This window comes from Labrus mixtus, chromosome 11 (genome assembly GCF_963584025.1).
Source record: "Labrus mixtus chromosome 11, fLabMix1.1, whole genome shotgun sequence".
Lineage (NCBI taxonomy): Eukaryota > Metazoa > Chordata > Actinopteri > Labriformes > Labridae > Labrus > Labrus mixtus.
In genome coordinates this window covers 3210890-3282978 of record NC_083622.1, presented here as the reverse complement: position 1 = coordinate 3282978, position 72089 = coordinate 3210890, and the positions used below count along the sequence as shown (strand labels likewise).

At 42.0% G+C, this 72089-nt stretch overlaps 1 protein-coding gene across 3 annotated transcripts; it reads left to right on the top strand.

Annotated features, from left to right (window-relative positions):
• Window positions 1-35442: 35442 nt before the first annotated feature.
• Window positions 35443-71630, top strand: LOC132983328 (TGF-beta receptor type-2-like). 3 transcript variants are annotated; one of them, XM_061049600.1, is made up of 10 exons: window positions 35443-35716; window positions 45509-45656; window positions 45768-45958; window positions 58955-59250; window positions 59340-59588; window positions 59750-59863; window positions 60036-60173; window positions 61768-61909; window positions 68931-69058; window positions 69571-71630. In XM_061049600.1, the coding sequence occupies exons 1-10, from the start codon at window positions 35632-35634 to the stop codon at window positions 69826-69828; spliced, it is 1749 nt and encodes a 582-aa protein (XP_060905583.1). In that variant the 5' UTR covers window positions 35443-35631; the 3' UTR covers window positions 69829-71630. The 3 variants fall into 3 exon arrangements, with proteins under 3 accessions (XP_060905583.1, XP_060905582.1, XP_060905584.1); XM_061049599.1 differs by having other exon boundaries at window positions 35444-35716; window positions 45768-45964; XM_061049601.1 differs by lacking the exon at window positions 35443-35716 and adding an exon at window positions 41615-41755 and having other exon boundaries at window positions 45768-45964.
• Window positions 71631-72089: the final 459 nt, after the last annotated feature.

Here is a 72089-nt window from a genome sequence, read left to right as displayed (position 1 = left end):
GGAGGCTCAGTTTCTCCCTGGCAAACAGATGCTGATCTGCACAGCAGGTTCATTTAAGGCCTCTCTCCTCTCTTTCTGGTAGCGCAGGGTATGTGAAACCCCGTCGTCTTTTTCACATGCTCTTACCATTCAAACACTCTGTTGACCATTAATTCTGTTTTTGTAGACTTCTTGTTGGCTGCTTTAAAGAATTAGAAGAATCTGCAGCATGATTTCTCTCTACTTGTCCCTACATTTTGGAATCTTTCACTTCCCCCGATGTGCGTCTTAAAAGATAATTAAAGCTGGGGAGCTGGACTCGCATTTCCAGACAGATGTATTTTTTCGCTGCCATGTCTTGAGATTGTTTTGGATATCTCCCTCCTTCCCTCTCCGTCACTCCTCTTCGTTTCCACTCGTTCTCCCCTGATGTGTTTTGGAGCCCAGACGTAGGTCTAAGAGCCCAGATTGGTTGCTATGGGGACAGACGTAACAACAGGCGTAAACAGAGATGAGTGGAGGGGAATGATGGAGAGTAGGTGAGATAGAAGTAAAACTGAGGTGAAAGAGCAAGTGAGAAGGGCCAGGGGGCGACTGCAAAGGGGGGGGGGCAAACATCAAAGTGGTCCAGGAGTGAAGGGGCTGAATGGGTTACATTCAAGCCGGGTGGGCTAAAACAAGGACATCTTTCAAGATGGTATCAATGAAGAGATGAGTACACATTTTCTGCTCCTCTGCACCAGTGCAAGAGGAAAAGTAAGAAAAATATTCTGTACTGATGAAGGATGGCAGAAGGGCAAGAAATAATTTAACACCTTGCTGCATGCAATTATACAAACATTGAGTAAATAACTATTTTCAACTAATAACACAATTGCCTCCACAAAAATGTGATTTTTGTTTTTACCGGGGAAAAAATGTATTTAAACAATGAGTAAAAAACTTTATAATCTGTAGTGATGGTGCAATTCAGCATTTGACCACCAGGGGCAGCAACGGCAATACTGCAGCAGGACTCCAGATCATAACTATTGACAGGATAATGATTAAATGTTATATATATATTAAGTACAAAGTAACACAAAAAGACTTAGACCTAGTCCACACATAGGCAGGTATTTTTGAAAACAGGTTTAAATGCATTGCATGCTATCCCTCTAGCTCATGGTGATATCTGAAGGCAGACGACAACGTGACTCCTGATATGCCACACATTAATGCTTTTTGACTTTTGGGTCAAAGCCAGGCTGTGAAAAGCATGCAAAGAACATGCGACAGGGAATCGATCCCCAACCGCTTTATCTAGGTGCGTTTGTCTGACTACAAGAAATTTGACTCGATTTCAGTCGAACCAACATGTTTACACGCTTTTTAAAAGTCCAGTGTTGGTCTGAGTAACACAATAAAGCTGCTTTTTTTTCTAACTGCATGTAAATATATTGAGTGCAGGGATGTGTGTGTGAAAGGGTGAGCGCTTACACCACAGTGCAAAGCCTAGAAAAGTGCTCAATTAGTGCAGTCCATTTACCATTAAACTAAATAATAAAAGGCTTAAGGCAGTTGGTGGCAATAGAGGACGGGCTGGCGCAGGAGAACTCAAAATGCAGCAAGGCCAAACAAAAATCCAAAGCAAGGAGGTGAGGCTCACCGGCAGGCAGCACGCTCTTCAAGGTAAAAAAGGAATAATCTGGCACAGGTGTTGAGTCTCGATCTGTCTCTAAGGCCTGAGTGATGACCTGATGAGATTCAGGTGCTCCTCGTTCCAGCTCAGCCAGCCACGCCCTCCACTGCACACACACTGCAAGAGAGAAAACAGAACACAGAAGGAGGGGAAACCAAATGCATCAAAAACTCATTGTCACACATTGTTTCATTCATTTATCACAACCTCTTGTTTTTTCCAACTTTCACAGATGATAAAAGAACTCACAAAGGAGCCACAGATGCAACTTTTTTTTTTTTAATCACCTGTTCCTGTTATGAACACAGGAGAGAAATCAGTTTGGAACGTTTCTGTAATGAAAGTCAATTTTGCACTGAGATTATAACTGCTGATGTTTAGCCTCCAGACGTCTGAAGTTCTCTAGAACTGAAGAGTCCGCCACAACATCCACATGGCCCTGCCTAAAGTAATAACCGAGTGTGTGCAGACGGAGGAGGTTCTGGTGGTTTGTGCGCTGGTCTGAAGAGACAGCTCTGTGAGGCAGAGGACACATGTGGGGGAGCAGGATGATGACAGGACAGTGACTAAGACCACAGAACGCTCTGCAGTCTGCACAGCACAACAGCTGTGCATTGGTTTGGAGAACAAGACAGAAACAACTTTTGAGAGGAAGCTTTGTGGGCGTATGTGTGTATGCATGTGCATTCAGTCTGAACTAAATAATCCATCCACAGACACAACACAGTGTCAGTGCTCGTAAGTAGTAACCGCCTCTCCAGAGCCTTCTGAGAGCGCGCGTGTTTAGTGCTTATCGTAACTGTGATGCCTTCTAACCACTCACAGACACTTCATTCTGAGAAACCTTAGTAAACATCTGCAGGAAGAGATCATTGCTTTCTTTGGATTTCAGTTTCTTGAGTAAGAGTGTGTGTTTGTGTTTTTCCTGGATTGTGAGTGGAAATAATTGATCAAAGAAATCTGCCAGTGTTTCAGATTTTACAAACAGTCTGAGGCTTAAGGAGGAGAGGGTACTGTAGGAGACGAGGCATGACGTTAAAAGGAAAAGGATAAGACTCCCATCATTTGACCTGGATAAGTGTGTTTTTGCAGGATGAAGTAGTGCAGGCTTTATCAAGATCTGTGACCGTCCAAACAAATCTGTTTCTCCTCCACCCGGGACAAGTTTGAGTCTGCTGGGGAGAGAAATACAAGACCTTTTTCTAAACCTAACCAAGTAGTCATGTAGTAGCTGTGGTTCAGTGGTAGGTCAGATGTGTCTTTGGGCAAGACACTTCGCCCCATGTTGCTCCCTCTGCTTTATCTGCGGCTTATCAGTGTGTATGAATGGGATTAGTTATTTCTGATCGTTTACACAGCAGCCTCTGCCGTCAGTGTGTGAATGTGTAGGTGTGACCTGCAGTGTCAAAGTTCTTTGAGTGCTCAGAAGACTCTTTACAAGCTCAAGTCCATTACAGTGACCAAATCAAGAAAGCAGCAACCATTTCTCAAATCGTAACAGTGTAGTAACATTTTAGTGAAATCTAGTAAATGAAAATGGTTTGGGCTCAAAATGAATCATCATAAATCAGAAATCACAAACAAAAGAAGTTACAATTCATTGTGAGCTGTTCAGGGTTTAATCTTTGGGTTTAAGCTGAGATAAGGCAATAAGTAGCTTTTTTCTGGTCCATCAGGCACACAACATCCCACACATGTAAATGCAGGACATGACACGTTGTTCTAGACATCACTCTTTGGTTATATTTAGAAATAATAAAGCATTAGCATTAAGGATGTAACAATACCCTACAATACAATCAAATATGGAATATTTAAATCAATAATATAAGAAGCGCAACCAATAGGATGCAGCATGTCAAACGCTGGAGGTTGAGAAGAACATATTAACAACCTGCAGAGAAGAAGATTTTAAACTCCCCTCGCCCCAAAAGAGTGCAAGAATGCAACAATTTCATTCCTTTTTAAAAATGTGAAATGGTGATAAAATGTTATTGTGAACCCGGTACCGTGACACTTACTGTATTATGAGTTGGGTGTATCATTACATCCCCAATTAGCATTATAATGTAATAACTTAAAATGAGTAATATGTAGCGTTACACTGGACTATTTTTCTCATAATGATGAATCAATAGCTTTGGTGTAATATCCAACTTTGCAGTTCTACAACAAAAAAATAATACCGCCTACTCCGCCCAAAGGGATCAATTAGAAAATGTCTAAAACGCCACCCTGTTTGTGTCTCGATGCCCCGGCCCAATCCCAGCAGGATGATGACTAATCCCTTCCTCATTCGGGGAATTATTAGGTACCACCCATCTGTGCCCAATCACATCATCATGACCAATGACCACGCGCTCACAACAGCTTTTTAATCACTAAGTCATGTCACAATCATAGCAGGAAGAGTGAGACCTGCGCCAATGTTGCAACCCTTCAAGAGACTTTGTTCTGTCCTCACAGCTACAGAAAACACATGTTCATCTCGCTTTGTTTCTCCCCGGAAATCTGTCTGCAGTAAATATGCTTTGCTTGCTCTTTGACGAGCAGAAACACGATATATGTTGCCGTGCAAAGACGAATGGAGAATGCAAAAAACAAGTACAAACAGTTTTAATATTGAACAGACTGGATGTTTTTGAGTGTACATTTTTATTTTTTTAATGCAAATTTTCAGAATGTAAAACTGGAGTATGAAACATTGGCTCTATTCCGATGTGGTGGCTTGTTTGACACATGAACAAGAGGGAGGAAACAGTATCTAGACAGAAATGAACCTGGTTCTGTGCCAACATGTAAAACCTTGTGTACCATGAAAGCGAGTCTCATAATGCCAAACTTGTTTCTGCTCGGAAGAGAGGACGAGAACATGAGATGGGTGTGTAATATGTGTTTCCATGTAAGCTCCGTCGTTGGCCCATACAACACTCACTTCATGGTTATGAACAAGCTTTTGAATTTGCATCTGGTCATTTGATCGACTGCAGATTTATGAGCCTGCAGCCATCATGGGTTTGTAGGAATCTGAAGACAAAAAACGGAGACGGGAAAGAAAACAATTAAGAGCATCTTGAAATATTTTTTCTCCTCATATTCACTGCAACAAAAAAACAAATCCTCTGAGGCATTTGTTTTATTTACTGAGTACCATGGGCAAATTGTAAGAACATGGACGCCTGGATTAAAGGCTTTGTAGCCCTCCTATGAAAGACAAAGTCTAGTTTTGAATTTTTATTTGGACCTTTTGTTGCTTTTGGCATTTTTTTCCTCACCTTTTTTATTTTTTGTGTCTTTTTCATGGCTGTTTTGTTTGTTGTAGTCTTCTTGTTGTGTAATCTATTTTTTTTTATTTCGCTCTGTAATCATTTAAATTCTCTTCATCACAATTTGTTTCATGTCCCTTCAAAGTTGTCTTCACCCTATTGTGAGAAATAATTTTTAATCTCTTTTTTGTTGGTTTGTCAGATTGTAGTTTCTTCTGTTTTTCTTTATGAGCTTATTAGTATGTCTTTGTTGCTGTTCTCTTTGTGCAGTTGTTTTTGAGTCTCTGGTAAATAAATGTTATAATTTGGAACATTTTGTGCCTTTTTTGAAAGTTTCTTTGTTTTTGTTGCATCTAAGTTGTGGTTGTTCTGGTTGCTGAAGATTTGTATCCGTTGTTGAAGTCAGTTCTCTTAATAACACTAATTGTTTCGTGTCTCTTCTAAGCTGTTTCACCCCTCTTTGCAGTATTTTCCCTATTTTGCCAGACTTTACCATTGTTTTCTAACTATAATGTGTGTCTCTAGCCTGTCTATAATACCCCACAATTATGAGAAAAGTCCGCTTCTCTGTCTTTTACCTGCTCCACTTTTCAGAAAATGTGTGCTCAAACGTGCTGTTTGGAGATTTTCCCTTCATGACATCACAAAGGGCAGTAACCCCTCCCCCAGGTGGGTGACACTCCCACAGCTAGGTGTTTGTTCTGCCCTCTGAGTCTGCCTTCTCAGTGTAAACAATAGGACATGGAGCGAGAAAGCCCGAGTACACCCAAGCCAACTTCTAGAGAGGGGGCGTGGTCAGACACAGCTCATTTACATTTAAAGCTACAGACACAGAAACAGCCTGTTCTGAGCAGGGCTGAAATAGAGGGGTTCATGAAACTTTTTTAAACTTGTTGTTAAGGAGTATAATATGTGACCTTTAAGGTTATGGGAAAATGAATTACTCACCTAGTACTGTAGGTGTTTCCCAATGTTTCTATAATAAAATAATAAAGGAACCAAAGGGGATCATGTGGCAACTACCTCCTTTTTCAACTGAAATTGAGTCATAAAAACATAAAACATTTCCTTAAACTAAGTGAAAGGATGATCAGATTGTGTTTAGGCTTTACATTACATGTAAGAAATAATGCTTGACAAAGTGTACATGATCAGGAATTTATGACTGAAGGGCAGACCTTTGACCCCTGTGAAAAGCAGAATGAGAGAGGAGAGGAGAGTTAATCCCGTCTTGTCCTGGCTCCTCTGATACCAATCCCTTGCGGTGTGATTGCAGTCAGCTGATGCTTGTGTACACAGGGCTAATTGAGCTTTGGTTTGTCTTTTCTGGTTAAAGCGAGTGTTTGATCTCTCTCAGCCTTTGACCACTGTCACGGCTCGCTGCCAGTGGAGACGGAGCCTCTTGGTCAGCATGATCGGAGGGATTCGCTGTGCTGTGTAGTGTAGTGAATTCACAAGATGAATGTACATTTACATGTACCTTTAAATACAAAGGACAAATCAGAGCGGGTTAACTCTCTGTCCGATGCAAAGAAATACGTGTAAACAGTAAAAAATCAGATCAACAATATACAAAAGGGCCCGACTGATATTGGATTTTTTTTGGTCGAAATCTGAAACCAATATATTGGCCGATATCTCTGTTAGGTCTATGTTCGATCTGTAAAGCTAGATGGATAGATTGATTTATTCTGTTGATCCCTCAAATGCTGTTGTCAAACACTTTTCAGTGTTCATAAAAATATAGGATGTTCAATCAACAGGAGTAAATGCCCATGTTCGTGCATCCCCACTTGACAAACTCAGGAGAGAGTGATGATGCTTGTTCCAAAGTCACTAGATATTTATATATATATATGTATATATATATATATATATGTATTATTATTATCGTCTTGCTGATTAATCAGTCAGGCTTTAGTTTCTTCATCATAACGTGGATCAGGCCCTTTAGTTACAAATAAGACAAACCTCAATGCTCTGGCATGAAAAGTTACTATAAAAGCAAAGTTTTCCATTTGTCTGATATAGGTCTGACTTTTATCTTTTACTGTTTTAACATGGATGTAGTCTCATGGACACTGGTTAATGGTCTCCATATTGTAAATGCTATTTCAACCTAACCTTTGATCTATCTAATAACAGGCAAAGAGGTGAAGTTCAGGGGTCATTACAGCGACAATGCATATGTCTGTCTATCAACTCAGGAGCCCTCCCCCAATTATGGAAATGTGTGCAAAACTCTTAGCCTTACTATCATCTAAACAAATGAGTTAGACAGATATCTACCTCCAGTACAGTTTTCAATCAACAAAGACGAGCCAAAACAGGTTTTCTTTTTATTCATTCATTTTATTGTTTTTTACCATGCTGTGTACATGTTTATGTCTGCTGTAAAAAGACAATTTTGATATGGGACCTAATGGTAATATCTTGCAGCCAGCCTCATGTGGACACCATAGGTTGCTTCTTAGTTTTACGATTACATAAATGAACCTCTTTAGAAAGGAAGAAGTGGGCTAGTCTTCACAGGGCCCAGGCCCCCATCTAACAACTTAGGGATGAAGTGGAATGCAGACTGTGAGCCAGTCCTTATCACCCGCTTGTTGGACTGATGCTTTTTTTTTTTTTCTTTATTCAGAGAAAATCCCAGCAAGTGGGCTCAACATCTGGTGAAATGCCTGAAATGGAAGAGCAGAAAAAAAATCACGACATGCTGGACTATAATATTGAGTTGTAATGTCTACGTTTTTGTTTGGGTGTCGACATATTTCGTATCATAAATGTTAGGCTTTTCAGTCGATATATTCTCTTTCATCAGTATACATTGACAGAACAGCCTGTACAAAATGTGTTTATTCCCCCTCTTTGACCAGAAATGTGATCTACAAGTTTGTTTAATCAATGTCATCACTCTGTTTATGTGCATGACATGTGTAAGCACAGAAAATGTGTAGGATAAATGATACTGAGGCAACTCTATGCAAACTCCCCATCATCAGTCTGCTGAGTAACAACCACTTGTGTTCTGTCTCGCTTTGAGTCTGCTTGTTTCTCTCTTTCATGCATAAACACTCACGCACACACAAATCGCAAAAATAACTGCATTCACAGGCAATTTGCAACACATGACAAATCCATAAAACATAAAACAGAGACATGAAAAAACGACCCAGAACAAAGATGCACGAACAGACATTAACCACACAATGAAATTTGCATTCCGTCGGTTTGGAGCAGTGACGATGGTGTGAACAGAGAATGTGGATGAGGACAAATAACAGCTTTGAAGCATCGATTATGTAAAAGCCAGGGGAAAGAGAACATATGGTGAGGACACAGGGCACAACATTGGGCTAAAAAACACGACATGATACTGAAAGTTTAGACTACTTTCTGATTTTATACATAAATTCTTGGCTCGCCGATAGTGGTGCCACGGATCACAAATGTCACAGCTCAGACCGGATCATGGATTTTTTTGTCACACATTGGATGGTTTTCAGATTGGCTAAACAAAGACAAAAAACAACTCATAACTTTTCTTCTCTTCAGCTAGCCATGACGTTGAGTTTGGTTACGTTAACAGCTACAGACTACAGCTGTAACGCTGATTGATGTTACATGCAGCCACCAGCTGATACCTGCATGATGAATGCCAACAAGGTCGAGATGAAACAGAGATAAGTCCAAGCAAAGTTTTCATACACACAAAAATATCAACGCTTTATGACCCGTTTCTGTGTTTAAGTGCGCAAGAAACTTCGGTATACATATATGTTTTGAAAAGTTTTTTGAATGACACTCTGCACAGTGATTTCCGGTAGTACATTTATTTTACTCCAATTTCTATCACACCACAGATCACATGCGGCTCGAGCTGTGTGGGGTCATCTCAACAGCTCACGTGATCAACTGTGATCCGTTTCACCACTACTTACCAATATTTAAATACATCATTAAAGTCACAGCCACGAGGGAATATAAGTAAGAAGTGAAGGAGAAAAGGAAAAACATTTAGAAAAAAGTTGCCTTGAGTGTGCACTGACACGATCGTCATGCCATGGCAAATAAACAAAGAGAGAATTTAAGTTACACCTAGAGCTTGTGATTTGTGTTGATTTTGGTTACTCCTGTGGACAGAGCAAGATACTTATCCCTCTGCTAATCTTATACTATCGTGTTTTCTGACAAAAAAAAAAAAGTGTTTTCTTTTGCTGTATATGACCCGCACCGACTCTGCAGTAGGGCTCACATGTGAAATAATCAACCTTCTCTCTGATGGTTCCTCATATTGAAGCATCATTATTATTTCAGTTTGTTTCATAACCAGTTAAAAACTCATATGAGCTTTAAGTTAACCGATTGGGTAACACTTTATATTAAGGTGCTTGTAATAAGCATTAATAACAGGTAATAAGTCATTTATAAGTCACTTAGATTCTTATTAACAAAAATAAGACTATATAAGTGTTAATATAGGCATAATTAACACATTTATTATGTCTTATAAGACACTTATAGGCTGTTATTAGAAATGTATTGAACTTTATATACAGTCATAAATATGAATAAGATGTTCATTAATATTAATAAGACTTCATGAGTGTTAATTAAACTATAAATTAATTTATAATTGGCTTGTAAGCTGTTAATTAACACACATAAACTTGTTTATATACCACTTATCAACGTTCATAAGATGTTTATTGACATTAATAAGACTTTATTAGGTTCATATTAATGCCTTATAAAGGTTAATAAATACTTTATTATGCCTATATTAACACTTATATAGTCTCATTTGTGTTAATAAGAATCTAATAAGGTCTTATAAGTGACTTATAAGGGACTTATTACCTGTTATTAATGCTTATTAAAAGCACCTTAATATAAAGTGTTACCAATGATTGATTTAGAAAAAAACATAAATACAATTACGAAATAAATTTGATTTAAAATTCAGGAATGTTTGTAGGGTTCAGTGCAGGTGTTTGTGAAAAAGAAGGCTAATGGAGGCTAAGCTAACAGAAGCAAATGAAGTACATGGAAGGTTCTCGCTGAAAGGACCGTGGCAGCTTTTATACTGTTTGGGAACATTATGCAGACAAAATCTGCCTTTACATCCACTCTCATGCCTGCTAGTTATGAGGAGGAGATGACCCACCCAAAACAAACACAACCATCGACCACTGCTACCAACACCCGTCAGCAAGGGGAAATAAATCCTCTCTTTCCTGTTGGGAGGGCCCTTCCTCAACAGCTACTTGGCACGTTGTCTTTAGAGAAAATGTTCGACCTGAGTGTAATATTATGATGATATAACGGATGAAATGATATCCACATCCCACCCAACTTGTCTCAGGGTTTTCTTTTGTTTCCCAGAGGTTTCACTCTACGTTTTCTAACCAAGAAACATCTGTCGTTTTGCCACGTTCAATCATTTCAAGTACTTCCTCACCGCTTCCTCTCCCTTTGTCCTACTTCTATCAATGTTTGCAAAGGGCCTCTGGCTTAGCACTTTTAACTTTAGGTTATTTTAGTGGGAAAAATATCTACTGCAGGTTAAACAATCAATCAATCAATCAATCAATCAATCAATTGTTATTCACATTTAGCGTCAAGAGAGCAGGTCTACTCTTTACTCTTGGTTTTATTATTTAGAGACACAATATCCACCAGGAGGAAAACACTTGGCAACAGTGGCAAATTTTTGTTTTGTTTAACAGGCAGAAACCTCGAGCAGAACCAGACTCATGTTGAACATCCATCTGCCCTGACTGGATGAGCCAAGGAAGTGAGATAGAGGGAGAGACTAATAGAAACAAACAGAGCAATGACAGACAATACAGACTTATGTCAATTGACTTATGGCTTCAATGCAACAATTATTGTTTATGGCTATAAATTAATGGTGACGGATAATAATTGCAGTAGTTGGTTGTTAAAGGGATACTTCACCCGTTGAAATCAATCAATCAACATTTATTTGTATAGCGTCAACTCATAACAAGTGTTATCTCGAGACACTTTACAAGAAGCAGGTAAAATACCTTACTCATTGTCTGTTAACATTACAAAAGAGCAGGTAAAAAGACCTTACTCATTGTTATCTTACAAAAAGCAGGTAAAAGACCTTACTTATTGCTATATTACAAAGATCCGGCCTATCCATCATGAGCACTTTAGCAAAGCAGCAAAAGTTACAGTGGTAAGAAAAAACTGCCTTATTAAAAGGCAGAAATCTTCGGCCGGATCCCCGGCTCATGACGAAACAGTCTTCACAGGCCTAGACTGCAGCGGAAAGGGATAGGAGGAGAGATGGGATAAGAAACATGAATCTATATTGACATTGGGTCATATATGTAGAAGTTGTTGCCTTCTTGACCGAGAAAAGGCAGAAAGTGTCTTTTTGGCTCATGTGGTTGAAAGTCAACAACTCCCAGAATACACAGCACCGCAGGCCACTCCCACTAAGGTCCTCTACTTACGGACATTAACTTCATCACAAGTAAAATGTTTCCTCAACTGATTCTGAGATTTCTTCCAGAAGGAATCGGCATCTTGGAAATACCTGGCAGCAAACGGACTCTATGTCTGTGTTCATAGACAAACAGTGAGAGCACTGACACCACCAGTCCGACCCAGCTCGAGCCGCCCCGGGCTCCTCGTCCTCACCACCACCGACAGGTGGGTCTTATGCCTCGGCTGCCGCAGAAGCCAGGGCATAAGACCCACCTGTCGGCAGCAGCCGCCTCGTCGCTATATTGCGGCTCGTAGAGATAGCCACAAACATCCGATTTGAGCTCAAGACCTTCAAACAAGTGGAAAAGAAAATATTGCGTGCAGGAAAGAGTGTGAAGCAGCTTCGTTTAAAGGGAATAGGTCTGTAGCTTCAGTGGGTCCATGGGTGTGTGCAAAGAGGTCATGTTTGTGCATGTGTGTATTTCAGGTCTCTGTGTCCATGTGACCTGTGTAGCATGTCTCTCAGTGTAAAAGCAGAATGTCCCTCGGATTAATAAAGAATGTAAAAATAAATGAATGTTGTGTTACCATGGTGAAGGTAAACAATGGATCCATCATAAACATTCAAGGCTGCAGTGAAATTTACTTGTGCCATTTTTACTTACATCAGATTTCACGTAATGTAAAATGTGTTTTTATAGATGATAACTGTTGCATGGAAGGTGTCTTTCACCTGTTTCGTGACCTCTTTTGTGCCTGATCAGAAGAAAATACTCTAAATGAGCCATGAGTTACTATAAGCTCCCAAGCTGTTCCTTAAAATATTAGACCAAAAATATGTCAGACCACACCTTGTGATCTTTGATATTCTTAACTGTATGACTCATCATCTCATGATATCTGATATATCTGTTGGGACAAAACATGTAATCATATGAGCGTGACTCTAAAGCACAGGGTCACTTATATTTATTGACAGTATATGTTTGTCTTTATATCGGTCAACAACCTCTGTCATATTTCTAAAGGAGTTCTTTTAATGTGTGTTTACCTTGTGGTGTTGAACTTCATCTTCCGATGACCTGAAAGCTGATTATATCAAACAGCCACATGAACAACACATCACCCTTTCTGTAGAGTATGAATGTTAAGGAAAACACATTTTCTGGTTGCTATTTCGAGTCAGCCACTTACTCATCTACGGATATACTCCCGTCACAGACTCAGCAGAGACTACAGCTGTGACACATAACTGGTCTGTAGAGATGTTGGCATTTGCATGTGCTCTGCATCAACATCAGAAAAAGACTTGCCTCCCCCCCCCCCCCCCCCTCCCCATATTTCTATTAATGTGTATTTTATTAAAAACAAAAACACTTCCTTCACCAACTAAACTTTGGGGGCCGTTTGGAAAAGGAAGGCAATGTTAAAAAGGTACCTCTTATCTGGCAGGAGGGCGTTTTTATTTGGTTTTCACAGATACTTCAAACTCCTGAAAATGTCCCCAAACATTTGGTGTGAGTTACATGTGTGAACGTTACTTTATACATACCTTTTCCTGCCAGCCCCCCTAGTAACAATTTCCTCAAGAAGTTTGGGTGAGCTGTCGTGAGAACACAATAGGAGAGTTTAACTTTTCATTATGCGACCAGTGAACAACTGACTTTGGACACTTAATGAAGCCATAGACTGTATAAACGTGGACGTAGAGTCAGTGATGTCACCCACTGGTTTCTGAAACAGACTTTTGAAGCCCATTCATGGAAATGCGGTGACAAACTAACTTTCGGTTAACTGAGTAACAGGCAAAGAGCTGGAGCTGAGGCATGTCTTAAGCCTCCTGACAAACAGCTACACACGGCGCACCCTTCAGTCAGTCGGATCAGCCACACCCCTTATTATGAATAACTCATCCTACATCAAATCAAAATGATCGAGGTATAAAATAAGTCCCTCCTCCATTTATTGTGTTCTGATAAAGACAGTACCTATTCAGACCACACTCATTCTTTAAACCACGCTGTTAAGATGTTCATTTCTGCTGTAAAAGGGGGCTTTTTTTTGACACATTCAAAAAAAGCCCCGGGTCCAATTCAAGGTTTACACGCTGCCTCATGTTAATACCAGAACATATTAAAAAACAATGCATACAGCAACAAACAACATTCAAACATTTTATGATTTGTTTGTTATGACCAGCTCGTCTAGGCCACAACAGTCAAGGCAGGTCCACACAAGAAGTGTTAAACAATATTAAATTGTAGTTTGTAATGTGGACTCTTCTTTTCATTCTTCTCTAAATGTTCAGGGCTTTAAGAAAGCATGCTAATGAACCGTCTGCACACATGATCTATTGCGCTGTGTTGCGTCTTTCTTCTGATCTGTTCTGAAACTATCATCTCCAAAGAAAATGATAATTAAAGGCAAACTCCAAACCTATAAATTGTAGGGAAAAACTACAAGATTATAATAATTGAATACTATAAAGTTACAGGCAGTGTCAGAGTTCTCTCCCTCCCTACGCCCCCCCCCTCCCTTCCTTCTCAGGGTTTATGTCCTGGCTGCAGAAGCAGAACTGGAGGTTAGGAAGTGAATTAACAGCGGCAGCAGGGAAATCTCAGGGCGGCACCGCGCACGGATCATGTTCTGCTGACTGATGAGCCCCTGCTTCCCTGCTGCTCCACCAGTCTCTTTTGATTGTTAAAACGCTGTGCGACATGCAGCATGCACATGCTCCTTCCACGTCTGCACAGTTTGTCACTATTAAGGCCTTTTATTTTAATGTGTCCTCTGTGATATTCTCTACCTTACTTCGGGGGGGCTCTTTAGTTTCATTTTTAATCTTTCTTCCTTCAGATCTGCACTCAGAGGATCTGGATTTCTTTCTCTAATTCCCCAGAGGTCTTTCTCTCAGATCAAAACATCTCTTGAGTCTCACTTAGCACCATGGAGGGCGAGTGTTTGAGCAGATGTGTGTCTGTGTGTGATGGTTTTGCCAGCTGAGCACAGAGCACTCCTGTCCTGCCAACTTGAGAAATGAGAGGAAGCATTTTACAAGTCGTGTGGTTGTTCTTCCATAACCTGAGTCCTTCTGTAAATCTCAGCCTCGACAACTGAAGGCAGCCATTGTGTGGCATTAAGAAAAAATACTTCTTACCTTCCCCACAAAGAATGAACATGATTTCCACGCCGCTTACAGGTCACAGAAATGTTGCATTCCTAAGCAACATCTAAAATTGCTTAAAAATCCCATTTTACACTAAATGTCATCTTTCATGTCAGTCTGTGAAACCTGCAGAGTAGCTTCAGGGGATTTGAAGCTCAAAAGAGTCCTAATTTATCTTGTACTGGGGTCAGTAAAAGCCCCTCATTTAAGCCTGTCCCTGAGGCCCCCCTCCCCACATGCCCACATTCAGCTCTCTGGAAGCCGTCCCGGTTCAGAACGCTGCAGGGCTGCTCTGCAGTGCTGAGAGAAGAGAGCCTGTGTAAGCGGTTTCACATCCTGCATAGAGGCATGGAGCCGTCTTGAAATCCTTGGTTTCATATCGGGGAATGATCCGCAGCACAAGCCTGCAATAAAAACAAAAAATTCAGAAGCTTTAGAAGTAAACTTTATGCAAACGGTGGTGATTTCAGTGTCTTCATCAACATTACAGCTTTCAGTATTATAAAACCACTGGGTCTGCACTACAGATGAGTAAATATGAGTACACAACACTGCACATAGTACAATAACTTACACCAACACACCTCAGTAATTAGCTTATTCAGCCTCATAGCTAAGCTAACAAGTCCACTGTCATTGTCCCGACTCGGTCACGGCCAGCATAGTTGGACACACTTGGCTGCTCTGTCAGCTGATTTCAGTAATGTGATGGTCTGAGACACCATCTTTCACCATTCTACAATGCTGTTTGAGTTCTCTCCCAAAACAACTGAAGCCCCAGTCCGACTTTGAAACGTGTGATTTCAACGACCCACAGACGACTGAGGGTGGTGAGAACTCTAGCAACTGGGTCAACGACTCAGCTAATGACTCTGCTGAGAGTCATCCCTCTGCAGACATCTGCTTACATTTCTAGCTCCGTCCACCAGTTAGTTTCGAAGAAGCCTTTCGGAGGAGAGGTGAACCGTCTTCAAGATCTTAAACCAGTCCGGTTGCCTTTGGCTCAAGCTTCAAACTAACCATCATGTAAAGCTAGCGGAGTTATGTTGTTCAATTTCTCTTCCCCATAGTTAGCTAGAATAGCAGCATTCAATCATTTACTATTTTATTTCATCTTCATTATCTGCTCTATCACTGTCTTGCTTTATTTTTTTCCTTCCTCTTAATATTCTCTTGGTTACTTCCATTGACAAACGTGGGATTTCACAGGAATAATGCATGTGACGCTTAGCAGCTCAACAGTACTGGGTCCTGTCAGGAGGTGTCCTCCATTGAAAACTTTCAACACATTCTGAGCCACTGCTGTGGTTTACAATTTGTTAGCTCTAAGAACTCCCCTACCGACCCGACCCCAAGCAGTCTATTGCCATGCCTGTTGACAAGCAGTGCCTCGGTACAGTAGCTGTCATTCGATTGCATCATTGCTTAGATGGTCATGGGTGTATATTTTCAGTTTGTGCAAACTTGTTTTTTTTATTATCATATTTTTTGTTTTGGCATTCTACACCTACACCGTGAGTCAGGGCCTGAAAGCAAACCATTATCAGTTCCTCCCAGTCTGAGGACTCAGCAAACAGCCAAGGTGAAAGGCCAAACCTCTAAAAGCAAAGCGGAGACGTAACATCTGATGTCTGAGGTACACCACAGACGTGCTTTCACACAGCTTTCCGTAAGAGAGGAGGAGGAGGAGGAGGTTACAGAGAATCAAACAGCACAACATCTGCCAAACCCAAGGCAGGGGAGGTGACAGTACAGAAAGGCAGCGAGACAGGGGGAGTCCAGGCTCGGGTTTTGGATGAGTGTAGCAAGTTACACGAGAACAAATGTTATCTTACGGTAATCAAACGACTGTTTCCCAAAACAGTGTCAGTGTTGATCACGATGGTTATGGTTGTATCCTGAGGATCAAACTCACATCTGGTCGGAGACTGTGTACACACATTCCAACAAGCTGATTAATCCTGGACCGGAGCAAACATAATAAAAGCAACAGAAATGACCAGATTCATGACTGTATTCATTATGAGAGTCATAACCGTAAGCATTTCACACATGGAAGCCAGACACAGCAATGCTCAATACTTCAGTTTGACGTTAGAATGCTAAACATGACTTGCCTTGCATTGTGGGGGGGGGGGGGGGGGGGAGATAATCAGATATACCAAGGATTAAAGATTGTGCTTTTCATCTGTCATAAACCGTATCGTGATTTAATACAGCAGAGAAATTGATTCAATTATGGTGAGAGCAGTGAGCACACCAGAACATTTGCTTTTACATGATTTCACTCTGACTTGCACAAAAATGTTGCCGCTTTGAGGTTTCATCAGGGCTGCAAGTTGTCATGTGAATTCATTTCATAAAATTATATTTCAAAGCTTTATTTAAGCCTCGAGAATCATCGCGGTTTCCCTCATTTACAATGATGTGGAGACACAAAAAAAAACCACAAATAAAACAAGACAAGATGATTCTCGGAATAAACAATCACACTCTGTGGTGAAGTGGTCTGAGATCATTGTCTTAATTTGTCCAAGAGTGTCATTCGGGACTTGAAGCAACAGACGGTCAGTAGAGCGAGAAAATAAATCAATATGTTATCCTCTGGCATCCTTTCTGGACGCTGTGCTTCAGCTCATTGTCTTTATGTGCCTCTGATGTCAGAATGGGAAAGTCTGGTTGTGACGGTGGCAAATGCCGCTTTAGCCCGCCCTTTGCAGAGAGCAATTCTGGACCAGCGCTGTAACGGAGTTCTGCCGTAAGTACACCTGGCTTGTGAGTATGTGTGTGTGGTTGGGTGCATCTGCGAGTGCCTCTTTCTCAGGCAGCGTGTGGAGCAGCATCTGGGAGAGCTGAGCAACCAATCGGAGAGGAGCAGCCAACCGACATGAAGGCTTAAGAAGTCTGCTTAGGACTGAGACTGTGCTCATGTTAGACTTTAGACTTTAGACTTTAGACTTTATTGTCCCCGAGGGGAAATTCTTTTTCGCAGCACCGTTACTGTCCAACAGACAAGTCCCACCAAAGAACATTCATACACAGAAAAACAGAGAATAACACAAACAAACAGAGTTAGACAACAGTCAAGAGTTCCCATTTCTGGCCTGTTCAGCGAGGCATTTTGTTCAGGGCCGTTATTACAGCGGGGATCAGGCTCCTCCCGAGGCGAGCCTTTCTGCACCTTAGTGCTCTGTACCTCCATCCTGAGGGAAGTGGGGCGAGGTGAGTGTTCAGTGGGTGTGTGATGTCGGTTATGCAACAGGGTACAGTACCTAGGTGAGGACTTGTTCAAACCATTGCAGATTGCACTTAAGATCGCACTGGTCGCTGTATAAACAACAGTTCATCCAGACAGTTTTGTGCATGTGTGAAAACAACTTGAGACTGTCATGTCCTGTAAAAATAAGAAATGCGACCCCCCCAGCCAAAAGGTGATCATACCTTAGTTAATTTGAAAATCTATATAGGACGCCCCAAAGTTTGCAGGTTTTATTTTTCCTTGTTGAAGGAGAATTTGAACCTCACTAAATAAATTGTTGGCTTTTGTCGACAGTGACTGTTCCTCTCTCCACAATTTTTGTTTGACATATTTAATAAACTCCATAACTGAGTACTATTTAGATTGTCTGCAGCTCAGAGGGCTTAAATTCAAGCTTTCTTTCCCTCGGTCTTCTCTTACCCTCAGCTCCAGCCTTAATCCTTCCTATGGAAGTGAGGGAAAACCATACTGACAGGCGTGCAGCTTCACAGCGACTTCAGTCCATTAAACTTAATGATAATAGGCCTTCACTTTGCATCCAAACTGCGGCTCCTCACTGGGCCATACTTGCTACGAGTGATGTAGTGTTTGGCGTTAAAAACTCGAACTCAAATCCGTCTCTGTCCAAAAGGCCCTTCCCTTCTTGCAGTCTATCCCAACAACGCCTTGCACTGTGCTGCTGACGTCTGTCTTTCCTGCATCCGTGCCAGGAAAACCCAGATAAGTGATGAAGTAGAAGAGGAAGCGCAGGAAGAACTGAAAAGAGATTATGTGTAGGGGCTTTTCTCATGCTGACAGGCAGCTCTTTGCTGTGAAGAGTAAAACAATAAGTCAGATAACCATTATTATATCTATGTAAGAAATGCACTTCTGTCAAACATGATGCCCTTAAGCAATCATTTCCTCTTTCTTCTTCACTGTTTCCTGTGTCTATTGTCACATTTTAGTATGATCCACTCTTTTTATGTGTGTGTGATCTGAATTGTCTTTTGGTGGTTTTTTCAACCAGGATCATGAGCGCTCGAAACAAGAACTAAGAAAGCATCTTCATCAATTTTTGAACTACAAAAACGCTTACATGTAAACTTTGAACTATGTCACTTTATCTTTTCAATACTTGCCTACAGCTATGTATACACATATTAAGTTCATGTTGTATTATTGTTCTCCATCGCTTCATTACCACTTTACCCATTCAGTATTCATCTCCTGCATATAGTTCTGTTTACATTTGTCTCCTGCTGTTAGTCCCATTACTGTCCTCTTGTATCTTCAGTCTACTTTATCTATTTTGTATATTAAAGATGCACTGTGTAGATTTGGACGTGTCATTTGAAAGTTGGAGAAGTGAAACAATTCTGTGCTTTATTTTCTGAACTGAATACACAAACTTTACTCAAAGAATGAAACGGGTCCCTGGAACACTGTTTAGAGCTAAAAAGATACCAGGAGAGTTGCGGTTTCAATGTTGGGGGCCCACCACCAAAACCTCAGGGCGTAGCATTTTATCTTCAAACAGTGTTCCAGGGACCAAATGTTCCTCTGAGGACAGTTTGTGTATAGAGTTATGAACATATACCACAGAATCTATACACTTCTACAACTTTCACATTTCTCTACCAAAACTCAATAGTGCACCTTTAAGCTTATATTGTTGTCTACCTTGCCCTGTCTTGTTGCACCTTATTTGACATTTTTTCACTCTATGTGCCTTTGAATTGCCCCCCGGGGACAAATACATTATTTTTATAGAATTGAAAATGTCTTTTCTTTCCATCGTGCACTTTGGGGTATTTTTTTCCCAATCTAAACATGTATCACCACCTTCACCAAACAACACATCGAAAAATGACTATAATGTTTATTGTTAACATGTCTGTTCATTGTTTTTTCTATTTTTCTCTTTGTCTTGTCTTCGTCTCTCTCGTAGTGCTATTTCACAATAAATAAAAAAATATATTAAAATAGAAAAACAAGTGAGAAAACAAAACCAGAAAGGAAATACCACAAGGGAAAATACAAGACAACTAAATATTACCATCAAATCAAATACAGAAAACCATTATACAACCAAATACAATAACACAAACATTTAACCAACAGATACCACAAAACAACCAAAGACAGCAAAAGAAAATACCACAACATGTGTTAAAACAATAGTATAATACAAACCAAAAAAATGTTCCAAAACATGCCAAATTGAACAAACACCACAATAAAACCAACCAAGAACCACAACACAACCACTCTGAAGCATTTTGTAACTTAAAAAAAAAAAGTATTTATGTTGATTTCTTCTGGTTAGAAATAGATGATTATGAAAAACTTAGAAGAGGAACCTTTCTGTAGCAGAGTTTATCTGCAAAGCCTGCTGGGAGAAAAGACAGAATACACTATTTAAGACTGAGCTGTGAAAGGAGCATGCAACTTTATGCTGTTCTGAAAAGTTGAACCACTGCAACTGAATTTCTTGTGTCTTATAAACCTATGAGGTTTGGGAACATTGTGTGCATGATACATAAATAGAATACAATCATACAATCATCATTACCAAATATCACAACACAATCAAATACACCAGCAAAAGAAAATGTCTACAAACAAGAGTACAACTCAATCTATTGCTACTGAAACAGTAAAAAACTTAAATAAGTTCCCAAACATGACACATTTTTGCACGCTTGCAAGAGGTGTGCTTCGGCAACGGTACAGTTCATGCACGAGCACAGGCACAGGTACACAACGTTGACAGCCTTTGTAATTGTTGCTCCATCCCGGAACATGAATTACACATTTTAGCGCACGCGTCACACTCGGCTTGTCACTCACAGCGAGCAGGCAGGGGGACTTGAGCAGAGTTTACGGTATGTGCACAGCTAATTTGTACGTCATGGTCAATTGTTTGTTTCCTCCAAACGCTACACTAAAAAGAGTTTTATGGTTTGCCATTGAGCATGAAGGTTCATTCGCTTCCTCATATTTTGTTTTGGTCGAGGGCTGCTACAGCCTTCATTATAGAGAAATCTGAAGTGTTCTGACTGTGTGTGACTAAAATGACTCAGTATAAGCCACAAAGTCAGTAAAGTAGCTGTCTTGTTCTCTGTGTTGTTGTCTCTGTCTGTGTGTAAACGTATGCATGTGTGGGTGTATGAGGGCACACTTACACTATAGGAAATCTGTACTGTGTCAAAGTGCGTTTGACCCTCAAATTTCACTTTGTTTGGCTAGTGTGAGAGCTTCGTTGGCCCTGACAAAGTTGGATGAGGTGGGCTTCAGCAGAGTATGGTTTCTCATGCACAAGCACCAGCACACAGGCTCCAAAATTAACTTTTTGACTCACTGGCCAAGGTGGCAGGTAGATGAAAAAATTCACCGGTCAAAATAACAAATTGTGTTTTTATGTCCCATACACATCTGTTACAGTACATTTAATTGAGAAGGCATTATGTTCTGTTTAATCAATAACAGATTTAATCAGATTTTTTTTATCAGATCAGGAAATTGTGAAATTGTAAAAAATTAATTTGCTGGCCTTTATTTTTTTATTGTATTTATTATTTGTAGGCATCCTGCTGCACGTGATGGAAGAGAAAAGTGGAGCGTGCATTTAGCCTCCGCTAGGATATCTAAAGTTTTTTTAAGGCAGCGCTGTTTCACAGAGTCTGTGTGGAGATGTTCACAGACGTATGACGTTGCTATCGTTAAGTTAGCTGCAGACACGGTGAGAGTGAACGGAGAAAAGTCGAACCGACCGAAATCCAGGAGTATTAGAGGGTCGTATCTGACCAACAACAACCAAAAATAAGCTTCAAAGTCTGTAAAGTTTCAGTCATGTTCTCTGTTTTGTTCTCTTTGTACTGACTTTGACACCTCGCTTCTTCTTGTGAAATAAAGGACGCTGAAGCCATTCATGTGTTGTGGTGCGACGTGATGATGTATGTACAAGAGGTGCACAGGCCCGGTTTGACCTGGAGCAGTGTGAGTGCACGCCAGCGAGGGAGTCAGGAGGTGGAACAATTTGCTACGATACGTGGCAACTGGGACTAGTGTGAGTTAGTGCGCCCTGAGAGAGAGACACAGAGGCAGAGTTTATGGTATGGGCTATGGGATACAATTGAGGCACATTCCATTCTTGTATGGGCTGGATGACTCCTTCAGGAACAAATGCTTGCCTTCTCCGCTGACACACGCATGCGCATGCACGCCCACACACACACGCTCAACGCACACACACACACACACACACACACACACACACACACACACACACACACACACATCACAATGCAAAAATGCATTACTGTGTACACAAACTCCACATGCTCCTCTGCCCACTCTTATCAGCTGTTTTTTGTTCCCTAACTCACATTCATCCATTCATCCGGCCTTGCATGAATTCATGGCAGGAGGCCATAGTGGATGCAGGGGAAAAACTGTTACAGAAAAACTTGGGAATGAAAATAGGAGACCAGGAAGGTGACATTAAAAAATGATTTTATAAAAACGACACTAATAAACTAAGTAAAATTGATTCCAAGTACACCTCTTTCCACTTTCAACTGTCCGCCACACCGGTCCTGCAAAGAAGGACCAGGAAACACTGCTCATATACTGCCTTTATCTGTCCTGCTCTTCTTGCTGCAGGACTTGATTCCCATCTTCAACCTGATAAGCTCAATTATACATCTGTTGCCACGGAGAGTTGAGCGAAGCACTGACCTACAGAGGAATATAGAGGGAGAGAGAAGAGCCAATGAGAGGGGGGAATGACGTTTATATCCTGTGTCTGCTGCACGGCGCATAGACTATATGCACGCGACCACTACTACGATGCTGCATTATGTTTTCTGTTCGTCAGTATGTTGTTCTCCACTCTTTTGTTGACATTGTGGTTCCGTTCCACTACACGTAGCGTTGATATATCCGCAAATATTCTCATTATAACGTCGTGTAGCGGACTCTGTTGCTTCGTCCACTACTTTCACTTCTTTCTTTTTTTTTACGTCAAGTCTTACCTCAGGAGACACCCCCCCCCCCCCCCCCCCCCCCCCCCCCCCCCTCCCCCCCTCCTGCCTAACAGGGATGGTCTCCTGCTGTGAGGTGCATATGTGAACAGCCAGGTCAGTCGTATATCAGGAGCAGTCCTCCTGACATGATCTAGATATTTTCAGGAGTGCATGTGTGAAAACGGCTTAAGACATGTAATATAAGAAATAAGGTTTTGAAATAATGCTTCTGCTTTTTAGTCCACAGCCATACTCCCACTGACAACTGCAAAGGTATAAACCAGCAAACACATTAGTCACACATGATAGAAGAAACTTTAAGTGAGTCACACCCGCCTCTTATCAGAATAATGCTTCTGTTTTTTTTGCGAGGACTGCAGGTCCCTCTTTGTGTTTCAGAGAACACAATAAAACACGTTCTCGCACACTCGTCATCCAGTAATTGCTAGCTTGCTCTGATCCTAAAAAGATCCGATCAAAAAATTACAGAGGAAGACATGATGATCCCGGGATTACTTTTGAGGGTTTCTGTAGAGACAGCTGCGGGATTACTGTTAGCCGAGCTTTCCCAGGAAAGACGCAGTAGAAAGGCCCTTCAAACAGTGTGAGTTAAGTGTGTGGTCACTAAACATATAATGTAAGTGTGTCGGTTTTATTCTCGTCAAGTACAGATTATTTCACTCCTTCGTGTCCCCCGGGTTCAAACAATATGAAAACAAGGTATTTTCTAGCAAAAACTGCACCATATTTTTGTTCACAATCTTTATTTTTTGGTAATATGCTCTTGATATTCATTTGTTATCCTCCATCCCTTCTTCTGCGTCTTTTCTGCTGTTACTTGGCTTCAGTTTCTTGCCCTTCCTGCCAGCAACATTCCATAGGGCCTACTGAGCCTTTCCCCTTGCATATGAAGGGTGCAGTTCAGAGAAATACTCTCCTCCTGAGAAAAAAACACTGCTAACATTCAGGGCCGGAGTACAGGGGGATGATAGTTTGAGACATGCAGCCACCTCTGGTGTAAAAAAAAATAAGCCAATGGAGACGTGCAAAAATAAAAACTGACAGTTTCTTGTGTGTCCACTTCTTTTAATATGCTTTATTATTCTCCTGAGGGAAAATCTAGTCTACACTTTTTTTATTGAGAGACATGCTACTGACCCAGAAATACACACATGTACAAACAGGACCTACATCAGAGATGTAAGAGTGAGGGGCTGCTCACTCACAGGGAGTGTTTCAGAGCTTGTTGGGGTTAGGTGCGTTGATCAAGGGCAACTCGGCAGCACTTGGGGAGAGACCTGGCACCGTTCCAGCAACCAGAACAATTTCCATACTCTGGTTGGTACCAGGGCTGTTGAGCCGAAGAACCTAAACCCAACCTACTCCAAGTCACTACAGCCCGAGCTACAGCCACCCCACTTGGTAGTTTACAACAGGATCATAAAGAAAAGCCTTGAAACTATTAAGACCTCTTATTCCTGATCGACGCTCACACTAGGCCCAGTTGCCTCGAACTGTGCTGAAGCACGACTGTCCCTCGATACGTTCCTCTTACACTCCTCGATTGCTCAGTCATGCAAGGCGGGGATCGATTATACGTCATGTCCACATTATGTTCCCTGTGCTTGTGCATGAGCAACTTCAACGTGCCGAAGCCCACCTCTTCAAACTGTGCCAGGGTCAAGGAATAACACGGGTACAGAGCACTCGTCAAACAAACTGGACTTTGGGGGCCAAACATGCTTGGGCACGGTACAAATTGGCCAGTGTGAGTGTGGGCCCTTAGAAGTAATTGGACTTTTTTGTAGAAGTACAGTTGGTCCTTTTTTTTTTACAACCATTGATGTCGCCCTACTGACCATTAAAAAATGCAACTTTAAGGGACACATAGTTGTATGCAGTGGTTCAACCAAATATTAATAACCAGTGATGATCATTTGGTAGTCTTGTTCAGGTTTCTTATGCTCGTACTTACTACCAGTGTGTGTTGTCTTCCTGGCCTTCAACCCCAACACCACCTCCCACCTACCTGTGATATCGCTGACCCCGATTAACCCCACATTTCCTCTTCCTCCACTGCTCCCGGACGATGCATCATTCCTGCCTTGTGACAGTAACACTGTCAATTCCATGAACAAGTTTCTCACTTGAGACTCTTTAGCGTTTCCTGCCTCTGTCTGGATGTCTGCCTGTCTGGTTGTTAAATCATCTTTATTAAGCCATAGTTTAATTGTCCAGATGCAGCTCCTGATGCAGACAGACTTTCACTTTTATTTTTGCAAAACAAAGGCTGTGATTAGTGACGTGAGTTTGGGTGCATCGCCAGTATCTCAGATATCTCATGTTCTAAATTATCTTTAAATGGATACAACTGTTTGTTCAAGGTTGAGGAAAGATTGTGGATAAAAATTCTTCATTTAAAAAACCTAAACCTCATTACTGACAGATCTCATGGGATGGCTTGTATTTTGGTAGGTTGGTTTGCAAGTTGGCTGTTCTACAACTTGACCAACCATAATTCATTTGAACCAAAATTTCAAGGCAAATGTTGAGTTGTGTAATATTATGTTTTAAGTATTGGAAATTCAAGCCAATGCAGAAGTGCAATTTTTTTTTTTTTAATAACCAATTTATTTTGATTTTATGAAGGGTAAAAAGTTATGCATAAAAACGGGCACGGCTGGGGCGCTGTTGGCACAGTGGTTAGTGCGCACGCCCCATGTATGGAGGCTGTAGTCCTCCAAGCGGGCTGCTCAGGTTCAAATCTGACCTGTGGCTCCTTACCCGCAAGTCATTCACCACTTTTCCAATTCTAACTCTATCCACTGTCCTATCTCTCCAATAAAGGCCGAAAAAAAACAAAAAACAGGCATGGCTAATCTGACTGCAAGCGGGCAACATCGACAGCTGTTCTTGAGAGTTCTAATCAGCATCAAAACCATTCTAAAATCATCAGTATCAAACAAAACCATCGTTGTCATCGTCATTATCGTCATATTTAAACCATTTAGTGCATAGGTGTTCATGAAAGAGCTGGGTCTTTAGCTTTTTCTTAAAGGTGCAAAGGGACACTGCTGATCGAATGGAGTTCAGTCATTCATTCCACCACCAGGGGGCGACAGAGGAGAAGAGTCTAGTTAGAGACTTAGGACCCTGTTGTAAAGGTTGGCTCAGACACCTTTCAGGGACTGTAGACCTGGATGAGAGAGTTTAGTTAATGAGGAACCTTTTTGTTTTTACCTTCTTGCTATGGGACAGTTTGAATACTTTGGTTAAGAGTAAGCTTGTTATTACACAACATCATATGTGCAATTTGACTTCATTTATATGCACGGTCCCCAGAGAATCATTTTTTCCATATTCCATATTAGGCAGAGTGCCATGGAGTTTAATGTGCACATTCCTGCTCCCCAGAAGACGATCCCTTCCCATTCTGGACGCTTTACCGTTTGCTATGTGGTGCTTTCCTTTAGCATTCCCCTAGGCAAAAAAAAAAAGTCAACTAATAAACACAATATATGTGATGATCTAAATGCAATTTGGGCGCAATCATGGCTCTAAAGGGACAAACCCTTAATGACTTAATTACCAGGTATGCTTGGAATGGAACAACCCATTTCAATGTGGGATTGTATTTCTCATAAAGCAGAATAATGAGAAGAATAATTTGAACTGAACTATTTGGCTTCCTCAGCACTGCTTGGTGAAGAATACAACTGGGTGGGAAAAGAATTAGGGTTGGGGGCGGAGGGTACTTCCCACAGCATTAAGAACTGCTGAGTGAGGATATGATGAAGGGGTCTTGAGTTTCCAGTGGGGCCGGTGTGAAATGAATGACCTCTGTATTCTGAAATAGAAAGATGAACAATGGACAGAGAAGCAAAAAAATGGGGCGGGTGAGCGAGACAGACGAGCAAGCGATGGCAAATGTCAGCTGAGACTCAAGAAAGTAGTTGGACATTCTGCATTGTTGTGCTGTCTTAAACAAAATGATCCTGTCTGTTATTTCCAGTTATCCCATGAGAAATCTGGCAGATTGATGATTTGATTAAGTTTGAGGAATGGATGTGGACAAGCTGCTGGTGACATGATAAAATCCAATCACTCATTTTTTTTCGAGGAACTTCACAGTCTGGAGGCATATGCTGCAACCTCCTAACTTTCCTTCAATCCACAAGACAACAGGTGGACGGGCAAACACAGGGAGCATTTCAACACGGTGCAAACGGCTGCTTTCAATTAGTGGTGTGAATGTGAACATACACACCCATTTTTGTGACCCACATGTGTCTTACTAACCACCTCAGGATGTGAAAATGTAAGTGTGTTCTGCAACTCTGTGTGTGTGTAGAAAATAATGACAATCTTAAATCTCTTCCGTTTTAAAAAAAAGTAAAGACAACGTAGATGTGACAACTGTGGGAGGACTTTTCTGCTTGCCAGAGAAGTCTCCAAAAATGATTGGGATTTATTACCTCAGTAAACATTGCCTAATACTGAAACAAATCAATGTATGCAAAAATCTACCTGGCAATAATTTGCTCAACTTTTCTTAACCCTGTCAAGAATAAGCTCCTTTAAAAAGTAGATGGGTCGATAATTCTCTCAGCAGTTTAAACATTAACATGGACTGAAGTTAGTCTGAGTGTTTGTGTGTCTTTTGGTGTGCATGTGTCTGCACTGTGTGTAAATGATACCCATCATAAGATAGGTTTCTGTGTAAATTCTTTTGGTCATGTCCACAGCTGTTTTCAGCATTCCTTACTGAAGTCTGCTGGACTTGGAGGAGCTGGCACACACACACACACACACACACACACATACACAAGTGATACTATGCCCAGGTTTCAATTGTTACTCTCTCAGCCTTATTTAAACTCTATGGTTTCCCATGAGTGTGGTGTTTTCTTCTCGGGCCAAGTAGACAGTTTCCTAACTTTTTGAAGGACTTGAGTGTTTGCATTAGCTGCTAACGTAAGCGGTGTTAATACAGGGGTCAGTAAGTCAGTGCTTGTAGAGCATGGTTGTCGTGGTGACCGGTGATTACAACCTATAGGAATGTGAGTGTGTTGCAATGGAGACAGAGAAAGAGAGAAAAGAAGCGGATGTGACTCACCTAAAGTTTCTTTTGTCTTGTGTGACGAATGCGTTTGCTGGTTTGTACCTTTGCAGTCGTCAGTGGGAGTATGACTGTGGACCTCTGTTTATTTTATGTACCGCTTTACATATGACACAAATGCAACTCCTTACCTTCTCACAACACAAGTTCAGCAGATCGAAACCAAATGAGCCATCCTACAGCAGCCTACACACACACTGCTGTGAAAGTGTCACTCAAGACTTCTCTCTTAAATATTCTTCTTTGGAAATCGAAGCCCCTCCCCTCCTCTGTTGAATCATCATCAGGAAATAAACTTTATTTCTGGCAGAGGAGTGACATAAAGCATGAGGCCTGAAGACAAGACATGTAGGAACAAGATCCTCTGATAGTAATGTGCAAAATAAAATAATTATTTCATTTGTAATACCAACAAGAACATAACCATAGAACGTTTCCATTCCCCCAGCCTTCAGTGGGAAATCCCTTTGGCCAGCTGCTTCACCTCAGTCAGCGGTTAAGCGAGCAGCACACTGTCATGATGTCACCCATAATGCACTTTGAAAACATGGACACCAGAGCAGAAAACAAGGACTCAGAAACTGTGACTGACATAGTTTCAGTCCAGAAAAGTGTTCACGTTTGTTATAATTCAATGTTGTGATAACTGTTCAGAAAGCTTTTGGCAACTTCATTCACAGCTTTTGAGGAGTCGCTTTATTTTACACTTTTAAAGTCAGAAAGCTGACATGAGGAGTTTTTTTTTTATACAGTCATGAAAAGGTTTTAAATGAATATTGATGCCTCTTTATGAGCTATGAAAGCAAACTAGACATTTAGCATGACAATTAACTTTTTCTATATACGCATATATTAGGTTTAAAGGTTTATTTTGGCCTTTTTGCTTTCTTTTGACAAGACAGCGGATGGAGCAGAAAAGCTTGAGAGAGAGAGAGCGTGGGGAATGACACGTGGGGAAGGAGTCCCAGGCCAGACCCGAACCTGGGCTGCCTGCCTGGAGGACCACAGCGCCTGTACATGGGGCGCAACCTAACCTAGCCAAAAACAATTAGTCTCAGTTAGTGGTGTATTTGACTGTTAAATTAAAGCACAATCTGATTTTTTTGCTTAAAAATAACTCAAGACAAGATCATACAGAGTATAAAACATGGATGTAGCCTCAGTGACTTCTCCCACTGATTTCTGAAGAAGATTTATTAAGCCCAATGATGGCAGTCACCATTTTGGAAATGCTATCTTGACCTAAAGGTTGATCAATTTAGTAACAGGCAAAGAGGTGCAGCTGAGGCAACCCTAAAGTCCTCTGGCAAACAGCTATATGCACCCGTCTACCAGTCAACTATATTTATATTTGTAATATGTATATGAAATATATAGGCACAGGGCGGCTGTGGCTCACTTGGTAGAGTCGTCTTTTCTTAACCAGAAGGTCGGGGTTCGATACCCAGCTCCTGCAGCCACATGACCAATCTGTCCTTAGGCAAGACACTTAACCCCAAATTGCTTCTGCTACTTCTTCATCTGAACATGTGTGAATGGGAGTAGTAACTTGTGATGGTCACTTTACACAGCAGCCTCTGTCGTCAGCGTGTGAATGTGTAGGTGTGACCTGCGGTGTAAAAGAGCTTCGAGAAGTCCGAAGACTAGAAAACAGCAATACAAGCCGAAGCATTTACCATATTTTGCAGCCAGTCTCAATTTGACACACGAGGAACTTTTGTTTTTTCACTTCTGCATTTTCAACACCGCAGGTTGCCGGTTAGTGAAGATCAGCAAAAAGGTAAGAGGTAAGCTCCTTGGTAAAGCGAAAGTTCCTCAGAGGAGCTAAAACTCCCATGATTGTAATTTATTGAAAGATTAAAAAAAAAAAAAAAAAAAACATCATTAAAAGATCATATCATGTGCTAAATATTTGTGCCCAGTCCTTCCATATTTTGTGTTGCAACAATTTCCCAAGTTACATTGAAAAGTACGATATTATCACATAGACCAGGAGGACTGTCCATGCATCTTATTCTCTAACATTATATTATGAATGCTTTCCAGACACACCATAGAGATCCTTTTATGTTGTAGGAAAATCCTTCCAGGGCCATTTGGTAAATCGTTGTAATAGCTGTCATTTTCATTTAAGTATGTTTACATAGCCTATAAATAAAAGAGATAGATTTGATTATACTTGATATGTTTAAATTGATTGAATTAGCTTGTGGTACATCAGTCGGTGAACAGTTAGTTCAACATGGATGACTTGGTCCCAGACTCTGACCTTTAATAGTGTATCTGTTTTGTCCCCGTCTCCTGGGGCCAAAGAAACAAAACAGACACCACTAAAATACAAATTAGATATTCTCATAATAGCTTACTCATCTGACATGAAATGGAAAAAAAAGTCTGTCCCATTTGTGTCCAAGTTTCCATCATTATGAAACTTCCCTGGCAAAGTCCCCTGGTCCCGAGAACTTCGGTATGTAAAAGACTACACACAGAGAGGACATGGAAACATGAACAACTCCATCTGATGGAGAATAAAGTATTGAATAAAGTCTGTAGGTTTGTGTCTACGAGTATAGGCAACCCTGTGCACAGCTCATTGAGTCTATTAGAGGAACAGTTGGGATGAATGAAAAATAAATGAAACTCACAACCACACCTCGAAACACTGACACATGATATGCATCTTAAATCTGTTGGGAACAAATTTAGAACTAAAAAGTTGGGTTGCCAGTAGCCTAGTGGTTAGTGCACATGCCCTATGTGGGGCTAAAGTCCTTGAGAGCCCAGGTTTGAATCCTGCCTGAGGCTCCTTTCCTGCATGTGGTTCCCCATTCTTTCTGACTCTATCCACTGTCCTATCTCTAAAACAATTTATTAAAATAAAGGCATTAAATCTTTAAAAAAAAAAGAACTTAAAGTCTGGGCCCATCATGTACACCACTCGCGTTAACCACATGCTTAGTCACATCCATCGACACAATATGAAGACACAAGAAAGACTAAAGAATGGCAGTCCAAGGTCTCCGATATACCAACAACACTGGGTTTATTACAAACTACCACCACTGCACATGAACGGTTTGGTTATGGAGGCCAAGAGTGGTGTCCTGAGACTTCCAGGACCAGACCATGAAGGCCTCTGAAATTTAAGCTTTAGTGTTTAGTGATGGTGTCGAGAAGGCAACAGCAAAATGCTGCTCCTCTTCTGTCAAGAGGGTAAAGACCTCGAATTGGAAAGATGCATGGATTGGAAAAACAGAGGAGCCAAATGGAAATCTGTCTTGAAAATACATTCTCAGCTCGCTCTGTTATTTTATTGCATAATGACACACCCCAATGTCCGCAGGATATGTTTACTTGACCGAAATACACTGTGTGTCAGCTGTTAGAGACGAAAACTGAGCTGAGAATATCAAACTCTAAAGCTAATATTTAGCTGTGTCAGCTGGATAATCTTTCAACATCTGCTGCTCAGGTCAATCTGGGATTTAACAATATCTAAATTCACAATATACAAAACTCTACTAGATTTAGTTGATTTCTTTAAGACCAAATCATACAAAATGAAGAGTTACCAAATAGCATCTTTAAAAGGCCTGATGAATCAGCTCTTCATAATCTGTTGTTCATTAGTTGTTCTCGATCTGCACGTTGTACTTGCTGTTTGCGGTGTGTTTTCTCAGTGAAGCAGATAAAACATGTTTTATGAATAAAGACTACTGTTATAGTCTTACTTATTGTCATTTTGTGAATGGAATAAAGACTCTAAAACTAACACTAATGATCAATGAATCAATGCACTCTAACAACAGGTCAATTTCTAATTGTAAGGTGGAAAAGTTACATAATGTTGTGGCTTTAAGTGAAGTTTGTGAAAAACAACGTTTTCCAGCATTATTGGGACATTTACTGAGTCCTTTTTGTTTTAATTAAACTCAATAATTGCGAGCCGTTACTCTGCAGGAGAAACCAATTGGCTTCATGAGATGGGGCTGGGCCAGAGTAGCATTGGCGAATGCTCAATAATAATCCATGCAAATTTGTTTGAATGTGTTTGAATCATGCAGCAACATGTCCTCAAATACACATGTTAGGTCTCAAAATCGCTCTGATGTTGCACCAGAAATGTTGAATCTGAACTTTAACCCATCTGTAAAATGATGATGTTATCCAGGCACTCCTTTCCATGTGTATTGTAGGCATAATTAAACAGTGTCTTTTGGGTCCATACCTCTATAGACTGCTAGTCACTGATGTCTTGTGACTTCCTTGACAGCAAAACTCCCACCAAAAACAAGAAGGGATCAGATGGACAGGCACTCCTGGGCTAAAGTGGATGGCATGTAGTTAGTGTGCATCAGAGAAATCCTGGTCCAAAACGAGGCTTACCTAGCCAACTGTTCTTCCAACTTGGCAGAAGTCAGCCTCAAGCACCCAGAAGTCGAAGTAAAATGAATCCAGACACAGTTCTTGGAGAGGGTAGGTAGGTTTTAGATTTGCTCTGTGTTCCCGCATGGGATGCTACCAAGATATTTAGATGGGTGAATAAGTGCCCTTTGTGCTTTAGCAAGTTGAATAACACAAATGATAAAGGCACAGCCCTAGCACCAGTTATGAGAGGCCAGATTTCATTTTGCATTATGTTTGAACACAGATAAATACTGTAAGACAAAATGAAGAAACAGCGAAAGATGAATCACACCAAAGAAGCAATATTTTACTTGAAATGAAAAATGAAAAACTGCTGTATCCGACACCAAAAGACCAGAATGCTCCTTCTGGTTGCTACATGTTTAAAAAGTTTTGATATTTTAGACATAAAGCCAAGCTCCTCTTGTGTTGTCCCAGGCTTCAAAACATATCCTTACTAAGCCATGTCATGTGGGACCCAAATCAAAAACACAGGGTCGACCTCCTGGGCCCTGATCTGCGGCTGAAGGAAGCGAGGCCCTAGAGGACTCGTGAGGGGAAGGGGGGTCGACATGGGGCTGAGACTCGAGATGTGTGGCTCAGTTCCAGTGCGGGTACAGAGCTGCATGTCCAGACCTGCTGCCTCACATAACCAGACAGACAGGCTCAGCTTTATCATCTCTCTGTCACCAAGCTCAGTTGCTGTTCTGCAATCGAAATACATCTGAGACCACTGCCAGCGCTGCCACTCATCAGTCAGCCAGCTCCTCAATCATCCAGACACACACACACACACACACACACACATAAGTGTACACATTCAAGCACCTCAACACACAAAAAGATAGGTAGTGACTGTCATCATGCTATCAGACCGATTTAGACACAGTGACATTGGAAAACCTTGAATTTCGACTGTTAATAGATTTTGATAAACTAATGAATACAGAACAAAAAAAAAGACAACATGTTACCAGATGCACAAAGTAAAACTTAATAACTGTCTCCAGTCTCTTGGGTCCAGGCCAATCACAAACAACAAGTCAACCCACTTTTCATGTAACCTGAATGACGGACTGCTTAAAGCCCTTTTACACCACAGGTCACTATACCCATTCACACACTGGTGGCAGAGGTTTCTATGTGTCCATCAGCCTTAACTCATCCCATTCATACACACTTACACTCCACAGACGAAGCAGCGGGAGAAACTTGGGGTTCAGTGTCTTGTGACACATGTGACATGTGGGGATCGAACCCCAAAACCATCCGGTTGAGAGACAACCAACACTACCAACTGAGCCACAGCCGCCTATGTACAACCCATTTTCCTCGCTCTTTTTACACCCAGTCAAATTACTAACCTGTTGCCAGTGAAACGTATTAACTGTGAGATGTTTAATCAGATGTTTTAAAAATAATTTTATAACCGTTCCAGTCTGTTGTTGCCACTGCCAACGTTTATTTTGGGGCTTTTGGGCCTTTATTGTAGAGATAGGACAGTAGATAGAGACAGAAATCAGGGGCAGAGAGAGAGTGGAAAATGACATGCGGGAAATTAGCCACAGGTCGGCTTCAATACCGGGCCGCCCAACCCAGAGGACCATAGCCTACGTACATGGGGGCACACACTCACTAACCCCTAGACCACTGGCACCCCTTCAAATGCAGTTTTTAATGCTTTTTTCAAATTAAATATAGGGTTTCAATGTTTTGCAAACCATAATATTCATTTTGCATATTTCATTTGATACATTTTAAGGACAATTGGATTGTATAATGTTATTGGGTTTGTAAAATAGGGACAGACTAACATTATCAAATCTAAAGTGCCTATTACATATAGGGTTAAGGCGTGTCCAACCGATTTGATATAGCTTAATTAAAAAAAAAAAAATAAGGCTTTAGGCTCAAATAGCTTGTGAGTCTCTTGATTTTTTTTTTTTTTTTTTTACGGTGGAGCCTGATTGATTGATGAACTCCCCATAAAATGAAAAAAATATATTTCCATAGTTATAATCCAGCGTTTATTCATCTGCTGTCAAGTGTTAAATATATGTAAATAAAGCATTAACTGTATTTTCAGTTTCAAATGTCTGATGACTCATCCTGCACTCAGGGGCGTTAGCCTGTGTCAGTGCGTTCTGTCTTGTGATTGGTTCTATCCGATCTATCTTGTTTCAGTTGGAGCTACATCACATCATAGCAGTTAAATAAATACTCTCTGTTAGTTTCACTGGGACTTTAAACCAATCAGTGTCATCTTCCAATCCCTTCAAATGTCAGGTGCACCTGAATCCAGCTCTTTTTTTAGACTTGGGTTGGACACTACGCTCAATGAACTTTTCTCCTCATTGTGCCTAAGCAGAACAATATCTGAATAATGGACCCTTGAAAACCAGGACGATTCTTTGCCTTTAACTTCGATCAGGTTTTTGAGTCTTTTTTGCTTCTTTTAAAATAGCAATGCACGAGCAATGATCGTGACCACACCTCCTTTTAAAAGCAGCATGCCCACGGAGGCACAGGTACAAGATGTTGCTACTAATACAACATGGCTGTTAGCCCGGATAGTGACAGTTTAAGTTATCAAGGATCGGCAACAACAGTCATGCTAAGATGTGATGCAGGATACACTGTCTTTGAGAAAGGTTTACAGTATTTGTTCACTGGGAAATGTTCTCATGTTTTGTGTTTGAATGAGAGTAACAGTGTTTTTTTGGGTTTTTTTTTGTCATTCTTGTGGGAAAAAAAATATTATTGTTTTGCCTCATATGAGAAATGCTCTTCAGGTGTCTGGGAGTCTGTTAACTTTCTGAAAATCTCTAGCTCTAATATTTCAGAAAGCTCGATGGCTGCATTTCATGGCACTGAGTTTATTTCAACCTATACAGAGTTGTTTACTGTTTCCATTTCCAGTGTTTGGATAAGTAATTACACAAACACACACACACATGCAGAGAGAAAGAGAGAGAGCCAGAGAGAGAGAGAGAGAGAGATTCCTTCCTCCCTCCTCCGGTTTCCTGTCAGAACAGTGTGTGGGTGTGTGTGTGTGTGTGTGTGTGAGAAAGAGAGAGGGGGGGGGGGGGAGAGAGAGAGAGAGAGAGAGAGAGCGAGAGAGAGAGTGGGTGTGTTGGTGGTTCGGCGGCTTCACTCTCCAGCTGCTGAGCGGGTTGGAGCGCACCGACGAGGAAACAAACTGAACTCACTCCTCATCTGAACTGTCATTCACTCCACCTTTAACGTGAATGAGAGTGTTTTGGGCGGAGGACACGGAAACATGGCGGGACAGCGCTGTTTTTTCTCTTTACATGGAGCTTTATCGATCTTTTTCTTCTCCGCGCTGCTGCATCCCGGGACTGCCGGTAAGTTACGCATGTTGTAAACTTTACCAACACTCTGTGCACTCCTTGCTGTGGAGTCACTACACACCTCGCTGCATGTCAGTCACAGTGTAATTAAACTAAAACTTGGACTCTGTGACTGGAAGGACCCTGGGAAACTTCCCCTCCAGCACGTTACGCATGGCTCTCTCCGGAGAGCCGAGGACAGCCAGGCGCAACAGGTGACTCAGTCAGCGGCCGACACACACTGCTCAGCTGTGCTCGGAGTGTTTGGTTCTCATACATTAGGTCACAGTGGCGCCTGGTTTGAAGCAGCACACTTGTTCGAACAGACAGAGGACCTAAGAAAAAGGTCAACCTTATTGCAAAACGAGCTATAAGAGCTGATAGAACTTTTATTTTGAATAACTGCAAAGTCATTTTCTAAATCTGATCATCTAAATACCAATAACCTCCAGTGTAAAGTTTCTTACAGTGCCTTTAGTTGTTCTATACATTTCATATTAAAAACCCCAATTCCTAAAAAGGTTGGGTCACTGTGTCACATATTGGCCTGAATAAAAAACAGAATGTCAATGGCGCTATAATGACAATATTTGCTTTTATTTCAATGCTACGTGTAGTTAAACTGAGTCACACAATCAACAAAAGAGAGAACAACATACTGATGAACAGAAAACAGAATGCAGCTGTTTCATTACGTGCACTGAGATCGTAGTGGTCGCATGCTTACAGTCATATGCACCATGCAGCAGTCACTCCCCCTCCTTGAGGTGAATTCTCCAGAGAATATCCCGCTGCTTTCTCACATCAGCTCAATCGGACTCGCTGTGGAATAAAAACTAAAGTTCTGTCAGGAGAAACTCCGGGTGAAGTTTGAGTTCACACACACACACACACACACACGGCTCCTCCAGGAAATGTCTTTTCAGGAGTTTTCTGCAAGTGTGGAAGCCCTCTATGTGATGTTTTCAATCAAATATGGGGTTTCAGTGTTTTGCAAATCATCACATCATGTTTTTATTTAGATTTAAAGCGTGTCCTAACTTTTTAGGACTTGAGGTTCTAGATGAAACACGGTTGATTTACCTGCATTAAGGTAGCTTTAATTTGACTCTCACTTCACCTGTCTTCAGCAGCGCATGTCAGCCAGCCTGTGCAAACAGTTGTACCGTGTTTTCTGTGGCTCAGTAAATAAAGACATAATCTTAATAACTTTGGGGTTTCTTCCTTCTAATCTTTCAAAACTCATCTTATTTAAACTGGACATGTGCGACTAAAGGGTAACTATCTTGAGATCTGCAACAGTTGCAGTCGTTCTCTATAAACGGGTCACTTGTGAAATTGCAGTAAAACCCCTTTAAGGTTGGAAAAGGCTCCATTTCTGTCACTCGCTTTTTCTGCACACTTTATATCTGCTTGTAGAGTGAGTGAAGTATCAAACCAAAAGGAAGCATGTTGTAGGCGCTTTGTGCATCATGTCATACAGTTAAGGAAAAATGTAGTCTGACATATTTAAATCTCTTTAAAAAAAAAAAAATGTAGTTTTGAGGATATTTGGCTGCGCCTGTGAGTTTGTATCACAGAAGTGGGAAGTGTTTTTGGAGGTAATGTGTTTCGTTCTCACTCTTAATATGTTTGGTGGTACTTTCCCTCCTCCGCACTGTAATTTTAATGTGTTAACGGTTGCAATTTAACAGCCTTGGCAACTTTCCACCTGTCATACCGTATAACACCTCCCATACAGTACCGGTTAACCACAGGAACTTCGCCTACTTGTTGACAGGTGGGCTGTGTGAACAGCGTTAATTCTGCCTTGGCGTCTTTGAACAGGCGCGTCACACTCTGCCCTTATTTGCCTTTCTTTCTCCGCGCTTCTGATTTTTCTTCTTGTCCCCGTCTCTATGCTGTTTGTTCTCCTGCTCCTCCCACGACGATACCTATTCTGAACCTGGAAATCCCACACACCACATTGACTGTGTGGTCCTTCTGCATTGTGTGTGTGTCACAAATAGACATGCAAACTAACACACACACACACACACACACACTTCCTCACACATTGCGATCCACTGATACACATGCACACGCACACACACGCTGCCTCTTATTCTGACATCTCCACATCACCTCGGCCTCGGGGAAAGCTGCTCACTATACTCTCCCAGTACCAGAGCAGCGTGACATTGTGGTTATACAAACACCAGGCCTGGACTCCGTGTTGTCTTTATCTCTTCCGTCTTTGTTTGCTTTCGATTGATGTGGATAACCATCCGCTCGGCGGGCTGTCACAGGAAGGTTCCTTCTTCCTTCCTTTCCAGAGAATCTTCACATTTCCCGGTCCCTGTGCTGAGCCGAGATTGTGCCTGACACCAGATACTCTGAAGGTGCCAAAAAAAAAAAGAAAAGAGAGAATAAATCAGGGCTGAAAGGGGGAACAGGAGACCGCTTTAAAGGGGAAATAGATAAATATTTGTCTTGGACACAGAGGGATTGTGTTGTTTTTTTTGGGGAATAATGTGTATTTCTTAAGACACATTTTGCGCCCCTGAAGAGCTCCCCTCAGTGTAGTTAGTGTGTGTGGGCCTGCGCAGTCCTGCAGTCCTGATACCTCCTGTGTTTACACTGACTTTCCCGGGGCCTCAGTGTGCAGAAGAGGAGCGGAGAGAGGAGGTCATCCACTTTAACCCCTGAAGTGTCTCGCTTTGATTTTGACCATATTAGTCGACTTCCCCTCGCACTCTCCCCACTCTCGACTTGCTTCGCCGACTCTCCGGGGTCAGAAGGAAGAAGGAGGCGGAGGTAACAGAGAGAGAGAGAGAGAGAGAGAGAGAGGGAGATAAAGATGGGAGGAATGAGAGGATTACAGCCAAGTTGGAGAGAGAGGGGGGGGGGGGATTAGGAGGGAGCTGTATAGGTGGGAGGATAACTTTCAGGAGCAGGGGGGAGGGAGCTGAGCCGCCCGCTGGGGCAGTTATGTAGCTCTACACGGCCTTATGCCAGTTGTCTTTCCTCGTTTCAGTGACAGGACCAGAGCCATCGGGTTCTTTTTTTTCCTCTGAGATATTTCTGTTCTCTTTTTATTTGCTTCATTGCCTTTGAAATTGAGGAAGTTTCGATTTGGATGAACCTGCACAGTTCCCCCCCCCCCCCCCCCCCCCCCCCCCCCCCCCAGCTCAGGTGTGTGATCAATTCAAGTCCTGACCTGAATATAAAATATACTGAGAGCTGGTGCTGGATATAATAAGAGAAATTCACTAATCGTTGATTTTGGCTGCTAGCTCCATGAACTTGCTCCCTCTCAAGGAGCTGTTCACAAGACATTTGCACCAATGATATCCATGTAATGATCTGTGCCCATACAGAAAAACTCACAGAATCAAGGAGATCTTCAGGCAAGTCTAAACGGAAACTCACCCTGATGGGTCGATGCTAAAACACCACTCAGCCCAAAGAGACGAGCAGGCAGAACCCACGGACGCAGAGTCAGAACTTGAGGTCAAACTGGAAGATGAGCGAGGTTTGAGTACTGACTTGACTGCAAGTGATCGGCAGTGTGTACCGAGCCCACTGAGGTGACCAGCAGGTAAAGAGGAGCGGGAGTGAGCGGACAGGAAATCCGCTGAGATCCAAGAGAGAAGAATTGTGACAATCCAAGAGCAAACATGACACACTGAAGCTTTTTCACTTCTTTGCATGTCGGCTCTTGTTTTGCATCTGAAGGTGGAGTCGAGCCAGCATCATTTTCCCTCTCTCTGCTGCAGTGAGGTCTGCCGAGGAACAATTATATCCACATAGATGATCTGCTCGGGGGAGGGGACACTTCTTACCTGTTTATTGTAAAGTGAAGTCTCTATAGATGTGATGTAGTTTCATCCCAGTGAGAACAGCTCCATCCAGTAAAGAAAAATGCTCTCATCACCGTCCTGTGTGAAATCCCAGACCGTCTCAACACACGGACAAAGTGTGTGCATATATGTGCCCCGAACTGATTGAACACCTTAATATATGAATTAAAAGTAATGTCCGAGTAATAGTTACAGACTTTAATTACAGATTCATTTTAGAAAATGCAAAGAAGGAATTAATGTCATGATTACTCGAAAGCTTTTTGTGAGACCTCTTACAAATACTGTGGTGCAGTTACCACCAACTCCCAGCAGGCATTAAACATTCTCATTAAACAGATATGAGCGCTGTATTTGTATTAAAAATAAGCAATGTTTTGCATTCGGATACGTTTGCTGTGCATTTAACCCTTTGCGTGTGCTTATTCAACTAGACAACGCCTTATTGGCTCCTTTTTTTGTCCTCAGGTTAAACATGCGTTAAAGCTGCACACTCCTCTTGTGAATCAGACTCTGAGTGTTTCATGCAACAACAACAAAAAAAAAAAAAAATCCCCAAACTATTTGATCTTTGGCAGAACATTTTGCTGAACCCCGATCACTCACTGTGAGAAGCTGATTGAGAAAATGTGTTTTTCCGGGACCTTTGAGTGACGCTGCCTTCCCTGGTGTGCAGATTTTTTCGCTTTTTCCGTTCATATTGGAGCGGTATGGGGAAGTCTGTCCTCTATATGAGTGATTAACTGCAGTTAAGTTTCCTGTCTGTCCTCCCGAGCTCACATCCTCAGTGGAGGGAGGAGGGAGGAAGAGACTAAAGGGGAGGAAATAGAAAGAGGACATAACATTCATATTTGGTTGAGGTGCTGTGATGGAATTTTATTCATATTTATAATCATTTTTACAATTAAAATTGTTATTTGGTTTCACTATATGATTATTATAACTTCTGTTAGATGAGGATCTATGAACCAAGAGTAAAAGTGGTCGCTTCATAGATGTGTGAAGACATATTTTTGCGTCATTTCAGGATGATTTCAGTGATCATCGGTGTCTATAAAGTTTATTCTTTAGTATGAATGCCACATGGGAGCCGGTCACAGTAGCATAATTTCCCTCCTTGCAGTAACAGGAGCACGAGGATGTCTCACATTTCAATCCCAGCCCCTCCAGGAGCCGTTAAGAGCGGGTTAATGACAGTCCACGCTTTCCTCCTCGGGCCTTCCCGCGACACGCTCAGGTCACTTGTGTTTTATAATTCCTACACATGAAGCGGCAGCAGGGGAAAAAAAAAAAAGAGTGAAGTAAGAAGAGAAAAGTGCTTAAGCAGCTGTAACCGTGACCCACATATCACCTTAAACCTTCCTGCACGGTTTATGCTTCTAGTACGTGCAGCAACACAATCTGCTGGAACTTCAAAGTAGAGGTTGTACAGCTGCAGCCTCTTACTATCGACGTGTGTTTCAACAGTGTTATTATCTGACCATATATCCAGAAAAGTGTGTAATGAGGACTCTAAGTGTAGTGTCTAAGTGCCTTGGTTACGTAATAAATCCATCTTTATCTGTAAGGTGCAGCGTAAAGGTCGAAATGAAGACGACTAAGATGACAGCAGAGGCTATATATCAAACAACAGAAACAAAAGCAGCCTGTTCATCAGAGCGTATTTCCTTTAGCAGCTGATATCGGTTTTTTATTTACAGTTTGTCTGGGTTTAATGAGTTATTGTTGCACCAGCAAAAACCAAAACCATCTGTTAATGAGATCTTGATTTGTAATCAGTGTTGCTGAATGGTTCAATAAAGTTTAATCAACACCATAAAAGACTTACGACACTCGCTGGTTACAGACTGTAACTTAACCCCCCTGACTCATGCAGTCTCTGCGGCACTCCGCTGCACTAAATCAGCAGGTTTTATTTGTCTCGGAGGTTGTGAGTGGGTGTTAGCGCTCCGCTATTTCACGCTCTCGGTCCAGCCCCAAACTCCAGACTCTGTGTGACGGAATGCGTCTTGAAAGTATATCAACTGTGTTTGCCCTATTAAATGAATAACCCGACCTTTGCAGACTGTGTGATCAGGGATCACACAAACACACACACGCCCACCGATATAACACACACTGTGAAAGGAGAGTCAGTGGAGAGTAATGGGAATTCATGCGAGTCCTCCTCTGGTTGGTATTTTTCGGTTCAGCTGTGCAGACGTGCTGCCAGGTCAATAGATTGAACGATATCAGAGGCTGCACTGCATGCAGTTGTTTTGTCTGTGTTTAAGATTTCAAACATGTGTAGTTGTTGTTGTTGTTGTTGTTGTTATCCCTTTCATCAAAGGGAAGTCTGTCTTATCAGGCGCTCTCTCTCTTTAGTCTGTTTCTTAAATCTACATCCAGCACTGTTCCTGCACCTCTGGCCCACATTCGATCTGAACCTTTTGCTCACACTTAGATTCATAGAATTAAGCGATTTGGCATCAGCTCAACTTTTACAGGTTTATTGATTTTGAGGAATTCAGTTTGGTCCGCTTTGGCGCCCCTAAAGATCTCTGAGTGAAACTGAACAGCAGTAAAACACACAGGGCTTGATGTTGCCAAGTCTGCTTATTATAAGCAACTTTGGGCTTCTTTTTCTGTGAAGTCGCTTACAAATGTTGTCATGCTTGGGCTGCGTTTTTTTTACTAGCTTGTTGCTTATTTAAGCTTACCTTGCTCCCTCTATGAACCTGTTTCTCTCGAAGTTCTCTCCAATAAAGCAAAACATGATAGTTTGTCCTGATGCAGGATCCGTTCACCTTTATCCTTTTATCCTTTTGGACTTGTTTCCATAGATCTGGTTGCTTGTTTCTCTTGGGAGATCTGACAACACAGGCAAGAATGGATTTCATAACATCAACATTGAAAAATGAATTGTGCAGATCTGCCCCCTTTTAGCACCCTATCAAGAAAATTATTTGCACTAATAATATCCCGGCACTAACACGCCCACAAAATGGTCCTGCTCCGCACAGTTTGCTCTGGTTTTTGCGTCTGAATTTGGAGAAAAGCTGAAATCTCTTATAGATACTTCATAGCTACCCCCAGCTGAGTGCAACGTGCCGTCCATTTGCGTTTAGAAGGATCACTAGCATCATTTTAATACACGGGTCTCAATAGGGTAGCACCACTGTCACTGCCTGTGGCTATGAGTGTTGGTCTTTGTGGATGAGATGGTATTTGCAACGAGACTCGGGAGGGTGCAATCTTGCACAAATTGTTGTATATATATCTCCAACTAGAGACAGAATTTGTGTAGAGCTGGTGCAACAGGCCCCTGAATCGTTACCGTGTAAGTACTGATGTGCTTCATGTTACAGTACTGGATTGAATTCAGTGCCTGGCTCAGTGAAGCTGAACCAGCACAGATGCTTTGCAACATGGAGGCTTGAATGTAGACCTCCCTGCAGAAAGAGGTGTTCCTCCCACTCTAAAACCACCATGCTGCACCACAACCCCTGCATACAATACACAGAGCAGCATCCCACCCAGCCTGAGCTCAACACAAAGGTCACACGGGGAGGCCTTTCTTTCTTACTAGAATCCAAAAAATATATTTTAAAGGGAAATTGAGCCACGACACATGTTAAGCTGGCTATTATGGGTTTCTTTCCTATAGTCTTGTTGTTGAACCAGCAGTTTTTGCAGGTCTGAGCAGGTCATAGAGCAGAGGGAGATCAGAGCAGCTCGAGTCATGCTAATCTGAATGACAGGGATAAGATTGTACTGATTACAGCACCGGCCCAGGCAGAACGCGACTGTATCGCATGCATACCTTTAAACCAGCCAGGTGATGATATGGAACAATTTAACCTTAAATATAGGGCTCAGGATCATGAATGCTGATTTCAGATATAACCAGTTTAACACACTACAGTAAACACAATTAGTTGGAAACAAGGTCTTGTGCCTTGTGTTTATAATAAGCTGTGTTGGTCGTGTTGGGCGGGAAAGAGTCGTTTGTTCGATGGATTTGACTTCACATTTTACACATATATCACTTTCAGAAAACCCACAGCATTCACGACAGATCAGAAACAATCCACATCCTGTCTTTCATGCTGTCAGGAATTATGAGGACGGCACTTGATTCATTGCTTCATTCAGGAAATCTCTTTTGCATAATGTTTTTTGATGGTATTTTAAAAAGATTCCATGAGGTTTGTGATTATATATCTAAAGTGGTTTGTCCTGTATATTCTGCTGAGGCTGTCTGTGTTGATCGTTAAGTGTGGTCCTGGCCTACTTTTGTATGATTTGTTGGTTTCCTTTAGCTCCGTACAGCATGTTTGAGGTGGTTGATCTTGGTACATGTAGGGCAGCGGGGAGGAGGTGTCTCTCTGAATGGCGGTTGTCTGTGTTGACAGTTCTCACCAGGTTCAATTCAGCTGACTGATGCTTTCCTATGTATCAGACTTACTGTGTGTTGGACAGTAGTTTACACAACTATTCCTCCAACCTTAATGACTGCACGGTGTATTTACCCTCTGCTCAAACAACTGACAGCAGTGTTTCCTTAATTAGCCGGGCAGTGGATGATTGCTTGCAGTCCTGAAGTCCTGCACAAACTTTTCAAACTTGCATTGCACTAACTAGAAAGGTTTCAGTACCGAAACTTTGTCAATAAATGTATTTTTGCATACCCTGGCGTGCAGGAGTTTCGCTTGTTCTTCAAATTGTTACTGTGGACACTCTTCTTTTTGACTCCTTAAATGAGACGATTTTTATGTTGCCATTCTCTTGCGGTGCTTAAAAAGTAGATTTGATTAGTGGTGCTAGAAAGGGAAAATACATTCTTTCAAGTATGTGCACACAAACTTTATGCCACCCCTGCATAAGTCAGTGCCCCACTTGGGTCACCCCAGTCAAAAAAGAAATCTGGGGACGTCCCTGAAAACAAAGGTAGAGTTGTGAAACTGTTGTAAGCTTGTAGCTTAGGAACAAAAGTCATAGGGGTAGACTTAGAAAAAATTATGGCTGCAAGGGTAAGATGTAGGTTAGCCGATCATGTACTGTACTTTTCCTATTTAAAGCTTATGTGAGGAGTTCTTAGCTGGTTATGAAACGTTTTTTAATAACCACCACCTCTATGCAGGCCTCTCGTGCAAGCTTGAGTCAAAACTGAAACTAACTCGCTCCCTTAAATTGTGCAGTAATGTATAAGAAACCCTCATATTTAAACTGTTGAAAAAAAGATTTAGTGTTTGCGTCTGTTGGAAAAAGGTTATTATGATAAAATAATTGGTTGGGTCTGCGCAGGCACACGCAAGATGTTCTACAGTACTACAACAAAAAATGCTTGTGTGGGTGCTGGGCATGTTATCTCTCTCTCTCTCTCTCTCTCTCTCTGTTTTCTGACTATATCCACTGTCTCATCTCTAAAAATAAAGGCATAAAAAAAGGCCAAAAATAAAACTTTAAAAAAAGAAATGCATGTGGATTTGGTCGTGCGGCTGATGTTATGATGATTTTAATCAGACCTTTTCATACTAGACAGAAGACTTCCTGTTTTTTTTTTTTTTTTTTAGGTTAAAAACCCTCTTGGAACATTCTGAAACTACAGAAGAGTTTACGTTGCAGGAGACTGAGTTTGTGGAGGGATTTAATCATCATAAACACCACAAACCACCGACGTTGTCAGCCAACTTTATGAGTGTTTGACAGTTTGATATTTCTCTTTAAACCAAAAGACCATCCCTCTCTTTCTGGTGGGCCATCTTACTGAAGCAAGTCACAAGAAAACAAACTGATGGATCAAATTTAGAAATGTTTACATAAATATTTGTCACATCATTTATCAATCCAAATCAACCTTCAACCAGGATGAACCGGACACTTTCACCATGATAGTACTGTAGTAGCTGTCTGACACATGAGGCCTGACCTGATGGATACTTCTGTGTGTGTGTGTGTGTGTGTGTGTGTGTGTGTTCTGCAGGTATGCTCCAGCTTTTCCCCATGAGTAAGCTGTGTAAGTTCTGCGACGTGGAGCCGTCCTCCTCCTGTAGTGGCACGGGGACCTGCTTCACCAACTGCTCCATCACATCCATCTGCGTGGAAGCCAGCGAGGTCTGTGTCGCTGTCTGGTAAGGTGCCCGAGAGCCGAAACACTGATACACATTGATATGATAAACAATCAAGAAACAGTCTCATTGTGAAACGCCCCTCCGCTCTCTGCTCTTCTGTTTGTCTCTTAGGAGAAAGAACGAGACAGACTTCTCCATCGAAACGATGTGTCACGACCCGGCCAGGTCGCTGCACGGCATTATGCTGGACGACTACAACAGCTCCACCTGTGTGATGAAGGAGAAGAACACGACGAGTGGGATGGCTCACATCTGCTCCTGTTCCGAGGATGAGTGTAACGACAGGCTGTTATTCTCCCCCAGTGAGTGTATGACAAGAACACTTTGTTGCCATCTTCATTTTTCATCCGTCTAACATTGTGCTTTGTTATGTTTTTTTGTTTTTCGTTAAGTTGTCCATTGTTTTTACTCTCTTTTGTTTATCACTAAATCATTGTTACCCCTGAGTTGTCATCTCCTCCTCCGCTTTTCTACCTCCTCCGCTTTCTTCATTTCTTTCTAACTTTCTCTTCCGACCGCAGACAAGGAAACTGTGTTTGTATTTTGGTAAATGAAACGCTCACGGCACTGTGGGTGCTTTTAAGGTCTCGCTGCTGACGCTGCTGTCCTGTGCGCAGTGCGTCATCGTCACAAACGGGAAGTGGAAATGGGGTGTTTGTGTGACATGTAAACAACGCTGGGGGAATCCTCAGCGCGGTCACGGACTCTCAGCTGGGAGCGCTCCGTGTGTTTGGCTGCTGCTTCTCATGCTGCTAAGAACAAAAAGTTGGTGTCTGTCTCAGCCTCTGAATGTGCGTGTGTGTGTGTGTGTGTGTGTGTGTGTGTGTGTGTGTGTGTGTGTGTGTGTGTGTGTGTGCATACGTGTGTGGTTGTGTAGGCCTGACACGCCGGAGAGCTCAGACATATGGTTTCCTGTCTGTGTTTAACTCAAATCAGAAACATCTCCTGCACATGGTGAGCAGGCCCCATCGACACAGAACACCTCTGTTGTGAGCGCCAGAGAGGTAGACTCAGCCTGCTTCAATCGGGGGGAAAGTCATTTACAGTATGATCAACACAGGGGAGATGTTTGTATCTTTTTTTTTAATCTGCTGTACGTATAAACTAAAAACGTGTGTGGGAGGCCAAAAATGTTTAACCAGACAATCCTTTCTCAAGACCTCAGGTTGGAAAACATCCTCCTGGTTTTGAGGCCCTGCGTCCTGAATTCACTGAAAATGAACAGCTGCTCCCTTTTTCCGAAACGCGCACTTTAAATCCTCTCTTCACCAGACTTATTTGCATCTTACCACTTATAGACAAATTCCTACGGCTGGTCTGTGGCGTGCGGTGCAGGCCGCCATTACTGCGGTGGCATCTCCTCGTCTGCTGCTGCCTGCTGACTGCAGGAAAACAGCTTTCTGAGGTGGATTAAAAAACAAAACCTCAGACAGCTGCTAATGAAGGAACCTTAACCAGACAACCTTAACAATATTTAGATTTCACATATTAGACGTCTTTTACAACAACAACGACCTGGTGACATAATGGAGAAATAAAGGAAAAACTCAACCGCCACATAGTCAACGCTGTGTAATGTAACGTTATTCTACAAGCTAGTTAGCTAGAGTAGGCGCATAATGACGTGCATTTCTATAGATATTCATTAAGCATGTTTTTTTTTTGCTGATGCAGCAGCTCTTACCTGATTATGCTCACTAATAGAGAAATGTTTAAATGAGATCATTTCATTAATCGCCTGGTGATGGACATCTAAACAGATCACTCAGAGAGGACAGATTGCTTATAATTATTATATTATTGTCTTAATCCAGCTCTGAAGAACTTCTTCATCCTCTGCACGGACAGTGAATGTATGTAAAGTGTCCGGTGTGTGTTTATGTTTATGTGCTCGGTTGTTCGTTTTGGTGCCTGTTTTGACGAATGTGAGTTCGTGTGATTGTGATTTATTTTTGAAATTGACCTGGACACTCTGGGTGTTTCCTTGTCTGATTTCCTGTCCGGCTTGATCTATCCTGTCCAGCCTCACGCATGCTTTTTTTTTTTTTTTATCTAACCTTTTTTTTTTTATTTATTTAACCAGGTAATTAACCCATTGAGATCAGGATCTCTTTCACAAGGGTGACCTGGCCGAGAGGGCAGCAGCACACGTCATAGTAAACATTTACATGATAAAGAGACAGTATACAAACAATAAGTTCAGAGAAAACCTCAATCACAATGTGCAAATTGGTTTACAGATAGATAGATAGATAGATACTTTATTGATCCCGAGGGAAATTCAAAGATACTGCAGAGTCGTGATCATGGGTTAGGGTTACAATTCCGACACACAGGCACTGTCCAATTGTCTCGCTTGCAGCTATAGCTCTGTCACAAAAAAAGACCCGCAGCGTATTTTGAAACAGAGCAGAGCGTAGCGGCACCGCTGGCACTCGCCAGAGACGGGCTGCGGCGCTCGCTGTGGCAACGGGAGCATTGACTTGACAAGCAGTGAAAGGCCCTGTAGTGTGCGCCCCGCTGATGAACCGTGGCGCATAGTGTGTGAAAACTGGCAGTAAGACAATCTCGATAAGAGGCAGCACAGGCGGCTGCTCTCTCTCATTGAAAGTCATTGTAGTTCGCTCATTGACCGTATCGCTCTCTCCCTCCATATCACTAATGGCAACTTTTAGCAAAGTAACAGCGGCAAAGAAAAACTTCCTTTAACAGTCAGGAACCTCGTGTTGAACAGCCGGCTGAGACTGTGTTGGGCTTGGAAAATGGGATAGAGGGAGATGCAGAAAGAAAGAGATAGAAATAGACATTATGAAAATAATACAGACATGCTCTCTGGCAAAAAAAAAAAAAGCTCCTCACACTGCTGCATCATGCTCCCTTTACCACGCTGAAATCCTTCATCGCCGGCCTGAAAATCTGCTGTTTTTAGTTACAGACACCAAATGCTCCCTCTTTACAACACGCTTCATGTTCTTCAATTTTGGGTTTGTTTGTGTTGCAAATTGAGGACAACCTCAGGGGCATGCTTCAACCTCAAAACTACAATTATGTGGGCAGCAAGTTAGCGACAATTAAAAATGTCATGACCATGACTAGCAGTTATAGGCAGTGTTTTCCAGTCACTGCAAACAGATCACCACTACAGTAAGTTTTATTTCTGAGTTCTGTCTTACCTGCAGCACACGAGTCATCTCCACTGTTGTCAGTCTTTGCTTGTCCCTGCACTCTGATCTTTTTTTTTTGGTTCCCTGTGTGATGGACTCTGTAAATGCTAAATGGACTTGAGCTTGTCTGGCACTTTTTCTAATCTTCTGAGCGCTTTTTTTTAAAACGCAGGTCACACCTGTCCATCCCCCCCCGGTTAGCACGCTGCTTTGTAAAGTGTCCATCAGGATTAGCGTATCCCATTCGTGCACATTCATACGTCACAGAGGAAGCAGTAGGAGTAACTTGCGGTTAAGTGTCTTGCCCGAGGACACGTCGGACATGTGGCTGCAGCAACTGTCTGTAGATAACAGTATGAAGAAAAACGACCAGAGAATCATGGGAACTGTTAATTTAGCCTTTCATGCATTTGATCTGTTGAGGATGTGTATGACAGTTTTTTGTAAATAATAATCCTATCAGTTTATATTTCTGGTTGAAAACACACACACACACACACATACAGAGGACTGAGGGTAAGGGTTGTGGTTCCTTCCTCCCATTGAGGACGCATGCAGCAGGAAGTTCTTGTTATTGTTTATTGGACCACTGCCACGACATATTCCTCCACAAATGCCTCACATTGTTTCTCCCCAGCGTTACATTCCTGCGACGTGCCTTGAATAGTGCTGGGGGGGGGGGGGGGGGGGGGTTGGGTTTATTGCTTCAGTGTCACACTTGTTGATTGTCATGAGTGTGAGTGTGAGCATGTGTGTGTTTTTGCATCCAAACATGTGTTGTAAATGTCACCACGAGGGAGTGAACATTGTGATCCCACTGCTGCAGATGCTAACGGGGCTTTTTGGGATTTGATGGACGGCTCTCAGTGGAAGCACGTCAGAAGTGAGTCTGATGGGCAGATGTGTGCTGTGCTGTGCTGTCAGTGAGATCAGGGATGTACTGGACGACATTATGTCAGTGGAATTGTATTTGGCTGTTGGAATACAAAGCTTCAACTATTTGTTCCTTTTTTTCATTTGTAGTGCCACAACAAAGTCCTTTATAATGCTAAATGAGATGCAAGGTTTATCTAAAATCAGGTAACAGACATTAAAGGCTTTATATGTGATGTTTCGATCCAGCAGATGTCGCCCTTGAGCACCAGCATGAAACCAAAATGACTCGCGGTGCATTGTTGTGTTAGCATGCTAATGCTAGCGATCATTATTATGCTCGTATCTTCACACTGCATGTAAATTTACCTGAAATGAGCGTGATCTAGAAACACAGTTAAGCAGTGAGTACAGTATGTTATTCTTCTTTTCTCTAGTCCCTCAATTAAACAACTTTTATACACGAGGGGAGGAGTCAGCCGACCGTCCCGGCGATGTAAACAAACTGAAGATAGGACTCTGAAAACTCTGAAAACATCACAGACAGTGGGACTCGGGTGTTACACCCATTGTAGACAGTCATGACTCACAGAGTTATTTTCAGAGGATATACTTGATTTCTACATTTAAGTGTGAAAAATCACACAATCACATATAAAGACTTTAAACATTTACAAACAGACACTTAAACATTTATTTTTCATTTCCATTTTGTTCTACTTGTATCATTAACCAGAATCATTCTAGTCAGATGGTGAGATGAAAAAAATGTAGCAGTTCAGCTGTGTATTAGGGCAGGCCAATTGTAAAAAAATGCTTTCTTCAGTGTTTTTTTACTGTTTGTTATTACCCAGTCGTTGTTTTTCAAGAGGATTGAGAACTATGCAGACAACTTGGTTCCTGGTAAAAAAAACAACAGACAATAACTTTGTGAAGTCTGTGCAGTATGTTGACATGCAGGGTTAAGTCCTGCCGTCCTGGTTGTCATGTAAACAAATCCCCTCCCCTCCTGCCAGATGGGTGAACAACAACTTTGGAGAATGTCTGGGGCACCCAGTCCTTAAAATTTCAGGAGTCCATATGAGAAAACAGCTTTGGTCAATTGCTCTGTTTTTGTTCTTTGGAAGACGAGGACTTCAGAGTGATTCTGCTTCCAGTTAAAAAACCTTGTGAATGATTAACACTGAATAACTGATCGCCAAATTCTTTGAGGTGAAGCTCGTGACCTGCTGGTTGCAATCACAGAGTGGAAATAATGGATGAAGCCTGAGTGACGTCACCCATCTGTTACTGCAGAGGGCTTTGGAGTCCCAGTGACGGGGGTCTCTATACTGAAAATGATGTCCCACCCTAACTTTCAGTCAACCTAACGACAGGCTGAGAGCTGAGGCGGGTTTTAAGCCTCCTGACACAGCTCGCTTATCAATTAGGTCAACTAAGTGCCTTATTGTGAAGAACGCCACCGTACAGTGTGTGCAAATCGAGACATGCGCTAATCAGACCAATTTCATTTTTTTGAACCAGGCTGTAAACATGCTTTTTCTGGCATTTATGAAAGGGGTGTACCAGTGACTTACAGTTTTTCTGACGTTAGCCCTTGAGCACCAGCATGAAACCAAAACAACTCGCGGTGCACTGTTGTGTTAGCATGCTAATGCTAGCGATCTTTATTATGCTCGTATCTTCACACTGCATGTAAATTTACTTGAAATGAGCGTGATCTAGGAACGCAGTTAAGCAGTGAGTACAGTATGTTATCCTTCTTTTCTCTCGTCCCTCAATTAAACAACTTTTATACGCGAGGGGAGGAGTCAGCCGGCCGTCCGGGCGATGTAAACAAAGTGAAGATAGGACTCTGAAAACTCTGAAAACATCACAGACAGTGGGACTCGGGTGTTACACCCATCGTAGACAGTCATGACTCACAGAGTGTGAAAAATCGCATATAAAGCCTTTAAGGGGGAGCCATGGCAACACTGTGAATAAAAAAATAATAATCAAGGTTACTTGAGAAATTTGAGAAAAGGTCAGACAGAACCGTTACTCTGTAGAAAATCATCATATGTTTCGTTATTAGAGCAAACACTTTCATAGTTGTTGAGTCTTGGTTTCATTATTAGTGCTAGGCTAGGTTGAAGTGTTGCTGCAGCCAGAACCTCATTTGATTCATTTTCAATCAAGAAAATAGTTAACACATTCTTTTTAGATCGTTACAAAAAAACCTGCACGTCCTCAGTGATTGTTCCAGGAACACAGAAACTGATCAGAGAGGATCCTCCTCACTCTGAGAGACCTGGATCTGTGTGACACAACATTTGTTTCACATTAAGATCCTGTAAAGAGGATTTGGAGCAGACTGCCGCCGCCTCTCAGCCAGCATCAGTTACACATGTGTTTTGGAGCTCGTTTCAGAGGGAGAGGCAGGCATCGATAGTAAATACTGACTTGTCATAGTAACATGCTATTTGTTTTAGTGCTGTATTTACAGCTGTGCTCTTGTGAAAGTCGGGTTTACATGCTTGGAGGCACGCTATGTGAGGAATGAGATGAAGGTAGAACTAATTCATTCCTGACTGAGATTCCTCGACTTGTACTGTCTGTGTTTTTATTTTTTGCACAGATGTCGCCTGATCTCCTCCAAGTCATTTCATGCGTTATTTTGAAGCGTCTCATGGTGAATGAAAAGCTTCCTCATGAAATAAAGAGTTTTTTTTTTTTTTTTTTTGATGATTAAGAAGGTGAACGAGTGATGAATAAAAGGAGAATGAATAAGAAAGACTTCTTGGTGCAGCCTGCAAAGAGGAAGAGGAGAAGAGGATGGATATGCAGCTATAAATGAAAAAGTGGCTCCTTGCATGTTCCAAGATCTGTTTTTTTTTTATATGCCTATTTTTTACAGTTCCTCCTTAACTGTGGAATCTTGGCTCTCCGTCAGTGAGTACTTCAGTAAGACTTCTTTATAGAGAAATGACTCAAACAGACCCACTCTAAGCTGCATTAAAAGAAGAAAAAGAAGGACGTGGTGGTACAGTGAACATGGGATGAGGAAGCATAGAGAGAGAGAGAGAGACAGAACCAGAGAGACAGAGAGGTGTTAGAGGGATGGAGTGAGGCAGTCTGGGTCTTAAGTCTTGTGTGCTGTTACCATAACAAGTACATATGTGAGTGTAATATTCACTTTTAGCCTCCCTGTGGTTGGATTCCTGCACACCACCATAATATGATACCAGCCTGGATAAAGGCGGTTTATTTATATTCATTTGGGCAGGTCAATACTGCACAGGGGAAGACGGTAAACAACTTTTTTTTTAAATGAAGGTCATGTACTGAATGATTAAACCTTGGATGCAGTATGAGCTCAAACAAACATTAAACTATGTTCCAAAGCACTACACACAGGGGCTTATCCAGAGGGGCAGACTGGGATGGCATGGGCACCTGTTGAAATCTGATTGGACACGCCTGTTACTGCCCAAAAAAACTAAAGTATGATTGGCTCTGTGCCCTGTCAGAAGCGGAACTGGCTTGCTAAAAAAAAAAAAAAACAGCTATTTGGGCTGTGTTCAAACAGGCTGATAGCCGTCTTTACATTTATGTATGTTATATTTCCTTTTGTTGTATATAATTAATAGTGACTTAGGACTCACATCTCTTTTTTGGGGACCTTTAAAAATGAAGCATGGAAATGGAAAAGCCTGACCTGCACCACCTGTGGCTCATATGTACCATTGACAATAAACAATACTGAATTATCCGCTTAATTTGAGCCTCCCACTCATACTTTACACGTTGGTGATGAAGTACTTGAACTTTTGGAAGGTCTTGATCTCGTGTCTGAATTGAATGCATTTCGACTCGGTCTTGTCTCGGTCTCAGTCATAGGGGACTCCAGGTTTTGAATTAAAGGTCACATATTATGCGAAATACACTTGGCCATGTTTTTGTAACACTGATATTTGTCCCTAGTCTGTCTACAAACCCCTCAATTGTAAGAAAAGTCCATCCTCTACGTCTTTTTCCCGCTCCACTTCTCAGAAAATGTGTGCTCAAACAGGCCGTTTGGAGATTCCCCCTTTGTGACATCACAAAGATCAGTGTGAGCAAGATTACCACTAATGTATTCGTCCACATAATGACTGTGATCAGAAGGAAAATGTTGCTCTCTAAAATGCTACCAATAATTTAAATGTAGTCCTCGGTAACAGAGTGGATGGAGACGACACAAAGAGAGAGCCTGTGTGTCTCGGACTGTAGATGTCTACAAAATCATCAGTAATCAACTCGGCTTTCTAAAACCACAAGGAATTCATTTTTAAAATTACGCCCTCTTTTTGAAAGCTAATGGTGTCTCGGTACACTCTGTTCTATATATTTTCATAACTTATCCTTAAAATGCAGATTTTCTTTTCTTTGACTCATCCCTTCAACCTCTACCGAGATAAACTCATTTACTTTCTAAATGGTGTCATAACAGGTAAAGCCCCATTTTACGTTTCATGTTCATGCATTTTATGATTGATTTTATGAGTAATGTAACTGCCTTGAGGTCAGTCATAGAGCCGCTACAGGAGTGTCTTATCACCACATTTCTGCACGCCGTCATAAAACTATCACATGCTAGACATGACATCATCCTTCACCTGTTAGCAGTTACCGTCTCCATATCGCTGCTGGACTTGGATTTCTGCAGGTCTGCTGGCTACACATGGGCATGAAAGCTATATTTGGAAAAAATGTAAGGATATCGGACATCTTTACATGTGAACTGGATTTTCCATGATATCACCAAGTCATTCATAAAATCAGAGGAGAAGACGTCACTGCCTTTAGGAGAAAATGTTTGATCGAGTCATGCCATTTAAAGCCTCGTCAGAAGTGTTAAACTGGAACGGGAGAACAAACTGGTACAGTGAACGTCTGTTGGAAGTGTGCTTGAACCGCCTCGGTGTTTATAATGGCGTCCATGTATTCGCCCATCACCCGTTTGGAGCATGAAATCATGTCTGGCTCTGTCATTTTCCGAAGCAAAAAGTTCCTCTTTAATATCCAACTCACAACTTTATTATTCGCCAAACACTGTGAGGATCCAAGAAATTAGCAAGTGGTTAGAGCATTAAGAGTGTGTGAGTCAGAGATGGCAGTGTTTGAAATGCCAGCATTCACATCCTGAAACACACACACGTACACACACACACACACACACACACACACATAGGCGAGGATCCCTCTATTAGTCTGAATGATGTGTCAAACCTCATTGAACGCTGCATGAGAACACTCTGGCGTCCTGATTGGAAAAGGCAACATGAGTCTATTACCAGTTTTCCTTGGCAGTATGTTTGGTTGTGTTTCTGGCTCAAACACGCACATTTACACACTGCAATCATGGCAGAAAAAAAAAGACGGCAAGGGAATAAGCCTAAAACCTCAAGAACCGAGAAGCAATCCTCAAAACTTTACAAAGTAAACTCATGTACAGACACCTGGAATTTGAGCTGCACTGTCTGACTGGCTGACAGTCTTAATCAAAACCCAATTTACTACCAGGCTTTGAAGTCGCCTCCTTAAATCTAAAAATGTCTGCGTGCATTCGTGTCCTGTATTTTTGATTTATTGCATCCGCGGATTTGCCAAAAGCACTTTCAGAAAGATTTACTCCTTAAAAATCACACACACACATACTCGGCCACACAACCACAAAATGAAGATATTATCCATCTCACTGTGAACATTTCTGTCTCGCATGATCACACAGCAGCCTGGTACATGATAGATTTAAGCGCAATGATCGCTTTAAAAAGAAAGTTTAAAGCACATGAAACAGACAGTTATGTAGCGGTATAATTATATTAAAGTTGTTGCTGTGGGCTGTCTAAAATAGCAGCCACACTTGGCACACATTATATAACGGTTAGATCAAGTGTTGGCATGACGAAGATAGTCCTAAATGTTCAGTTTCACATACGTAGTAATTACTGTAAGTCTGTGATGCTTCATGGTGGCATTGCAACATAACCAGTTCCCCCGCTAGTCTAAGTGAGCGAACACATTGGAAACCCGTGCTCTCTTACCTTGCTTGGGAGCACTGGCCCTGTCCCTGTCCCATGCTTCGGAGAGGTGTGCTTCGGCAGGTTCCAGTTCACGCACGAGCACGAGCACACGGGTACACAACGATGACAGCTATCGTTATGGAGAAATCTGGAGTGTTCTGGATGTATCTGACTAACGTGACTCAAAGTAAGCAACAAAGTCAGCAAAGTAGCTGTCATGTTCTCTGTGTTGTTCTCCGATGTGCAGACGCGGACTCGACCGCGCGTCCCTTTTTTAAAAAAAATTCTCGAGTCCGCCTGATTGTAAACTGAGCATGCTTCATAATAACATAAAGCTATGCATGTGCTGTATTACGATGTTATTTACAAGAGATAGCCGCGCTTAGGCCCGGTTTGTCTTGGAGCAGTGTGAGTGCAGGCCGTGCAGGCCAGCGGGGGAATGGGGGGGGGGAGGGGGGCAATCATGTCTAAGCCTGGTATGGGACAACTTTGCTAGTGTGCGTGCGCCCTAAGCCTATAGCAACATAACTAGGAGTTGGTCCATACCTGCGCCAGCCCTAACTATAAGCTTTATCAAAAATGAATGTTTTAAGTCTAGTCGAGGAGAGGGGTCTGATAACTCTACCTCCCATTGTATATTATTTGTAGCTTTTGTGACATGAGGTCCTGGCTTGTCTATCTATAAAATACTTGAATGTCACAGTTCAACACTAACTCCCGCTATAACTTTCCATCAGCAGCTCAGTTAATAACTCCTATTTGACTTCAACAACCATTAGCATTCTAATGGCCCTTTAGAGGCCGGTCAGTGTTCAACTGAAGAATCTTTTCAGATTGAAATGTGGTGTGAAATGTGAAATGTCTTCTTCCAAGTCTAGTTCCCATTTGGATTAAACTTTAAATCTGATAAATTAGATTTTTTTTAACAAACAATATTATTCATCAATGTATTATAGTTTTGATATGTCTCATAACTTCTTGAACCTTTTCAGGGCTTCACATCATTCTCTCATAAGAACTTCAAATGTGGAAAATCTGAACGCAAACTACTTGCAGGGTGGTTTGACTCCTTCAATAGCCAGTCTTAGGCCTGAGCTCCTCCGGCAAGCCGATGTGGCAGCCTCGCTCAGAAGCATAATGTTCCCCTGAGAGACTTAGTGAGACACACTTTGAAAAGGTAGCCAGTCAGAGCAGACCTCGCTGGGCCCTTGTAGACAGGCTCTCGACTGTTTTTTGCCCGACACTGGGGCTCTGAGGGTTGGCTGCCGTTCTGTCCAGGCTGGCAGTCGGACTTAGAGGAGGTAGTTAATGCTATAGCTCATGAAGCCATAAAGGCAGATCACACTGCTGGCAGTGTCCACTGTCGGCCCTTTTAACTGAGTACACAGTAAGCTGCCTACTGTGATCACAAAGTACAGACACAGACTCATATGTGCATGTATCTTTAAACTCATTTTTACAATGAATAGAACATGATTTACAGCACTTCATGGAGCGAGGAGCAGCATGTTGTTTTCATAGTACAGGCCTCGAGAATGACTTCCCTGTGGTGGGTGTGCTTGTGTTGGACTGTGGCTGTTTGAGTAGTGGGAGGAAATTGCAGTTTGTTGCTGCATGCGGCACCCGAAACACACATATTGAGCTGTGTGTCCTTCAAAGACCCGTCTTTACAGCTTCACTTTGAATCAGCTTCCTACGGGAATATTCATTTAAAATGAGAAGAGGAGAGATGTATAAGATGAAATACAGATATGTGTAAATGTAAAAGATGCTATCTCCTGAGCGTGCTCTCAATCACTTCATCTGACACCTACCTTGTTTCCTTTAAAATTAAAAATGTAATGTTTAAACGTTTAAGACATTAAAAATATCTTTCTAAAAGCCAGTCTTATCACTGATGACTCATTTAGAGGCATCAGTATTAATGTCTGTCTGTTTCATAACCAGCTGAAATGTCCTCGTTGTAGCTTTAAGTAAAAAAGTAATTTGAAAAAGGATGATTCAACTTTGTTCTCAAAGTGCTGTTTGGCCTTTTATTTGAATACTGCTGTTTATTAAGACCAACACGATGTTAGAAAAGGTGACAATGTGTCACCAAATCAAGCAAGACTGACATCGGATGGATTTGTATCTAATCATAACTTCTGTGGGCTGGTTTACAAATGAGACCTAAGTTGTGCCGAAGGTTGCCATGTATGCTAAAACCAACAAAAAAGATTGTTTGAAATTGTTGAAAACATAGATTTAGACCACCCAAACCTGTAAACCCTACTCTACCTAATCTTAACAGCAGCTCCAACAGCTTTAATCACTTTCTCTTTTATAGAAAGGATTTTTAATGTTCACTGGAAAAGAGTTTTTATTTGCTTGTGTTTTAGAATGACTGAAACCTCTTGCTCTTTAATACGGCACTCAACACTTATGTCACTTTAGCTTCAGATAGGTAGCAAAAAAACGTACGCACACGGCGACCAAAAGTGGCATGACAGCAAACAATTATGACTCATATTTTCAGCTGTTAATGCAAAAAGTACAACCTATACACCTCTTCATACCCAACTTTTATGACTCAGTTCAAAGTCTGTTTTAATGTCACAGAGAACCAAATGCCTTTTAGCCTGAAGATGGGGGGGGGGGGGGGGGGGGGGGGGGATTTTATGACCTGCATTTGGCTTAATGTGAATCTGGAAAGCAGTAAATGCTGCTGGGATTGCCCCCGCTGCTTGTGAAAGGTGTATGAGTGATATAGTTCAGTGTTAAACTTGCTTATTAATTGATCAGTGTTTTTGGAGCCAAAATGGGGTTTTTATCTTGTTGTTATGTAATCATTGTATAAGACCCTATGTAACATAGTGGGATAAGTATTTGCATGTTATCCCAACATGGAACATCAAGGAGTAGGCTTGGCATGGCGTGAATAAAGCCAAGGCTCCGGATGTTTGGAGCCTGGTGTGTGAATGAAGCTTACAGTTTTTGATGGAGTCAGTCTTTCTGAGTGTTGTGAGGTCACAATTTTGGTGAATTCAACCTGTTTATGTTTAATAGTTGTATGTGGAAGCAATGGAACATTGTCCTGTATGGATTGGGCTGATGATATGGTACATTTTAAAATTAAACGATAGATATCTATTTGGAAGAACATTGGACATGTTTTAAGCCTTTTGGCCTCATAACCTATTCTTAAATCCCATCCTCTGCCTTCCCTTTCCAGTTGTGGATCCAACACAAGATGATCCGTTGGTTTCTGTGATCCTGGTGAGTCTGCTGCCCCTCGTTGTGATGGGGATCATTGTCGTGGGGATGCTCTACTGGTACCGAGCCTATCGGCAACGCGTGCTCAGCCGAGAATGGGAGAGCAGCACCAAGAAACGCAAGCCAAAAGCGGGGCTGGACTGCAGCGACGCCTGTGCCATCATGATGGATGACGATAGGTCCGACAGCAGCTCGACGCACGCCAACAGCCTGAATCACAACACTGAGCCGCTGCCTATAGACCTGGATCTGCTGGTAAACAAACCTAGTAGTAGTTTTGTAGAACAGCTCGTCTCCAAGACATCCTTCATCAAATCCTAACTTGGCTTCTTATCCTGTCACAGGTGGGAAAGGGTCGATTTGCTCAGGTGTACAAAGGTAAGCTGAAGCAGACCACGTCGGACCAGTTTGAAACAGTGGCTGTGAAGATCTTCCCCTATGAGGAGTACGCCTCCTGGAAGAATGAGAAGGACATCTTCTCCAACACCGACCTCCGACATGAAAACGTCCTCCACTTCCTGACAGCAGAGGAGAGGAAAGTAGAGAAACAGTACTGGCTCATCACTGCCTTCCACCCTCGAGGAAACCTACAGGTGAGACCATCGCCATACCAGAAGTACTTCACTATGCACAGAAAATTTCTGCTCAGAATGTATTTTCTATTTGTATGTTTTAGTTTGAATTTTTCTTTTGATTCACCAATCATACACCTTTTCACAATGCTACAATTTCCATCGTTCCCTCTGCCCTCCAGGAGCACCTGACGCATAATGTGATCAGCTGGGAGGAGCTGCAGGTGCTGGCCAGCTCTTTGTCCCTGGGTGTCGCTCACCTCCACAGTGACCGCCTCCCCTGTGGACGGCCAAAGGTACGAACAGAGTTTTTTGTGCACATGACACAGCTAGAAGAATGTGTACCAGTGCTAAAAAATCTGTACCAACTTTGATAATCACATCACATCTTAGAGGAATTGACTCAATGTCCACTTGTTAACTAAAACCTTAAGAGTTTTAAATCCAGTATTTCTAATGTGCTTTAAGGTTGCCATAGTCCACCGAGACCTGAAGAGCTCAAACATCCTGGTGAAGAACGACCTGACCTGCTGCCTGTGTGACTTCGGGCTGGGACTCAGTTTGGACAGCAGCCTGTCGGTGGATGACCTCGCCAACAGTGGACAGGTCAGATCAATAAGTGCCTCCCCTAATTTTGTATTTTATTTTTGCAGGATAAGCCCCTTGAGATGTACCAATCTCGTTTTCAAGGGGGGTCCTAACAGAAGACAATTTACAACATGATGAAAATTGACAACAATTCAAAAGAGAAAGTACAGAAAAACAAATAATAATGAAAATTATTAGAAAAGACAAGACAAAACAAAGTGGTTGCAATACACAAACAGACAACAAAATGCAACTCACCAAGACAAAGGAGAGAATATGAGCGGATCCAAATGTACAAATACTGACGATCACAGTATGTGTCTTAGCAAGGCCCTAAACTTTTATCTTTTAGCTTGACCTGTATGCACAATGATCCCGAAGCCATTTTCAAATATGCACTCCTAAAAATGTGTAGACAATTTAAGGCGGGCTGCCATTCAAATCAACGGAGGCAGATGAGTTGCATGACAGTTTTTATAACCTAGCAACAGTAACCGCTGTAGAGAAGCGCTCTCAAAATTGAGGTTGTGGGCGCTGCAAGTGCACGGGACACAGTTCCTTAACGGACTGTTTCTGTGGGTCAGAGGATGTGCACTATCGATCAACGTGGTCATTCAGAATGATGTTTGTCCTCTTGTGTTTAAATAATGAGGTCATTGTTAAAGATGTCATTTAAATGTCGGTCATTAGAAAGGACAGCTTTGACAGTGGATACAAACCTAAGTGCTACTGTTATCTGTTCAATGTGTTGCTACAAGCTGTAGGGTTTGTAGTAAGAGTGTGTTATCTGCTGTTATGGTGACCTTCTGTGTTTGTTGTCATTACTTTGGTTTGGTGTCTGCTGAGATATACCTGACCGTGTTTGTTTTGCCTTCCTCTCTGCGTCCCTCTGAGTGTTCATGACAGGAGAAACCGGACAGGTGATCAAGGATGAAGGGAGGGGTAGGGGCTTTGTTGTGACATGCCCCTTCCTCAAAGTAGCGTTTAGCTCGTTTTTAGATCACGTCCTCAGTGAGTCATTGCTACACAGTCCCTGTTGTTTATGATTAATGATTCACTGGTGTTAAATGCAGCAGCGACGGGTGAGACGATGTTGACTCATCTGTTAAATAAACACCCGTGACCCCTTTGTCCACCTACACTTTGTCCTCTACACTGAAATCCTTTGCACTTGTTCATCTGTGGCATCATTTTATGCATTTATATGTTCAATGGTTGTGTTCCAATTTCAATTCCTAGATTCCTAGCTGGTAGGTTGTAATATGAAAACGTCTATGTGACTGTTTAGGAGGACAGCAGATATTATTTCAGCAAGGTTACATAGCAAACTTGTGCCATAAAGATTGTGCAATGCAGAAAAGCAAACTAGAGTTCCTTAAGAGTTATTGAAGTAGATATAAGTCAGATACTGACTTACAGTAAGGGCTAATTAGCATTAGCACCTGGCACTATTATGCTAATTATTACTAACTTGTGCTAAAACATTACTATTTACAAGTTCCTGACGCTGTTTCACATTATCACCTGTTACCTGCTTGTCCAGCACCATGTATGTTAAGCATAGGGTGTACATCCATGTGTGTTAACCACTCCTGGTCACTCTGCTCTGCAGGTGGGCACAGCGCGTTACATGGCTCCAGAGGTGCTGGAGGCCCGACTGAACCTGGAGAATATGGAGTCCTTCAAACAGACCGACATCTACTCCATGGCGCTGGTGCTTTGGGAGATGACATCAAGGTGTAAAGCTATCGGAGGTCAGTACATGTTTCCACACAACAGACAAAGATAAACATGTTTTGTCATTGTTATTTCGGCGCTTTCGGGGGAATGAGTCACACACATGAATTCCTCAATCTTGAAAACACGTTATGAGTTGAGGGTTAATCACAGTGTGCAGGTGCATAATGCATAGCCACACCATCATGGATGCCCCCTCTGCACAAGCTGGACTGTGCCTCCCCTCTTTCGCTTGAAGAACAGGGCGTTTGACTTTCTGTTAGGAAATCAGAACTCGGGTCACTTTCCACTTCACCTCAGTCCATTCCAAATTAACTCTGAATCGGAGAAGTAGCAGCGTTTCTGGATCTGGATCTGGTTTCCCGTGTGCATTGCATGAGTTTCAGCTAGCATCTGTGAATGCAGCAATGAACTGTATTCACAGTAAATAGTTTTGGAAGTGTTCTTGAGACCATACAGTGATGTCTACTGCTGAACTGGGTTTGTTTTTAATGCAGGGCCCAAAGATCATGGCCATTCCAATATTGCTTTTTGACCTTGACCCTGCATAGAGAGATTTCTTCAGATCCTCAGAATTGCTTATTGATATAATGTACTTACACAAGTTTGCAATTTTATGTTTTATAACATTATTCTTTTTAAAGTGTTGCACAGTCTTATCATTTCACAGGCATATCATTTTACGAAAACAATAACATTCAGCTCAGTTTTAATGAGTGACCTGTTGTCTTTGCACTATTTCCAATTAAATACGTTGTTTTTAATGTTTGTCACATACTGTTTTTTCCACATTTTATACAAAATCCCTTTTTTTGTTCATTTGCACTTGGGGATCTGTGTATTAAAGTAATGATGAAGGTTAGTTATCGATATTCAAATTTGAAAAATCCATCAGCCTTTTGCACTTCAATCGGAATCTATATGACAACTTAAAGAGTCCATTGCTCAGAATTGTAAAATTTAAAGGAAAAACTTTCAAAGCAACTTATGACAGACGCCCAGTCTAGACAGACATAGATTGAACAGGCAGCTCCGTATGCAAGATATAGAAACACATGATGTGGATTACACATCACTCCACTCCACTTAGCCAGAACTAGTCAGCGTGACGCTTTTGACAGCAGAATGTTTGCATTACAAATCTGACTTTTCCTATCCTCAAAACCTAAAAGAAAATGTAATCGGATACTTCTTTTTACATTCTTTGCATGCTAATTATCTTAATTAAATCTGCATGCAGCTACTGCCAGTGTGCCTTCATTGTGAACTCGTTTAACCCTGTGTATTTATGTGACCTACAGAGTGCAAGACAGGAGGTTCAGGCTGGTGTTTTTGTTAAGTAGTGACGGTGGGTTTGAGTGTCAATAGTGAGTCTGATGGTCATGTCTGTCAGACGGCACCTCGACCTCAGCTCCAGGTCTGCAGCCGGAATCTTAGGAATGTCTGATATGTGAGGGAGACAATCTCAACCCTGCTGTTGCCCTTCTTTGGGCAGGAAATCAGGGAGAGAGAGAGAGAGAGAGAGCAACAGTTGATACTGTACCTGTTTCAGCTGGCTCTACATGTGTCAGAGTGTGTGTGAGTGATTGTCTATGTTCATGGAGCTTTCAATGTCCTCACAATAATAAGACAATAACAGCACAAAGGTCTTTAATCCTCAGGGTAAAGTTAGTTTGAGCGCCTGTAGAGTTTCATGTTGTCCATCTTAATGCACCTCAGTCAAACACATCTTTGTGTTGCCTCAGATAGTAGTTCACTATAATTTGTATGAACATTATTTTGACCCATCAGGTGCAATTTTAGGGTGTTTTTCCACACATACACAACCTCCTGAAAATCTCACAAATATTCAGGGTGAGCTGAGTGTGTGTGTATGTAAACGGACATATTTGTCACCCAGACTTTTCTCGGCTTCTTTTTTGTGTGCGTGTGTGTATGTGGAGTGTGTCCGAAACGGCAACATGAGCTTACAGACTGGGACACCAGTATTACGCGGTTGCGGAATCATTGCGAACGTACAAAGACGTGATGACGGCTGAGCTTAGATACGGCATTTTTTTGAGAATAACAGCAGTCTGAAAAGGGGCTACTGTAGCTTTAAAGGAACACACAGCTCTGGACTTTAAGTTCAGTCTGCTACGCTACTGTTGAAAGTACTGAATAAAAAAGTTCAGATTGAACATGGATTTTTTTTTCTCTTGTAAGAACTGAAAGTGAAAGCCCTGCTAAATTGATACTATTAAGGTCTGTGATATTCTATCTATAATAATGCAATATCTCAATTCACGTCTGGATTCATCAGAATTTGCGATGACTTGGGTATCAAATGGGTTGATGAGATGGTCTCTCAACCCTCTAACAAAACTCTGGAGTGGACGAAAGGTTTCAGAAAAATTGCCCTCAGTTGTGGAATTGAAACTAAAATTGGACCTCGCATAGACTTTTGTACAGACACACATGGACACAAACTTTTCAGTTTCCTCCGGCCTACTCTCCTGGGAGTAGAAGGAGAGTCTGCTCCAACTCTTTCTCTCTGCCTGGTTATTTCTTCTCTGGACAGACTGAGACATTTAGAGCCAGACAGTCACATTCCAACACACACGTGTGTGTGTGTGTGTGTGTGTTTGTTTATTTCAGAGAGAGGTACATAGAAATAGAGGACGAGAAATGGACCTCAAAAACAGACGCCCTTCATCTAAGCTTTTGTCTATGTCTGAATCGGGGTGTGTTTGTGTGTGTGTGTGTGTGTGCCTCCCCCCGCAACAACAGGGTGCAGAATAGATAGAAATACTACCCTGTGCTGGCGTTGTTGTTGTGGTCAGTTATAGTACATTCTCAGTGTGTGTCTCTGAGCATTTTATGTACGTGTCCTGAATTAGCCTGGAGGGCACGGCAGGTTCTGCCCCTTTCTGTCAGAGGCTCCAGAAGCAAGACGGTTTTTGGCAACAGCTGGCGCGGGGGGGTGAGGGCTCTAACTCTCTGAGGCAAAAAGGCTGAGAGACATTTTACATGTGAAAGAAATATTTGCATTTAGTCGAGGGAGCAAAAAGATGAGCTGTTTAACTTTAATGTATTAGAAAACGATAAGCGACATTAGCACGGATACCAACAGGGAAACCCAGAACAGACAGTATATGATACACACAATTACTGATTGTTTACCACGCAAGTTTGAAGTACACAGTTTAAGGAGCGGAGTCACTCGATGTTGCGATGAACAGCCTTTTAAACACCATCTGTCTTGAGTCTTTTTGGACTAAAATGGAAGTCAATTAATCTGATGCAGCACTGGTTGTGTGTTCCGTCCTGTACTCGGAAAGCAAAATGAAAACAACCCGAGCTGCGCTGATGTTAAACGTTCACAGCGCCGGCCACAAACCTGCAGCTGCAAGCCAACAACTCTCTCTGGAAGTGGGTGGATGCTTCGTCTGCATGGAGAGAAGGGGTTTTTATTTTGATTAGAGGGCGTGTTTCATTAGAGCTTATGCAGCTTTACTTCTTCTTCTTATATGTTTCGTGCCGCAGCCATGTCGGATCAGTCTCATGTTATACGCCTGTGGAGAGTCTAAGATCTTCTAAGACGCTGTGTTTCTTTCGAGATAGCAGATCCCAGACAGTGTAGGCAGCTACAGAGGTTTCTGCTAACCTCCAGGCCACAAGGGTTTCAGACAGATAATCTGAAAAGGAAACTGTCGTAAACCACTCTCCGCCCCATGGATTGGATATACCAGGTTTTAACTACGAGCTCCAGACAGTGCAGGGAAAGTGAGACTGAGACTCCGGTTGCAGTCTCTTGTGAAAATCTGTTCTCAAACCACAGATGAAATTCTTGTCATAGCTTTCAAATGTCCAGAGTTGCTGTAGAGGGCGCAGGCTGGACTTCTCATATAGACGACTTCTCTGTAGTCCCAATATCAGTCGGAAACAAGAGGACAAGTGTAGGGCCGCAGGAGCCAAGTCTGCATCAGAGCGTGAAATGAAACCTTTTCCACTCAGTTATTTCTTATGTATATAGGAGGTGCTCCACCTCTTTTTTATTTCGGTTTTTGTAACTTTCCCCATTTTGGTTTTGCTCGCTTTTCACGGTTCTGTGTTGCAGCTGTACCCAGTCCAGGAAAAAAAGTGTGGTATTTATACCAGCTCCGCGGCAGGAGATCTAGACAGCAGAGAGCTTGAGGACAATACCAGCTCCGACTGGCATAAATAACCTCCAGGGGAATGGGCTGGGCCCGGCTGGGTCCTGTTTTAAAATACCAAAAAAAAAACGAGGGAAGTTCCACATGTAAAAAACAGGAAGTGTGGGCCTGTAGAGTCAGCTGATCCCAGCCCCCCCCCCCCCCCCCCCCCCCCCCCCCCCACACCTTCCTGTTTGGGAGAGTCACTCCAACCTTCCTGCTTCCTGTGTTTGAGGACGCAGCGGTGTAGACCATGGGGACCTGAAACTACTGCAGCTTTTCCTAGATTTCATCAGTCCTGCAAATTAGATAGATGTGCTTCTCAGTTTTCCATTTTAGGCTTGGGTGGAAGACAAAGCGGGTTGTAAATATGCACTTGATAGGTATATGCATACAGTAATAGGCTTTAACACACTCGAGGGGGATTTCAGTAAGGATGGATTGGACTGCGAATAGCTCAAAGAATTGTGCATCAGTTAGGTCCTCTATTCTCTAATTCTGCTCCGTGTCAAGGTCCACTTCACAAAGAATATTGCACTAATGACACTGAAATTGCCCTGCGCAGTTTGCTCTTGTTTCGCTTCTGATTGTGAAGTTAAGTTGTCAGCATTTTCTCTGTGCAGTCGAGTCTTACAGATGTGATACGACTCTTGTCTGGATGACCTTCACAAGGACCCATACGGTCTTCACACTAGTGGACAGAGTGTGTGGATGTGCCGGATGTGTAATGAATTTCTGATGTAACAATAGTAATGGCAGAGTAATATTAACAGACTTTATTTACACATCATTTATCTTAAGATCATGCAGAGGCTGAAGTGCGGCCCTGATCACTGGAGGGTTGCATGTGAAAACCCTTACAGATACTGTGATGCAGTTACCGCCGACGCTCAGCAGGTGGCGGTAAAAACCGTCGTTTGTGAATTTGATGGGTTTTTTTTTACGAGGTTAATTTTGCCAAAGGCACTCATTTAGCCCCAATTCAATACATAATGGCTCATTGAAATGTGCAAACAACACTCGTGCACAGAGACTTACTCTCTACATGTTGTGGTTGATATTAACCCTTTGCGTGTTCTTTTAGGATAAGGCGTCTGTCTCACTTGCACAGTTTATAAAGCTGAGCTATCCTTTTGTGAATCACACCCTCAATGTGCCATGTCCCAGTATGAGCTAAGTCATCAAAAACAACATATTTTGCAAGTTGCAAACTATTAGGCACACAAAAAGTTGAACCAACAGGGTTCCCCCGTGCACGGCCAACCTACGTTCTGAGGTGCAGGTCGGTTTGGGGAATATACACTCCTTCCAGACGTTCCTAAATATCTTATTTCATATAAGCTTCATCTTTGCATATATGTTTTTTGATAGACTGTGATATGCATTATCTCACGTTGTTTTGATGCACGCTATGATTCTCATTTGAGCCTACGAAACAGAATATTCTACATTGTTTGGTCATGTGACCATATGTGTTTCACACACGTGTATGCCCATGTAGTTATGCAGGGTGAGCCTGCAGAAGCTAGAGGTGAGTTTTATAAAGACTTTTTAATTAGGTAAACTGTAAACACAGTTAGCCTTTTCGTTTATTGAGCCTATTTATCCTTTATTTACATCTAGGATGAGGATGAACTGATGTGTTACGTAACATTATCTCAGGTACAAAGATTGGCCAGAGCTGCTAACGACAGCTGTTTGGATGAGAGCAGCTCAACATGTTTCATTTTTATCTAAATGGCCATCAGGGTTCCCCGTGCGCAGCCTAAACACGTACAGAGGAGCATACTGTACCATGAGAAATAAATCAAAAGTCTGTGGCACACTGAAAATAAGTTAACTGTATTTTATTGTGAACACGTTTCAGTTTAGTTTTATTTTTGGGGTGATGTTGAGTTTGAAATTCTTGATTCTGAAGCAAATGTTACTCTGACTTTTTCCACTTTGTCAGGAAGCTTCGTTGAATACTCCCCGTTACAACAGATATTAACTGACTGTCCAAAGAATGTTAGATGCTGCCAAATATATCACAAGCACACATGGGTGAAGAATAATCAGTGTTTGAACGGATGTGAAATACACGACGTTAAAATGGATGAAATCAATAGAAGAAATATTCTTAAGACTATTTTTTGTAAATATTTGAGTATCGTGTTTGTAGCTCGGACAGGAACAGAAAGAATACTTTGCAGTACTCATGTCTCATTTCGCAGCAACTGTGAGATCCTGAGAGCTTTCTCTTCTGGGCTGAAGACAGGCTGCAGCTGTTGTGAGTTCAATTTCATGAGGTCTGGACTCAGTCCCAGAACTTTGTTTTTCATTTTTCATGGTCTCGATGTTAGCCCCTCTCTTCTTCTCTTCTACCTCTTTAATAATCAATTTAGAGGGGGGAGGGGGGGGGGGATAACATTGTGATTTGCGCGTTTTGTACGACCTGATGTTACGAGTTATTGCTTGTAAGCGGAGGCTGATGGATGTTTAAAGAAGCATTCAAACTTTAGATGAAAGAGGGAGCATTTTTCCTACTATGGAGACATCGTAGAAGACAATTTATTCCCCGCTGTCAGCATTATTGATGCCAGAATTGAACACTGGGGTTGAGTCATGTACTCTTTCTGATCACGTTTACTCGGCAGGACACCTGTTTCACTTAGTCACCTCAACATTTTGATGAACCAAACCATGACATGTGAGCTTGCTTTTTGGATATTGTGAAATTAAACAGGCTAATCTACATTTTGCTGAGATCGTGTCTTTACCGGGGAGTGTAGCAAATGACAATGCCAGTGCTGGCAGCATGACATCAGGTGATGATTTGCAGTTCACATCTGAACTGTTGTGTGTTTGTGTTTGTGTTTTGCAGAGGTGAAGGACTACGAGCCTGCGTACGGCTCTAAAGTGCGAGAGCACCCCTGTGTGGAGAGCATGAAGGACAACGTGCTGAGAGACAGAGGCAGACCTGAGATCCCCGACAGCTGGCTCAGGCATCAGGTGAGACACACACACTGAGCTGCTACACTGGAATCACATTCACATACTGACACACAGACACTCACTCTCACATCGGTATGCACTGATAATGATAAAATACAAAAACTCTTTTGGTTTGTGGAGCAGATATTTTGGAGACACAGTAACACTCCTAGCTGCAGGAATTTAGTAAAAACATTGTAACATCTCAAATCAGTGCATGAAACCAGACACAGCAATAATGATCAAATCTGGTAGAGCAACACAAATATACAAAACATAATGGTATGTAGCATGTGATCAAATAAAGTAACAGCAAAATGCATACTTCCTCCCTGTGACATGTCCGTGGTGTTCCTATGGAGACACACCTGACCAGGATGATACAATGCTCCGTTGCACACAGATATGCACTAATAGAAGGATATAGTATTAAAGGGGGCTAAAATAATGACTTAAGATTGGTTAAAAAGCATCTAATAAGTCAATTGAGGGAGTGCCATTCAGTATATGCTCTTCTCCTCACTGTACAGGGCGTGGCAGTGGTCTGTGCCACCATCATGGAGTGCTGGGATCATGACCCCGAGGCCCGACTCACTGCCCACTGCGTCGCTGAACGCATCACAGAGTTGGAGGACGAGATGGACAAACTGTCCAACCGCAGCTCCTCAGAGGAGAAGATCCCCGACGAGCAGAAGATCCCGACGGACGTGGAGATCCCAGAGATGGTGAAAATCACAGAAATACAGGACATCATAGCCGTGGACTGCTCTGTCAGCGACGAGAAGTGAGAGGAAGCTCTGCGTACATGGATTTATCACCAAGGGCACTTATTTTACTTCTATGGGATTGAAGAGAGAAATCTCGTCTCGTGATTTCCAGGAGCTGAGCTCCTGAATCGCAGGGTTTTTAAGTTTTGGTTACAGTGTCATTTCTTATTCTCACCCAGCAAAGAGGGTCTCTGGGTTTTGCTTGTGGACTTAATCGCTTCTATATTGTAACTACTTGCCTTAATCAGCTGAAAAGCTAAAGAGCCAAAAAGCCAAAGTTAACTGGAAGCTTCCAAAGATGTGCAGAGCATGGAGACAGTATTTTTTTTTTAACAGTCAGACAGGCTTCTCTCTTGTTACGAGAAACAAAACAGGGCAATGACTGTTAAACCAAAGACATTGGATGTGCACTTTACCAAATGAGCATTGCAGATATGAGTCTGTTTATATTGTCATGTATTCTGACACGTTGGAGTTGAAGGGAGTTTTCTCCGAGAAGTGTCCTTATGTGTTTGACTTGAGCCAGCAGTGATGTGCCTAATGAAGCTGTGGGCTCTTTACCCAGCAACAGGAATCCAAAGGAAAGTGTGTGTGTGTGTGTGTGTGTGTGTGTGTGTGTGTGTGTGTGTGTGTGTGCTTGTGTACGTGTGACAGTGTGTGTAAAAGGTGTGTTCAGACTAAAAGCGTTGTAGGTTTTTCATGGGGCATGATTACATACAAAGGAAATCACAAAAAAAAACAGACAAATCCTGTTGAGTTGACACGAGGTCATGCTGCAATGTGACTAGAAAAAATGATCAGCCATGAGATTGTGCTGACAGAGACCCCCCGTCCTGTTTCACCAGCAGGGACAGAGTTGGCAGTAGACGAGCGTGAGTCAATAAACGAAACATAAAAAAAAAAAAAAAAAAATATTCTGCAATCAATTTTAATTTTGCCTGTTTGCCAAAGAAAAAAAAGTATTTGGTTTGGAAAGTCTGTTGGTTCTCTTTCAGTCGTTCTCTCAGAGACATCACTTTGTAAGCGTGCCTTAGTGGGCGGGACTGTCTCTCCTTCCCGTCGTGATGTCAGGGCTAACGGTTGGACAGGAAGGAGATCCCTAAAAAAAAAACATGTATGAAACATGTTTGAGCATAAACAGGCTCCTGCCCAGGTGAACAGAAAGCTGAGAACAACAAATCCAGGGGGAAGTTATTACTCCACAATATATTAAGATCGAGCATATTAGATTTCTGCATCTTCAGAATGTCCCATAATTGTTCCTTTAAACCTCATCAACTCAAGCAGAGACTGACTTACCGAAAAGGACGTCAAATTGGTCAACCTTAAGTGGCTTGTGCAACAAAGCTGTGTGCAGTGTGCACCTTTAGACAATTACATGAAGCCAGTCATGACCATCTGTAAGGGCCAAAGTTGATTGTGTCGTGTTTCTCGATTCTGCAGTCAAACTCTCACAGGTGACATAAAGCAAACATCCTCTTCTCTTTTGGTCTGAACACAGTGAAACGTGTGTTTTTTTTTTATCACCCAGCTATACTTAAAAACCTTGTTTGCCAGAAAAGGCGAGCACAATGTAAATAAGACAATAACTGTAAATAAGAGAGAAATCAGCCAAAAAAAGGGAAAGACTTCTTCCTCCGTCGTTTCTTTGAATTCAGAGATGAAAAGTCCTCATGGAGAAGTATTATAAAGCCATTTTCTATGTTTTCTGTCTATATCAACAGGAGTGTGCCAAAGATATTATATCCTGCCTCAATACGGTTTGTGTCATATGTAAAATAGTGTAAATCTTTTATGAATTAAAGATATTTCTGTATACTGAGGTTCTGTTTCTGCTCATTTTGTGAGTCATCTGACCTATATGAGTAAAATGTGACATCACATCTTCGACTTCAGCTTTTATTATTATCCCAAAGGAAATTAGCTCTGCAGCAGGCGTCAAGACACGACGGATACACATAAAACAGCGTCAGAGATATTAACACTGTCACTGCAAACCCTACCCTGGGATCATAGCTGGTGTAGGGCTTTCAGCCGTCTGCTGCCTGGGGCATAATTGGTTGCGGCTGCCAACTACGATAAGGGAGACAAACCTTACCTGCTGCAGCCTTGCTTCACCAACGCGATACGGCGTTCTCTGGATCAGCTCGGTTCCAACGCGTTCTCCTCCGAGTCGGATGACAGTTCAGTATTATGACATAAACACACGACAGACTTTGTTACAAAGAAAACGGGGGAAGTCATAAACAGTCTCTGGTCCAATCTTCCATGAAGCATCTCAC

Coding starts and splice junctions, on each gene's coding strand:
- LOC132983328 (XM_061049599.1), top strand. CDS start 35,632: ATGGCGGGACAGCGCTGTTTTTTCTCTTTACATGGAGCTTTATCGATC. Junction 59,589..59,749: donor ACCCTCGAGGAAACCTACAG/GTGAGACCATCG, acceptor TCTGCCCTCCAG/GAGCACCTGACGCATAATGT. Junction 61,910..68,930: donor AAGGTGTAAAGCTATCGGAG/GTCAGTACATGT, acceptor TGTGTTTTGCAG/AGGTGAAGGACTACGAGCCT.